The following is a 60,948-nucleotide window of genomic DNA, read 5'->3' as shown; positions in this document are numbered from 1 at the left end:
TGTGTCCTGCCCATAACAAAAAATTATTAGTGTATAATAATCATAAGAGCAATGTTATTTAAACAACCATTTATTGTGATAATTTGTTGGACAATCAAATTTTACAAAGAAATTTAGGTAGTGACACAAAAATCAAAGCAATAGAGAGAAAGTAAAATGATTACGTGAGTATGAAAGAGGAAGTTGTCACAGAAATTGTAAAAAATGGTTGTTCAAATATATTTCTCTAATCATAAGCCATGAAACTTTATATTATTATCATTTTAGATGGCGCCAACCTGACAAATACGGTTTATACTATGGTTACAGTTTACATACGTTGGATGTGGTCCTTTCTATTTTCACTTTTTGGAAGTTAAATCGTATTATAATATAGTTAAAGTGGTGGGCGAAAGTGAAATTAAAGCAAGATGGGATGGGAACAGATAATAAGTACTACTATAATGTAAAGATGATAGATCAAATAATATGATTAAAAACTCTAATGATTTAGTCTAGTCTTAAATAAAATAGACCATAAAGCAAGAAGTCTTGTATTTGAGTCCCGTTAAACCCTAAATAGAGGTTATCGTAGATATTTTTGTGTGTGTTTTATTCATTGAGTTTTGAAGTTTTTACTATTTTAGTATGGAACATCGTCACCTCAGCCAGGGACGGATCCAGACATTTATTATACATGGAGCTAAAATTTTGAAGAAACAATAATGCAAATTATATTAAAAATAAGAAGAGTTTTTTCTACCATATGCAAATTTGCACATGTTAAGAAATTTAAAATGGTAAGTTTGTCTTATAACTTGTGTATTTTATATTAAATATATAACAATATTGGTATTTTTCAATGAAAGTTACTTCCTTTGTGCATGCGGTGCATCAATATCATGCTTATTGCAAATTTTAATAATTTTAGATATAAATTCTTCTCATCCCTCATTCCTCATTTCTTATAATTATTTTTTGGTATCATTAACAAGTGACAAAGCATTCAAAAGATCTTATTTTTAACATGTATTTTATTTATTAAAAAAAAAAGGAAAATTTCATGTGGAGCTTTAGCTCCACATTGCTCTCAAATGGATCCGCCCCTGACCTCAGCATCAATTTTTATTAGAAAAGATGATTTAAAATAAAATTGAAATATTTTTAAAGAAACGATTGCAATTTTTTTGACGAAGTACCCTAGTTGTTAAACTCTCACATTATATGTGTGCAGAAATGAAAAATTCAAAGCTCAAACACATAATAATATTAACAGGGCTTATCAATCGAGCTGTACTCATAGGACACGGTCTTTATTTCTTTTTCTCATAGGCAAACAACCGCTTTTGAGAAGGAAATTCTAATGTAATTTTTTTTTTTGAGTTACATTCTAATGTCATATTCTCTTATATTGTAGTGTAAAAGACTTATAATATTTTAGTTATAAAAAAAAAAAAAACTTATATATGAAGAAGAAAAAAATGTAGATTATAAAAATATCTGCCACTTGAGTAGTGAAACGCGGCGTTTCAAAGATGGGTCCAAGTGGTATAAGTTAGATCCAGTAAGAGGAAGGCACACGTGACCAATTGATATGGAGTCTGTGCATTTGATATTTTCTTGAGAGCAATTTGACTTTAGTTGTCGTGTGGATTCGGTTGATTCATTGTCTTTGGATCATTGATTGATTAAGGAAGTGGTGAAATATTATGGAGGGAGATCTACGTAGATTTAGTTAGTTTATACTACGATAAAAACGATGACTGTGACGTTGGATATAGGATAGACCAAGAACAAACTATGTGGCAGTGACGTGGTGGCTAAGGTTGCAAATCACCACACCTCACATCCATTTGGCATTTGCTTGCTAAAGTCTCCTTGTTTTACAAAGACTATCGTCAATTTAGGAAATGGATTCCATATGTTTGGGGCCGTCCGATCAAGTTCAGATAACTTAGATAAAAACATATTTAATTTTTAATAAATTAATTTTAAAAGTATTGTGCCTAAATCAAGATCGTTTGATCTCGATCAGAAGATCACATATGCCTAATTACGTGACTATAAGGGTTAAACATGATCCTTCAATTGAATACCGAAAGTAAACTTTTTATTTTTTTATTAATTGTCCAACTTGACCATTCAAAACTTTCTCGGGGCTAAATTCAATCCTTGATAAAATAAACTATTCAACTTAGTCACTCATGTTTTTATACGGGGGATAAAATAATCTCTTTGTTATGAGTTAAAATTAATAGATATGATTAGTACTCAGTAATAAAATGTTAGGAATGAGTTTGTATATTTTTTTTTTTTTGTCGATTTTGTGATAAGAACATGGTTGCAAGTTCACTATGTCACCTTTTGATACCCCATTCAAGATATTGTTTATGTCCATAAGAAAGGTTAGTACTAATGTTGTTGCATGATTTGATGTATGAACCTCCAAAGAGTATCAATCCTTTGAGAATCACGATATCTAAGTTGAGAAACCCCCAAGGCCAAATGGTCCTAAGATATGCTACAACATACTGCATCATGCTACAACGTACATACAACTTTTATAAATAAGTCGCACCCTTATGTACGTTTTGTTAGTTGAAACGATTGATGAAGCCTAACATTCACTCAACTAAGGGGTCTCCTCGCCTAATTGCTTTGATTGCTTAGTTACCTATTTTTCGAGTTTCAATAACATGATATTTATTTTTTGGCGTAAACACAAGCATGATTAGTAAGATAGTGAAGTTTCATGGTGTAAATAGTGACCGGTAATGTAACAGACTTCATTAGGTCGGCTCATCCTGCTTAATTTAAGAGATTTCATTTTTAAGAAGCTATCCTTTTTGATACTTTGTCAATGATGTCATTGCATACATTTCGAGAAATTTGACCCTTAATAAGAGGAAAACCAATGTAATGTCCAGCCCCTTCGTAAATTTGATAGTTTAAAGAGGACTAATCACGTCATTAAGAAATAATCTCAAGCAACAAACCAAAACCTCTAGGATTACCTTGAAATGATATTGCAAGGACTAATGAGTCAAATTCGTTAACCTCTGAGCATTGCTCTCCTTGGGAATGAGGACAATTAATGCTTTTGCAATTGAAGCATTAATAGAACCCATAATGAAAGTCATGTCCACAAGATGCCGCCTATCATACCTCTTTCCCAAAAATATTTAAAAAATATGGGTTGGAAGCCATTTGGGCAAAGCACTTTATTGGACTTCATACTATAGATGGCCCTCCTCATGTCATCCTTAAGGATGAGTGTTGTATGAAAATCACTGCAATTTTCACTTAAACGAGGCACATGATTAATCAAACGATTATATGAAGTAGTGGAGTGATCGATTTATCTCAAACAACTGTTTAAAATAATTGATGACTTCTTCTTGGAGGTAACATCATTGGTAGTCTATTGACCATTCTCAACAAAGATACCCTGGATCTTATTTACCTTTCTCCTCATTGATATTTAAGTGTGGAAAAAACTTGTATTACGATCTCCAAACTCCCCCCCCCCCCCCCCACGACATTATCCCTAACTTTTACTTCCAAAAGATCTCTTCCTTTTTGAGAACATCATTATATTCTTTTAGAAGTGATTCCTCAGTCATGTTCAAGCGAGTTAAGTCAACCGTTTTCAACTTGTTTTGCACCTGCTTTAATTTCTTTGCAATACTATCTTTAATTTTATGAATGTCACCAAACACCTTTTTTGTTTAACGTAGTGGCATCTAACTGAACATCTTCAAGACTCACTTGTACAATATGCTCACCTTTATCCCAAGCTTTACTGATTATCTTTGGAAAATCTTTGTGTTAGGAAAGCAGCTTAAAATTAGAAGGGTAGCACACGCTTAACAAGCACAAAATCAGTATCCCTTAAGAGGATATGGCGGTGGTCAAAATAATGTCGCATCGTGTTCTCTAGCAACCTTTTGAATCCATTTTTCCTTATGAGTCTAAGTATTGCTACTACTTGAAAATTCAAGGTCAATAATATCACACAACTACGTCATATCATACGGTTTCTTAGCTGGTCTAGATGTAAATATATCTCCCTTTATCTTAGAGGGGAGAAAGACTTTGTTTAATTTTCATATCATAACCTAAGGACTCAAAATATATTGGCGAAGAGAAATAAAATAACTACATAACCTCTCATAGTTAACTAATTGCGGGCTAGGATGGATAGTCGAGAAAAACCAAATACAATCTGCCTTTTTAATGCAAATGGTTATTGCTTGAAAATAAACATCAATCACAATAATAAAGAGAGGGTGATGTTTTCTTATGAAAATCCCTAGCATGTCGACGACCTTCATGGTTGAGAACACAAAAATTGTACTCTCGCAATGAGGAGAGTAAAAACCAGCTCTTATAACGAGGAGCGGAAAACCATTTTAATCCTTCAACATAAGTATATAGCTAAACATAGGGAAGGAAATTGGAGATATGGGTAAATGGGCATTTAATCAAACATGTAGACGCCATTAGCAGTAATGGGTAAACAAGAGAGTGATACATAAAGGGAAATTGACTTGAGATGAGATACCATGCCACAATGGTCCACTAAATGGGGTGGGGGGGGTCCAAAACGAAAGTAAAAAGGAAACCACTTAGAGAAATTGGCAAGGAGTTTTCAATTTTGGTGGTTAAGCACATTGATTCCTTCTGAACTAGTCATGGATTCTGAACACTTGTTTACACTTGCTGCAAATTTCATCAATTCGTAGAAATTAAATATAAAAAAGGTTAATTTTTTAAATTGGCCTTGAAATATATGCAAGTTTGAAAATACAATAAAAAAAACATAGGTTCTACCTATTCATGTTGATCTCTTCTGAACTAGTCATGGATCGTGAACACTTTTGTTAACGTGCGTTACAAATTTCATCAATTCGTTGAAATTAAATATAAAAATGTTAATCATCAACTAACCAGTTTCTGGAAAAGGTTAAATTGTTTTCTTTTTGGTGGCTGAAGACAAATAATGCCCATTTGACACATGCTTTAACTATGTGTGACTGTGATGGTGTTCCCCTTTTGTTTGTTTGGGACCTAGATCCTCTGCTGCCACATTGGTTTGTTTGGGACCATTGGTTTCAGTCAACTATAGGCAGTCAACAACACAGATTAAATGATGAATGGTGTAGATTAAGAGCAGGACAAAAGGCAGGAGAGAGTAGCAGGAGAGGATCTGCGTCCGTTTGTTTGGCATTGGCTAATGTATAGTGTCCCGGGGGCACTAGTTAACATTTTCCTTTTTTATGTTAGCTTCTTTGCCGAATTGTTTTTTTTTCTCCCGACTTTTTCATTGTAATTAAAATGTGATTTTCTTCCCTGACATGTCTTGTACGAGGGGAAATGTTTTTTCGGTGTTAATATATGTTCCATTTTGACTTTTATTTATGAGGGGATGTTCCATCTTGCCTTGTTAAAAAAAAAGTTAATGGTTAAAATTGGCCGTGAAATATATGCAAGTTTGAAAATATAATAAAAAAACACAGGTACTACCTATTTTATTTGATATTTTTCTTATTTTTGACCTACAAATTTTGTTGTAGGCATAAAGTCTATAATAGATGTTGCATTTTTTTCATTGTTTTTTTTATGCATATTTAAAACGTTAAAATGCGACTTTTCAGATAAACTAAATTTTTTCGTAAATGATAAATTAATTATGATTTTTTAAACAAAAGCTAAAAAAACAACGGAAATTTGCTACATAAATTCTCAACACCCATTAATTTCTTTTTTTGAGGGAACTCCCATTAATTTCTATCATTCTTTGTTCAATGGAGTCTTTATATTGCCTTGCTGTCATTTTATTCAAGCATTTTTTTTTAAAACTCGGTATCCGATCCAAGGACCGACTAGTTGGAGGGGACCAATCTCACCGCCTACTTGTGGGGGGCCCGTTCTAAGCCAGAGCGAATTGCCCATCAAAATTGACACCAGGTGGAATTGAACCTGAGACATTGAGAGGAACACAATCCAAAATCTCAAGCCAACCACTAGGCCAACCCCAAATTGGCTTTGTTCAAGCATATTAAAGCCAATTATGTAGAAAATCCTCACATTAATTTGCATATTATTTTAATCCTTCCATTAAAAGCATTCCGTTAGTTTTTCTTTTTCTTTTCTTTTTTATTTTATTTTAATTACATTTAGTTTTTCTTTCTTTGAGATTAGGGGTGTTCAAAACCGAACATATCCAATAGAAAAACCGCAAACCGAACCAACCCAAACCAAAACCGCAAAAAATCGCATTTGGTTCGGATGTATTCGGATCATTTTTCTACTCAACCGCATGGTTTGGTTTGGTTTGCGGTTTTTATCTTACCAACCGAACCAATCCAAACCAAACCGCAACATATGAAAAACACTAATTAAATATATGTTACCAAGACCAATACTCAAATAAACTCAATCGATAATTTTATAAAATGACATATATTATCTCTTGTTAAGTTTATTCTTTGTTTTTTATTTCAAAAATGTATTTATGTGCTATTTGAACTTTTAAAAAACGATAAAATCTTAGTTTTTTTTTCATTTCTTACAAAATAAGATTACTTTTGTCCACATTTTTAATTTGATTTATGTAGTTGTGAACATTGTTGAATAAAATAAAATTGTAACGTTAGTGAAATTTAAAACATTGTTGGAAACATTAATGAAAATATGTTGAGTTTTAGCATTTTTACTTGATTTTAATATTGGAAACAAAAAATTGAATTGTCTCGGAAAAACCGCACCAACCGATCTAACCCAAACCGCATTGATTTGGTTTGGTTTGGTTCGGATTGTATTTTAAAAGTCAACCGAACCAAACCAAACCGCATGCATTTTTATCTTGCGGTTCGGATGACTTTTAGCCTCAAAATCGAACCAAACCGCACCGCGAACACCCCTATTTGAGATGTCATTCCTTTAGAATTTATTTTTATTTTTATTTTTTACGAAATTCCGTCAGTATCTTACTCCAAAATTGAAATATTATCTTTAAAACATTTTTTTAGAGGATGTTATATTTAAAATATTGTATAATGCTTTTTTTTTTCTTAATTTTATTAATTGTTTTAAAAAAATTATGTCAAAAAAATGTTTTTTCCAATTTTACTATAAGAAAAACTTTCCAATTTTATTTGGACCATTTATAAATTTAAATGATATTATTTTATAATTTTTTATATATTAATATCAACATTAAGATGTTGATATGAGCTAGAGGGACATTTTTCTTAATTAGGACCATTATAATTTTTCCTAATTTTGTGCTAGAGGGACATTGAATATATTACTAATGTTTAATATTAAGATGTGTTTATGTATGTTCAAAACCGAATCAATCTAATATAACATTACAAATCGAACCAACTCAAATTAAAAATCACATTTGAATCAGAGGTATTCAGGTCAATATTTTATTGAATCGTGTAAATTGGTTTGCAGTTCTTTGTTTTGCCGCCTGAAACAAACCAAACTCCGCGCACTTAAACACTAACTTAACTCAACCATGCCACTCATCACAAACTCACTAACTTAAGGTATTGGGCTAAGTCTATGACCAAACCAACATGTAATTGAGTTTTCTTTTTTACCATATTTTTTGAAAAAGAAGTTATATTTTTCTATTAGTTGGGTGTTTTCACATGTACCTCAATTTCGTTTAGTAACCAAAAAAAACATATAGCCCCAATTTTTGTCGAGCAAATCCTTTACCGCAACTTAAATTGAAATAGGTAAATAATTATTCCTCTATCTCAATTAAGCATTTCCGTTAATGTATAAATCTCTATTATATATATTTGCCTTATTTTTTTTGAAAAGTACACTTGGCACTCTTTCTTGCTTCATCTCATTAATTGCTTGATCAAAGATTCAAATCACCATATATTTACTCACATTCTATTTATGTCATTTGTATCATTCACACAAATTTAATTTATTTCAATTAATTTATTAAAAAGCAAAATGAAAATTATAAACATTTTAATAGCCTTATCATGAATATGTTTTGTATTATCAACCAATAAAAATTGACCATGATTCATGATTTAAATTATCAGCCAATCATGATTCATGATTAAAATTACCAACCAATCAAATTTAAGCATACATGTCATCCTTTTAACTTTTACTTAGGTTTTTTCCCCCTCTATATAGTCAATATGTCTGTCATCATTTTCATCTTCATCGTAGCACACATCCTTTCTCTCTATCTTCATTGTGACACACACCTTCTCTCTCTCTCTCTCTCTCTCTCTCTCTCTCTCTCTCTCTCTCTCTCATATGTTTATAATTTTATTTGTTTTCGTTTCCTTTATTTTTCGTTTTTTTTTATTACAACAATTCTTTTTAAATACGAAGAGACAACTCTCTAAATTTTTGTAACGCCTTCCATAGTTTATGCAGCATGAAAGGAATGATATGGTACATAATATGTTTATACACATTTTTAGTATTTTTTGTTACACATTAAAATTAAATAAAAATATATTTGGTCAAAAAATAGTGTGCGTACGTAGATGTCAAATATATGGTTACCAATAAAATAAAATTGTCAAAAAAAAAGTTATCAATAAAATAAAATCATTTGGTTTGAATTACTACGATTTTGTTTCTAAGATCAAATGCACCAATTGATGAATATTAATGTACAATTTTTTTTCCGTTACGGTATGCATGAATCAAGCACTTGATTATTTTGGTTACTTTATGTCTTTGGCTATAAATATCCGTTTTGACTCTCACATTTTTCACACCACTCTCTATTCACAATTCATATTATTGAAAGTCTTCTATGAACCTCTATTTTCTCTCTTTGTTACAATGTCAATTTTTTACATATTTCTCTTATTAATGTACATGACCCATGTATTGTAACAACTTATTTGATTTCTTTGATATATGTAAGAGAAACACGAGTTTCGGTAATTCATATTATTGAAAGTCTTTTCTGATTATGTTTTTCTTTTTTTAATAAATACAATGTAGTTTTTCTTCTTCGGTATAAAGTTGTGTTGTTGAATATTTTATAACTTTTTTGTTTGTTTTGACTTTTTAACTTGCAGAAATTATTCATGAATAGACAATATTCATGAAGATTGAATTATGGAAAGAAAAAAAAAAAGGTATAGTTGAGATCCAAGAGAACAAAAGACAAACGTGCTTCTTTATTCTTTTAATTGGAACTTTTTATTTGGCATTGAAAAAGATAATTATGATAGTAGCTATACTACCATTTCAGTTGTAAGATAGATGTCAATTATAATTATAATAGGTGATGACGTTATAAATTGAATCAATATTCTATATTTTTAGGAAATTGTCTTAAGGATGTATCTAGCAAGGGCAGGAACAAGACGATAGAAGACAATACTACTATTGTAATTGATCACACATTAATATGACAATTGATCCTTGCACTTAAATTCATGATCAGAATAAAACCTATTTACTACGTTGACTACACTGCCTTAACTATATTAGAGTAAATAATTGTAATTACGTTTATTAGGGTATTAAATTATTTTGATATTGATTGATTTACATTTATTAATGTATATCTTTTCATTATTGTGCACTATTTTTTTTAGAGAAGGAAATTTGTATTAATGATGTAATTGTATTATTATCTTTTTTTTAAGCAAAGAAAATATATTAAATAAAAGCAAGTATAAAAGCTGAGAGTATATAAACCTGACCCAGCAACCACGAAATCAACCTTAAAAGTATATTAAAACATATGATAAACAACAAATTGTATTGCTATCAATATTGATTAAACTCATAAAAATAAGTAATGTAGAATAAATTGATTTTGATATATCAGGAACTAAATTAAAAACTAATTATTAACATGATCGTAAAATAAATCAAAATTAATCAATTTAAGAGTAGTACTCATCACTTTAAAAAAATGTAGCACAATTGTCAAAAACAAATGTAACACTCATCTGACATTTTGGAGTATCCTCTTTGATGGATAATTTTCAAGTATTTGTATAAACGCTCTTTGAATCATGAGACATGTTATGATCCCGGTGAGCAATTGAGAATCAAACTCATCTACATTTTTTATCTTAAAAGAAAATGTATTAATGTTTAAATTTAAAAATTTAAATTTCAATATTGGTCATTGAAAAGCCTCAATTTTTTTTATCCAAAATGAAAGCCTTAATTTTGATATTCTAAAAGAAAAAAGATTACTCAAGAACATAGAAAAGTCATATGATTATAGAAATGTAATAACAACAAGAGTATAAGGAAGAGTTGAATGATACCCAAAATTAAATTTAAGCAATAAAACCATTAATTTTTCAAATTCCAATTTTAGTTTTTTTTTCCTAAAAAATTGTCTTAAAAAAAAAAAAATCAAAGTACATCATGTCTTTTAGTAGGATTTGAATTCTCTACATTGAAAATTCTCTCAAATTTTCTCCAGTGTAATCTCAACAATTAAACACGAGAGAGAAGTTGAGAATTAAATTATAAAAAAAAAATGGTTTTTGTATTTTAATCGTGTAGATTGGAAATGGATAAAAATTGAGAAAATTTTCAATGGAGATAATCCAATTCCCTTTTAGTAGCATAGTGCACATAAAAGTCTTTTATAATACAAAAAAATAATAATAAATTTATGGTTAATTTTATAAAAAAAATATAAATGGAAAAACACCTTAATGATCTTTGCGCCGTAATGATTTTTGAGCTTTAACATTTAATGTCGTTATTTAAATAAAATTAAAAACCACAATGAATTTATTTCTACCAAAACCATACAAGACATTAGTTATATTGGTCTCCTCACTTATATGTTGCTCAAAATATACTTTTGAATTTAATGTTGAACTTTAACTCATACTTGATGACACGTCAACATCTTTCCCTTCAGTGTGAGACTCTTTGTGTTTGTGCTATAAAGATATAAACAAATAAGATCAGACAGAGACACAACATGCTAAAAAAGATGGGTTAGTTGTGTTTTCATGCAAGAAGATTTTCGTTCCTTTCTTTCATGAGAAGAGGGAAATAAACTTAGAAAATATAACAAAATGACAAATGAATTTACACCTAAGAAAAATGATAAATGAAAAAAGAAGAAGTGTGTGATATGTTCTTAAGGGTATAGAAAATAGCGTGAGTTGCTGGTAATTTTATGAGTTTGTCAAATAAGCTGGAGATTTACGAGTAATTATTTTAACAAAAAAATTAGACTCATTTAGAAAATGCGACATCATTTTGAAATATCTAATGAGCATGTATTTCGTCAAATCAACATCATATATATGTCTCTTTCCATTTTCACATTCACCAAAGACAAAATGTGAAAGAATTTGAACTAATGGAGGTTAAATAGAAAAAATAGCATAAAAATGAATGACATTGAAAGACTTGATTTTTTTTTTGGTTGCATTGAAAGACTTGATTTTAAGATATATGAATTAAACAAATGATATACAATCTCACTAAGAAGTCATAATGTTGGGGCTTCATGGGGAGCCTCGATCATCATATTAGGCTAAAAGCAATCACAGAAGTGAGATTAATACCACATTTCACCTAAAATGTCTTATAAACATGTATTTGTGAATTTAGCACAACACAACTACATTTTGCCATTGTCAGATCCCACTACATATTAATAGTGAAGAAATTTGAAATAATATAGGTTGAATAAAAAATTAGCATCAAAATCAATGACATTCAAAAGCTAAAATTAAGGCGATCAAATGGAGCATGTTCAAAAAGGTGGTCTGGTGGTGGTTTGAAGGAGGGAGGTTTATGTTCATTCTTTTCAAATTAAATGAAAATAAACAGATATGAAAAAATAATTTAAACATGAGAGAAGATAAGGGAAATAAAATAAGTATTGTGTGTTTTGTTTGTAAGAGTATAGGGAATAATGTGAGTTGCCAATAATCTTATAGGTCCGTCGAAGGAGTACGAGATTTTTAGGTAATTATTTTACCAAAAAATTAGATCTAATTAAAAAAACCTCACATTATTTTTAATGTCTAATAAGCATATATTTTGTCAACTCAGCATAACACGTCTGCAATTTTCCACTCTCATTTGCCACCAAAGACAAAAATTGAATGAATTTGAAATAATAGAGGTTGAATAAAAAAAAATCACATGAAAGAGGAAGACATCAAAAAACTAAATTAAAAAATAAAATAAACAAATGACATCCAAAAATAAAAAATAAAATACAGTTCATCGTAATGCTGAGACTTTCAAGGGATGCTACATTGAATTTGATCATTACATTAGACTAAGAAAACCCACTTAAGTGAGTTTGACGCCATATCTTCATCCTAAACCTTAAGACATTAGGTATATAGATCACATCACTTATGTGTCGCTCAACATACACTCTTACCTCCAATATGAAACTTTAACTCAGACTTGACACATTAACTTCTATCCCTCAAGTATGAGACTATCCACTTCAGGGATCTACCACTAGGAACCTTATGGGGTAGTCAACAGTGGTGTGCATTTATCCATTGAACAAAGATCAACCACACAAATGAAAATGATACTAGACTATGTTTGGCGCAGGTGTTCATACTAAAGAATAAACATTTAACTTACCAAAAATTGAGGCTCGATTAAAAAAAAAAACACAACATTTAAAAGTGTCTAATAAACACGTATTTTGTTAACTCAACAAATCACATAAGAGTTTATCCATGATTAAATCCATCAAAAACCAAAAGTGAAGGGATTTAAATTACTAGAGATTAATTTAAAAATATTGCATGAAAGTGAACAACATCTTAAACCTTAAATTTAATATAAAACTTAAACATCTACTCTTATATTGGTCATCTTTCTTTTTTTAGCAGAAAGAGGTAGCAGGATGACTGCTAACCTCTAAACTTCATTAACAAAAGAGAAAAAATACAAAAAGAGACTTGATGCATCAATTATGAAACTTTATTGGTCATCTCACTTATATGTTTGTCAACATCTACTCTTGCATCAACTATGGAACTTTAAGTCAAAATTGACACATTAACATATTTCCCTTATGTGTGAGACTTGATGCATTTGTGATTTGGTGACATAGGCACAACATGATAAAAAAGGTGGATTGATGTTGCTTTATGTAGGTTTATGTTCCCATATTTAATGAAAAGAGAGAAAGGAAATTAGAAAAGGAAAGGATATGAAAAAGCAATTTGAACATGAGAGAAATGATAAGGAAAAAAAAGTTTGTATTTTGTCTGTGGAGGTATTAGGAATAGAGTGAGTTATTGGTAATTTTATGGGTTAGTTGAAGAAATTGGAGATTTATGAGTAGTTTTTACCAAAAAAATAGATTCAATTAAAAAAGTCCCACATCATTTTAAAATGTCTCTTTGTCAACTCAACATAAAACATTTGTATTTTTCATTGTTAGATTCCACGAAAGACTAAAAGTGAAGGTGCAATAACAACCAACAACAACCAAGTCTTATCCTCACTAAGTGGAGTTGTCTATAGAGATTCAATTTTTTAATTTTTTTTTATGTTTGTTGTAGATGCTGACACAACCTTCTTTTATTTTATTTGGGATTGGGACCAAGGCTACCATAAACAAGATTAAAGTTCAAAAGTGAATGTATTTGAAAGAACATAGGTTGAATAAAAGCAATTGCATGAAAGTGAGCGTCATCCAAAAACTTTTATTTAATATAAAAAATTAAGCAAAGAACATCCAAAAATTAAGATAACAATTTATCATAATGTATGGAGTTCCGAGGGAGCCTGTAATGACTTGGATCATCACATTTGACTAAGAGAAACCCCATAAGTGAGATTGACACCACATCTTCATCCAAAACCTTAAGACATTAGGTATATTTGTCATTTAACTTATTTGTTGCTCAATATATACTCTTGCATCCAATGTAGAAGTTTTACTTATTACAAATGACACATTACCATCCCTCCCTTAAGTGTGAGATTCTTTTTGTCTATGATATGGTGAGATAGCAAAATAAGATAAGAGGAACAACATGGTAAAAAAATGTGAGTTGGTGGCTATTTCATAGATGGGTGTCTTTGTTCCTTTCTTTAATGTGGAGATAGAAAGTAAATTAGAAAAAGAAAGAAGAAAAAGGAATTTGAACAAGAGAGGAATGATAAGAAGTAAAACTAAAGAGAGTGTGTTTTATCTATGACAATATAATTAAGAGATTCAATTGTTGGTAATTTTATGAATTTATTTAAGGAATTGGAAATTACTGGGTAATTATGCTACCAAAATAATAGATTCATTAAAAATGTCGCATCAATTTAAAATGTCTAATAAACATGTAATTTGTCAACATAGCAGAACACATCTACATTTTTCCATTGTCAAATCATACCAAAGACCAAAAGTGAAGGAATTTAAAATAATAGAGGTTGAATAAAAAATTGCTTGAAAGCGAATGACATCCTAAAACTAAAATTTAAGATAAAAATTAAACAAATGACACCCAAAAACTAACAAAACAAATCATTATAATGTTACGACTTCCATTGGAACCTACATTGAGTTGTATCATCATATTAGTCAAAGAGCAACAACACAAGTGAGATCGACATCACTTCTTCACCCAAAGTCCTAAAGCATTAGGTATATGGATAATCTCCCTCATATGTTTCTCAACGTCTACTCTTGCATCCAATGTCAAATTTTAACTCATAATTGACAGATTAACATATCTCCATTAAGAGACTCTCCGTGTCTGTGATAGACCACCAAGAAGCACTCCATCCGCCGTCCACAATGTTGAACCGGGATATGATACCACCTCTGGGCTTTACTCATGGACAGATGTATGTCGCTGTGTCAAGAGTCACTTCCAAAAAGGGATTGAAAATGCTTATACTGGATGAAGAAAATCGTGTGTGTACTGAGACCACTAATGTTGTGTACCGTGATGTTTTTCGGAATGTTTAACCTGTCGTTCTTGATGACGCAGGTGGGTATGAGTTTTTTTTTCTCTCTTTTAAACTTCGTTGTAATATATATTTTTTATTTGGATATGAATTGGTTGTTTCTACTTGCAACCATTCTAATAGTTGCGTAAAGAAAGAGTAATGGATTGGTCATGTAGATAAACTACAATTCTGGAACTAACAATTAAGATCACACTTCTTATTTTATTGTATAAAATCCAATGACATTTATTGTTGTGCAAAGAACAGACCGAGTGATCAATTTGTTATAGGGACTAATATGTTATATGGAGTAATATTTTTGATCCTTTTTGACAATATTTTGATCTCATGTACCTTCAGGTGCTGTCTGCTTTAGGTGAGGTGATATCATTCAGATGTACACAGGCTGACGTTAATGGAATTTCTATGGCATTGAAATATCATTGACCAATTGCAATAGGTGCAATGCCTTCTCTTCGACTCCAAAATTTGCCTGATACATTAAGGTGTTTATCTACTGAGATTTCGGTTTTTCTATTATCTGGTAGAGCAACTTCAATATTCTCATACTCAGTTTAATTTTATTTATAATGTCAGCATCCTTCTGATCATTCTCATTTTTTCTAATGTAAGCCGCACTCTTTCAGTGACCATATTATCAAGTATATACTCTGCTTCATTTTTTATACAATTTGCTATATATCCGTCTTTTTTTTTTCTTTGTTCTTTGGAGCGCCTATGTCTATGTGCATGCACATGACAATTTTGTAGTCCTTTTTCAAGCCATATCTGTTGTGTTTTTATAATATGCTTAGTTAAAAAATGTGATAGATAGTTGGTGTTTTTGTCGCTATTTGTTATACTTATTTGTTACACGATTGAATAATTACAAATTCGTGTTGGATATTAAGATGAATCAAGTGTATGCACGATGTTAACTTTGTATATATAAGGGTATCCGCTATAGAAATCATGGAATTTGAAAGAAACTAATCTGATAGAGACGATTCGTTGGGTAGGGACAATTAATTGTATATGCAGCAGTATGCCTCGAGACTCCAACACCCCCAGTTATATGCAGAACATAAAAAAAAAAAAGACTCATATCTCCGTAATAAATTTTAGCCATCCATGTAAAATATTCCTGCATTAAATACTAATATTTCGACGTTGCATCCGTTAAATCATTCCTGTTTAACGATACGAAAATCCAAATAACTATATACGCATTGATATTTGTATATATAAGCAATCGAAAATACGATAACAATGCGTTCTATTTATATATTGTGTATAAAATAATGAATTTGCTATTTAATTAGATTTTATATATAAAAAATAGTCGTAATTCTAGCCCGTGCTTGGCACGGGTTTCCAAGCTAGTTTTTCATCTACCCAAATTAATTTGAGTGTTATAATTAATAAATTAATTTAAGTAAATAATTACGAATTGATTTCAAATTTTTATAAAATTACAGTAAATAATTGTAATCCTTTTTTTTTTCAAGAAAATAATTGTCATCCTTGTAAACCAGTTAATTGTTACAACTAATATAATCAAAATCACTACAAAAAAAAAACAAATATAATGAAAATTGCTGGTAGATTTTTTTTAAATTATATGTTGTGTCGTAAAAATGGAACCAATTCAAAGTACATTGGTACACTAATTTTTAAGAAAATCACGCTTATCGCCTTTTTTTTTTTTGGTACAATTGTCTATTCTCTTTTTTTCTTCTTCTTTAGATTTATTACGGTGAATGTGTTGAGGATACAAAACGCAGAGTATTGAAAAGGGTCTACAAATTTTTTTTAGGGGTTAAATGGGTCTAGTAATTGTTTTGTGTTTATATCTTTTATAAATAAATAAATTCTAAATGGATTGAAATGGAAGCTAATAAATGGAGCAAACCGTACGCGGTTAAAACATTTAAGAATTGTTCCCAATCCGTGTTCCTGACTAATGGGAAAATTTCCTTTTTGTTCCAAAAATAGCATCATCAGCGTAAAATCAAATAAGAGCAAAGTCCTATATAATACTATCACAAGTATAAGCCTTTCATCATCACGTTGCAACCCTAGCAAACAAAAAAGAAAAACAGCTTGTTTTCAATTTTCAAAATGGATCGTACCATTGTGTTCTCTCTTGCATTCATCTGCATTGTTATCGCCGGTGTCGTAGGTCAGTCGCCTTCACCGGCACCAGCCCCCGCTGGTTCTTCTCCAGCTTCATCTCCCACATCACCAGCCCCATCTCCTAACCCTAATGCACCTTCACCGGCGCCATTTTCATCTCCAACACCAGCCCCATCTCCCGCATCACCGGCCCCATCTCCTTCCAACCCTCCCTCACATGCACCATCACCATCGCCACTTTCATCTCCGACACCAGCCCCTGCTCCATCTCCTTCCAACCATAATGCACCTGCTCCAGCGATCAATCCACCGGCACCATCTCCTCAAAGATCCCCACCCAGTCCAACTCAAGGGAACTCACCTCCAGCAATATCGGCTACTTCGGAAACTCTTGCCCCGCCACCTTCCAAGGGCAAGAAAATCTTTGGAAAGAAGGTTAGTTTATGTTCCTCTTTTTGTTGTCATTCCAACATTTAACACACGCCTGGTTTTGTGCTCTTGTTTTTACTTATGTTGAATATATGTTTTTATTCGTCGCAATTTTTTATAGCTCAATTTAGTTCTAACAAAAAATTAAATTAAATTAGTCATGTCAATTATATATATATATATATATATATATATAGAGAGAGAGAGAGAGAGAGAGAGAGAAGAGAGAGAGAGAGAGACAAATACAATTGTAATGATAGAATGACTGAATTTTATGTCATGGATCGATTGGAGTAATATTTTTGTTTAATTACAAAATTGTGATAGGCTAAATGTTGTGCCACGCGCCACCATTTACGATGGATTTGGTTTGTTTAACTCTCTTTTTAAAGAAAAAAAAGTAAAAAACCTATACCTTAGGTCTGAAATAGAAAATATTTGTTTTACCATCAAAGCAAGAGTTATTGGTAAAGATAATTAATTATGATATCATTTATTTATTGTTTTTTTAAGGAATCATTTATTTATTGTTGTTATTTCCTTTCTATATATACATATTTTTTCATCAAGATCCAAAGCTAAATTAAGTAAAGTCATAAAGATAAACTACGTATCATCTGGCTTTTATTTAGAAATATATTCAAGTTTTTTTTTATTACAATATAAATATATTGGAGGTTTTGTTCAATATAAAACAATTATGGTAAAAAATAACAATGATTTAGCATTTCAACTTTCTAAAGCCAATGATGGTTGAAATAATAATGATTATATTTAATTAATTATTTTGTTGTATGTTTACCACGAAAAAATGAGGGTTTTATGTTTTATTAGATCAAACTAATCTTGAAATTTTTGCATTCCAACTTTATTTTTCAGAATGGAGCAGACGCCACGAAGAGCTCCAAGTGGCTAGGAGGTTTAGCTTTAAGTGGGATTGTTGTTGTCTTGTTCTTCTAGATATGATATTGATAGATGTGTTGAATTAATGTAGAAGAAGATGAAATGTTCAAACTTAATGGTTGTTTTATAAACCGTTGCTTTTAATTATCATATTTCCGTATTATAATAACTTTCCATCCTTTTTTTTTTCTTCCTTTCTTTCTTCTTCTTATTTTGTACACCATGAATGTGCATTACACATTTACACAACATTTATTTTGTTACCTTTGAGCTCCTATCATTCAATAAATATTATCGTTTTTCTTTTCTAACAAGGTTGTCGTCATTATTCTAATGCCTAATTTTTTTATTTATTTGAAAAGACCATGAATATGATATTATTAGAATAATTATCATTAAAAAAAGTTGGACTTCGAGAATGTTGCACATCAAGAAACATATGTTTATAACTTTGGGCAATTTTCACCTCAAACCGATTTTGTGAAGTTGCGTTAGACCCAACCAGCCACGATTTTTAAGATGATATCAGAACCTATCCATGATCTTAAAGTCCAATTTTCTAATGATAATTATTCTAATAGATTTATTAAAACACCTTAATCAGAACATAAGGATTGCTTCCATAAAAAAAAAACCTAAATATTGCTATGGAAATGGATGTTGAATGGCAAATGAGGGTTTTTTTTTTCATTAGCTTTCATTCCCTCCACATAAATCACCAACCATATCAGTTTTTTTTTTTATCTCTTTATTCTTGAGTTTACTTTTGACATTGTCATTATTTGAAAATTGGGAGCAGTAAAAATTTAGATGTAATTAGCTACCAAATAATAAAAATTTGGTGTTGATCATTCAACCTCTAAGTGCATAAATTTGGTGTTGATCATTCAACCTCTAAGTGCATCCCATTTCAATTCCCGATTGGCATTAAGGTTTTCTTTCCCTCAATATACTCTCCAATACTAGTTTGAGACCCGTGCCCTGCACTAGAAATGTTTTTTCAAAAATTATTTTGTATATATTAAATAACATATATATTTTTAAAATATTTCCTGTGGTCTTTATTATAAGAAAATTTTCAAAAAAAACTGTGGTCCTATTTATAACAAAATGTCACATCTTTTAAGGTATAGTTATTGCTTAAAAAACATTTTTATCCTTCATTTAATGATTCTCTTTTTAATCTTAGTGGGTGTATTTTTTTTTTTTTGACAAAAAGTGGGTGTATTTTTTCATGAGGATATATTAGTAAAAATATTCAAAAAGTTACATTAATTAATGATTATATTGGTTTTGATGATTTTTGGTTTTGTTTTTTATATTAAGGACCGAAGGAGGTACATAAATAATACCTTAAAATTTTAGGGAAAAAAAGGGAACAGTACAATTAAAGAAGTCTTATTTTTATTTTGTAATTTTGTGTTCACCTAGAAGGTTTAGACTTTTTGACCCCTTCTTCTTTGTGTTACTACAAAAATAGATCAAACACTCTATTTATTTTTTGACCCAAAAACTCAATCCTCTGATATGTGCATATGAAAGGGAAAATTAAAGTTAACCGAAAATACAATTTTTTTAAAATAATTTGAAAATAAAATAAAATTTTAAATAATTGTAACAATAACTCATGTCAATTGATAAAAAGGAGGACTATGATTGTAGTCTAGCGAACCCACGTACATTAATCGCGGGCGCAAACCAGCGAACCCATGTATGAAAATGAAACCATGTAGCAAGAAAGGGTACGTGTGATTGATTAAAGTACCAACCCAGGTCTAAAAATGGAAAATGATAAACCATGAATTTTGTTAAAAAAAGAAATCAAACATGAATTATTTCAAATAGTAAGAAATTAACGTTAGTAGAAAAAATACAAACAATCAATTATCCCAATAATAAATTGGTTTGATGGTAAGTTTGAATTATGTATTTTGTTGAAAATATTTTGTTTTGGAGAGGAGAATATGCACCATTAAATTCAAACAATGTAGATCAACGCTACATAATACATACATGCATAACATAACAATCTAGTTAATTGGAGCAATGCTATACATCAAGAAAGATTTTATCAAAAAATATTCAAGAATGACATGGCAGAATAATCACTCTTAGATTTTTATCAAGAAATTGTTCCGAAATTAATGTTAGCCAATAAAATCTCAGCCTGGCCGGAAATCATGGGATGATGGGTGTTATGTATTTTTTTTTCCTAAAATCTAAGGGTGATTATTTTACCATGTCATTCTTGAATCTTTCTTGATAAAATCATTCTTGATATCTAGCATTTTCCAGTTAATTGAACCCTAATAAGTCCTAACAAATAAATGAAAAATAATTAATCACGGGAAAAATCAAATGAACCCGTCTACGAATATTAAACTACATAGCAGAAAAGTTTATGTGTGACCCATTAAAGCACCAAACCGGGTCTAAAACTGAAAAATGAACCGATCATCAACATAAAAATGGTCCATACCATCAACTACTTGAAGCAGGTTGAAAATTAAATGTAGAATGAATTTGTTAAGTTAGACTTTTATTAAGCAATAAATAAGTAATAACTCTTTAACAAAAAAGTAATAAGATGCTCCATATAGTGCAATATTGAAGCAACACAATTACATAAGTGGCAAATGAATAGTTTTTACTCCAGTGATAAATAGTCTAACTTTTCAGCCTTGAGGAACTCGGTTCAAGACTTGGGCATAAAAAAAACGATGTTTCCTCCCTTTGCATAATAGATGTCCTGGTACAACAAAAAAATTAAGAAATCGTGAAAATAGGTTTTGACATGAAAAGTGAAAATTTGAGATTATGGAGATTGTTTTGAGAGTCTAAATATTTATCTCTTTTTTTTCTTTTCATTTTCAAACTTCAATTTTAAAGTAGAAAAGGTAAGTTTTCTCCTACCACAAACTTATCAGTTTTAGTTGATTATTTATATGGTTTATTTTAATAATGCAAGCATATCATGTCTTTTATTTTTAAAAACATGTATTATCATTTTTTTCCCTATCAAAATAGAAACTGTTATTGTTAGCGAATGCCTTGGGGATTTCACTCTAAAAAAAATCTTTGATCTTGGAGCCCTATTAATAGGTAAGAATTATCATTTCCATAAACAAAATACCAAATAAATAATTAAATGTACTTTTGACAATAAAGGAGCAGAAAAAAAACAGCAAAAAACACATCTTGATAGCAAACAAAGGATAAAAAATACGCAAAAGTGTGTGCTTTTTCACATTAGAGTTTTACATATTTATAGGAAAAATGGACCACTCTCATCAGTGCTCCCATTTGATTTTTCAAAATAGCATCAATTTCAGAAATAAAAAACATCTAATTTACCAATAAATGACGTATTAGAGATACATAGTTTAGTTACAAGGAGTACTAGTCCTATTAGTATATATAGGTGTAACCTCCCCATAAGTGGGATAACTTTCTCATTTGTAACATTTCATTTTCCATCAATAGAAAGAATTCGCAAGCTTTTCTCTCCTTCATCAATGGATGCCATGTTTCATAACATGGTATCAGAGCAAATTTGGTATCCTCCTTGAAGGATTTTTCCGCTGCATTTTCTCGAGAAAATTCAATTTTCTCCTTCTCTTTTCCTTTTCTTTCTCTTTCTAGAATTTTCTTTCTCTTCATTTTCTCGAGAAAACAATTCAATTTTCTCGCCTTTTCTTCTACATAATCCTGGTTCGTTTCTTTCTTTCTTTCTTTCGTTTTATCTCAATTTCATAGTTTTTCTTTGCTTCAATTCTGATTTTCGAGTCTTCTCACTATCGATTTTGCTCCTAATTCAGTTAGATCTCGTTCTGATCATTTTCCCAAATTACTAGGGTTCCGCAATTTTGCAATTCGGTTCCTTCATATGTTCTTGCTATCGCGATTCTGTTTTCGTCGCATTTCATTATTGTTCCTAATTTTGCTTCAGATTTCAATTCCGTTCATTTTTCGATTCGTTGTCCTTGCTTTGATTTCAATCTGTTTTTGTTTCCTTCTATATGTTGTTTGAACGATTTCTTCGTTTCGTTCCTCTACATCAATTCTTGTTACGGTTTGGTCTTGTTATTCCTTTTTATCGCAGTTTTCGATTTGGTTTTCCCCAATTTCTAGGGTTCAATTTCTGTGTTTATATCTTGTTCGAGTTGGTTCCAAGTTCTATTTTCCAATTCGAGGTTTTGAAGAATCGCCGATTTTGCTCGGAGTCTGGTGCTTTTCGCTTCGGTATCGTTTGTGGCGCAGTGCACGTTGAAGATTATAGTTGCGAGAGCACTCAGATTATGTTTGAGGTCGTGATCAGTTTCGATGATTGTGAAAGATTTGAGGTTGTGCTTTGTTGCAATTTGTATATCAATGTGTTGCCGCTACGGTTGCCTTGAACCTCGACACCATTGCTGCATTTTCTGGTACAGTTGGTACAATTGAAGGATTTTGCAGCTGTTGTGCAACTCTTCTGCTGCAATCTATCAGATTTGTATTTCTTTTTGGATGCATAATTGTGTTGGTTCTGGAAGCCTTCACTCTCATCGTTTAGTTGAGTATTGGTGATGATTCATTCTCTTGGGACTCTATGTTTGGACCTCATTGATATTGTTGCTGGCATTTCATATATTTTTTGATGTTTTGGGCTTATCATCAAAGCAATCTATTGGAGATATTGGTTCTGTTTGTGTTTCTCTTGGATAGGGCATTTCTTTGTTCCTAGATCGTTGAAGTTTTTTTTTTGGATTCGTTTTGAGCTGTTGTTATTGACTGCTGCATGATGTTGTTGGTCGCTACATGCATTTTCTTGTGAACCTCTTCATTACTACTGCATTTTCTGTCCATGTTGAGGTACTCTCATATGGTGATTGATGATTGGAAGTCCCAGGCTTATGTGTATGGCATACATTGGTTAGTGTTGCACAATTACCTATCTTTTATTTGTTCATTGAGGTATTGTTCATGCTTATTGGTACTGCTGAGTTTTTGGTATGTTATTACCAAACTTTGAGAAGGCTACACTTACTTTTGTCCACTTTGAGCATGTGGTTTGGTTGCACTATTATGTTGATCCTGTTTGTTCCTTGAGGTGAAGTTTGGACGATGGCATAGGACAGATCTATGTTAATATCTTTGAGGAACATTGATCTTCACCTTGGGTACATTAGTCAAGTAGGCATGGCTTAACATGTGCAGTATTTGAAGAATTCGTGTGCTATTACCATTGTCCTCATTTTCATCAGTTTGGGAGCTATTTGGGCAGACTATTTTCTTTGGATATTTTTTATGCTTCATTCTTGGAAGCATTGGTTTTTCTTGTCTCGGCTTGGCATAGGAGGGCATCACTTTTATCTTTGGAAGTTTGGTCTTGTTGCTTCATGATACTTTTGGTGTGAAGTTTGTTCAACATTTGACCTCCTTCCATTGTTGACTATGGCTCTTCCTTGCATTTGGTTTTTCTTGTCTCGGCTCGGCATTGGAGGGCATCACTTTTATCTTTGGAACCTTGGTCTTGTATATGACCTCCTTCCATTGTAGACTATGGCTCTCCCTTGCACTTCTTTTTGGATATCATCATTGTTTTTTGGATATCCTTGTATTTCTTGTCTTGTGCTTCTATCTTGAGTGATTGAACACTCTTGATGGTTAAGCGTTGTGCCTTAATTGGCTTTGTTGATATTGGCTTCTACCGGATGGTGGTTAAGCGTTGCTTTGATGCTCCTTCCTTCAATTGGTTCAACCTTGAGTTGTGGTTGCTTCTTGTTGGATGAGCACTTGTTTGATATTTTTTTTAGCCGATGTATTTCCGGCATCTTTCCTTGTATTTTCTCACTTCAAGTTGGAAGTGTTTTGAACACCTTCCAACTTGAGGGGGACTATTAGAGATACATAGTTTAGTTACAAGGAGTACTAGTCCTATTAGTATATATAGGTGTAACCTCCCCATAAGTGGGATAACTTTCTCATTTGTAACATTTCATTTTCCATCAATAGAAAGAATTCGCAAGCTTTTCTCTCCTTCATCAATGGATGCCATGTTTCATAACATGACGATCATCGGTCAATCCTTGCATTAATATATCTTTTAAATTGCATTAACATATGATTTTTTTAAGTAACATATGAAATTATGCATGTTGTATATTATTATGTCCATATACACCATATTTCAAAGTTTCTAAATTACTGATATTAGTTGGTGATATATGATCCTTTTTATTAGTGAATATCTCCATAATTTTTTTTTATAAAATATTAATATTGAAAAAACCACCGATGAATTGATCCGAGTGTTGAGAGATTTGTGTAAGAAAAAATATAGTCTCAAGGAGAACCTATCATGTGTAATTTATAGATTCTTCAACCAAAAAACCTATCCGGTGAATTTATTTATAGATTTGTGTAAGAAAAAATATTAGTCACTGTTAAATGACAATAGAAACTTCCAACCGATAACATGGAAACCAAAAGAAAAATGGTAATTCAGAACCATTAAAAACTTTTTTGTTGACTGCATGTGCTATTGATATATTTCAAGCTCAAATAACATTTTATTTGTTTGTTGGTTTGCACATTATATTTCAATGGATATCTCATACTTAAACTTATAATGAGGATAGTGTGATATGTAATGACATTTTTTAGTTTTTAATAGTATGTTTATATTATTTATTATTGATTATTTACATTTGTCAAAAAAGTTACTGTTTAATTACTAATTAACAACTGTAACTTTTAATTCAAACGCCTGCAACCAAAGTTCCTATTTGTAGGTAGAATATTGAAGAAAAAATACATGTGTCAATTAATTTAAACGACTGCAACCAAAGTTCCTATATATGCAACAATGCGAAATAGAATATGAAGGAAAAAAAAATCAATGCATGTGGCAAACTCTATGAAAACACACAAAATAGCTTTTAAGTGAATTGGTAAGTAATTCTTATATCAATTAACTTTTTCTTTGATTTTATACATTAAAGGATAATTCATACAAAATTAAGCTCTCGATACATAAATGAATAGTAACGTATCCACAAATATATAATGCTATACCCATGCACATGAGGTTAGGAAAAAATCAATACATCTAATATTTAGTTTCATAACACATCAAAAGATTATGACATATCAAAGTATAAGAATACGATACCTAGTTTCACCCCTATGCTTAGTAAAAGGAGAGAAACCCTTTGCTTCAAAATTCCAAAAACAAAATTAAAAAAACTTCTCCATACATTGCTGGGTATATTTTGATACTTTTAAAAGCTTGCATCATATCAAAGATATTAGTATTCTTCTGAAAAAGAGACGGAAGAAACGATGTGGTGGAAAGTGCCTGCAAAATTAGCCTATTTATAGGACGATCAGCGATGTAGTTTTGTTAGGTCAATTTTTTTTGTAGTAATTATATTTTAATGAAAATGAATATGCATTAAAATCACATCATGTGACAATTTCAAGTCAACACAATTCTCTCTCAATAATATTCTGCTACACAATTTTATAATAATTTTTACTAATATTTTGTTGCACTTTTTTTCCTTTAGAGTCATTTTCACCAATATTTTACTACGCGTTTTTCTAATAATTTTTACTAATAATTTTCTACATGTTTTTTGTTAGTCATTTTCACTAATAATTGAATTCATTCTAATTAATATTTCAATAATATTCTCTCGTTAATTTTTTGTTGTACACTATTCTTCTCCACGTTTATTTGTAGGGTAATTTTTTTTTTCCAAGTGACCCTCATGGAGCAGACGCCACGAAGAGCTCCAAGTGGCTAGGAGGTTTAGCTTTAAGTGGGATTGTTGTTGTCTTGTTCTTCTAGATATGATATTGATAGATGTGTTGAATTAATGTAGAAGAAGATGAAATGTTCAAACTTAATGGCTGTTTTATAAACCGTTGCTTTTAATTATCATATTTCCATCCTTTTTCTTTCTTTCTTTCTTTCTTCTTATTTTGTACACCATGAATGAAACACTCCTACTAGAAAATTTCCTAGGATATCTAGCATGAGTGTTAAACTCGGTATCGGGTACATTAAAATTACAATAAATAAAAACTCTCTGAACAAAACATAGAATTTCTCACCTGTTAACTCAGAAATAGTACCATTGACGTGTACTTTATATGGTCCAGCTACTTCTGCTTCTTTGTCAAGAACCATCCTGTCGTATAATAACTTGTATATCAATACATCTTTGGCCACTTCAATCAGCTCAAGCATCAACAAAGGTCATGCCATGCTCCATAAGCACTTTTTTTCAAAACATCTTATCCATAGCTTATTGTTCTGCTTTCGGCTTTTTAACTCAAACATCAACTTATCCATAATCTCATCACTTCTGCCATTGCTTCAATTTCACAGAATCACTTTCCTGACAGATTTCCCAAAACGGCTTATTTGCAGCTTATGACTTATGAACGTTCCAATTTCGACTCAAACTTCAATCCAAACTCTTACTAAGTCTATCAAGAAATAAATATTCAATTCTGGAGCGATTCCACCAACTTAACTTCGCAATTCAACTTATTCCGCAAAATTATGTCAAAACCCGTAAGTGACTTTCAGCAGGATTTTCCAAAGTTCAAACGTGTTTTCTGAGTTCATTTTTAATCCAAATCATGTGAAATTTATGTCTAAACTGAAGGGAATTGAAAGGAGAATCCAAAACTGCAATAATAATTCAATTCCAAACTACACAGCAAAAGATACGGATCAAAAACCAGAACATGTCCCAACAACTTAGCAATTCATACCTCAGTCTTTGATTCTTGGTTCTAACTTGGCTTTTGCTTCTTCAACATGCATAGCTACACTTCTATCACGCAGGAAGAAATCCCCATTTGAAGCTTCTAAGTACCAAATCAAAACACCAAAGATCAACAAGCTTACATGTACATGACTTAACACCATCATTTGTTCCTTGTGAACCCACAACAGCACCCTCAAGCTCAAAGCTCACAAGCAGCTCAAACAATCTGAATTGAAAAGGAAACATGGAATTTGGGGATAAAGGTATGATTCAGCTGATGGAGGGAGAAGAGGGAATCCATGGCTTGCTTGTGTCATGTACTTGTTCTAGTGATCAATTACATGTGTTTTCATGTGGATTTTAGTGAGGATTGAGTGGAAGAATCAATGGAGGGAGGGAAGGATGATTTGGCCGAGAGAGAGGGAGAAGAGGTGAAGGGAAAATGTTTTGGAATGTTTTAGAAGCTTGGAGAAAGTGGGAGAAAAATAACCCAATTTCTAAAAAAAATCTTATGTCCCAAATTACCAAATTGCCCTTCAAGGGAAAAGACACAATTATCCTCCGCTAATTCGTAACCACTTAATTTCTCATGTCCGTTGGAATAGTAATACGAGAAACTTACCAAATATCGTCGATTTTCTCAATAAATAATTAATCCTTTGAAAATTATTTTCGTTCTGACATGTACTGATACGACAATTTATTTAAAATTACGCGGGATATTACAATCTACCCCCCTTAAAGAAATTTCGTCCTCGAAATTTAAGAATTTACTTGTTAATAAGCACAAATAATTTCTCCAACTTTCAACTTTAGATTCCAACATACGTCTGATACAAACTGATTTTTTTTTTCTTTCTTACTGACTAATTTAAACTGTATAGGTACCAGCCACTACGCTTCCGCTGCGCCACTCTGATTTATTTCTTCACACCTTACATCATACTCCTTATACTGCGTCTTCTATTAAAGTTTCATTCATCTCTCAGACATTTGTTCTAACTGTCATATACTAGTCTGAGTTGATCAGGCTCAGCCAGACATGACATTTGGAATAAATATCTGGAACCCAATAGTCACACTACATATTATTGAATTCTAATGACCCAAGGCACGATCTGAATCGACCTGCTCTGATACCAAATTGAAACACTCCTACTAGAAAATTTCCTAGGATATCTAGCATGAGTGTTAAACTCGGTATCGGGTACATTAAAATTACAATAAATAAAAACTCTCTGAACAAAACATAGAATTTCTCACCTGTTAACTCAGAAATAGTACCATTGACGTGTACTTTATATGGTCCAGCTACTTCTGCTTCTTTGTCAAGAACCATCATGTCGTATAATAACTTGTATATCAATACATCTTTGGCCACTTCAATCAGCTCAAGCATCAACAAAGGTCATGCCATGCTCCATAAGCACTTTTTTTCAAAACATCTTATCCATAGCTTATTGTTCTGCTTTCGGCTTTTTAACTCAAACATCAACTTATCCATAATCTCATCACTTCTGCCATTGCTTCAATTTCACAGAATCACTTTCCTGACAGATTTCCCAAAACGGCTTATTTGCAGCTTATGACTTATGAACGTTCCAATTTCGACTCAAACTTCAATCCAAACTCTTACTAAGTCTATCAAGAAATAAATATTCAATTCTGGAGCGATTCCACCAACTTAACTTCGCAATTCAACTTATTCCGCAAAATTATGTCAAAACCCGTAAGTGACTTTCAGCAGGATTTTCCAAAGTTCAAACGTGTTTTCTGAGTTCATTTTTAATCCAAATCATGTGAAATTTATGTCTAAACTGAAGGGAATTGAAAGGAGAATCCAAAACTGCAATAATAATTCAATTCCAAACTACACAGCAAAAGATACGGATCAAAAACCAGAACATGTCCCAACAATTTAGCAATTCATACCTCAGTCTTTGATTCTTGGTTCTAACTTGGCTTTTGCTTCTTCAACATGCATAGCTACACTTCTATCACGCAGGAAGAAATCCCCATTTGAAGCTTCTAAGTACCAAATCAAAACACCAAAGATCAACAAGCTTACATGTACATGACTTAACACCATCATTTGTTCCTTGTGAACCCACAACAGCACCCTCAAGCTCAAAGCTCACAAGCAGCTCAAACAATCTGAATTGAATAGGAAACATGGAATTTGGGGATAAAGGTATGATTCAGCTGATGGAGGGAGAAGAGGGAATCCATGGCTTGCTTGTGTCATGTACTTGTTCTAGTGATCAATTACATGTGTTTTCATGTGGATTTTAGTGAGGATTGAGTGGAAGAAGCAATGGAGGGAGGGAAGGATGATTTGGCCGAGAGAGAGGGAGAAGAGGTGAAGGGAAAATGTTTTGGAATGTTTTAGAAGCTTGGAGAAAGTGGGAGAAAAATAACCCAATTTCTAAAAAAAATCTTATGTCCCAAATTACCAAATTGCCCTTCAAGGGAAAAGACACAATTATCCTCCGCTAATTCGTAACCACTTAATTTCTCATGTCCGTTGGAATAGTAATACGAGAAACTTACCAAATATCGTCGATTTTCTCAATAAATAATTAATCCTTTGAAAATTATTTTCGTTCTGACATGTACTGATACGACAATTTATTTAAAATTACGCGGGATATTACAATGAATGTGCATTACACATTTACACAACATTTATTTTGTTACCTTTGAGCTCCTATTATTCAATAAATATTATCGTTTTTCTTTTCTAACAAGGTTGTCGTCATTATTCTAATGCCTAATTTTATATATTTATTTGAAAAGACCATGAATATGATATTATTAGAATAATTATCATTAAAAAAGTTGGACCTCGAGAATCTTGCACATCAAGAAACATATGTTTATAACTTTGGGCAATTTTCACCTCAAACTGATTTTGTGAAGTTGCGTTAGACCCAACCAGCCACGATTTTTAAGATGATATCAGAACCTATCAATGATCTTAAAGTCCAATTTTCTAATGATAATTATTCTAATAGATTTATTAAAACAACTTAATCAGAACATAAGGATTGCTTCCATACAAAAAACCTAAATATTGCTATGGAAATGGATGTTGAATGGCAAATGAGGGTTTTTTTTTTTTTTTTCATTAGCTTTCATTCCCTCCACATAAATCACCAACCATATCAGTTTTTTTTTTTTTTTTTTATCTCTTTATTCATGAGTTTACTTTTGACATTGTCATTATTTGAAAATTGGGAGCAGTAAAAATTTAGATGTAATTAGCTACCAAATAATAAAAATTTGGTGTTGATCATTCAACCTCTAAGTGCATCCCATTTTAATTCCCGATTGGCATTAAGGTTTTCTTTCCCTCAATATACTCTCCAATATAATACCTCACCTCATTATTTACAATGTGAATTAAAATATTTAAACTAATCACCACAATGAACGCCATTGCTTTCAAAAATTCATTCATGTCGTGGCATTGTATATGTATGTGGTGGTGGAGTTTGAGAAAAAAGCTCGTGAGCCGCTAAGTATTGTTTTTATTGTTGTAGTTGTGTTCCAATTTAAAGTGTGTGAATAACGGAAAGAAGGTGAAGAATTTGCATAAGAATAATGAGCATAGAGGTCTTTAGTGGCTGATGCATGTCAGCTATGTCGTAGATTACCACTGTTTGATGTCAACATTTGCTAAGAGGTAGCATAAGGAGAGGTCGAGCTTCCATATTTTGATTGGAGAGATGACACTAACATTTAACGATGTGTCATTTTCCCATCAAAAACCAATGAACCATTTCTTGGATGATGATGGTCCTCTGTCCAAAAATGAGGTGGTAGACCTAGGTGTGTTTAAATTCGAATAAGTCCGATAAGAAACTGCAAATCAAACAAACCCAAACAATAGACCACAAAAAATAGCATTTTGTTTAGATATATTTGGCCTAATTTTTTTATTCAACTGTGATAGATGAGTGATTAAAACAAGTTATTGTGACGAGAGATAATTATTGGTTAGGAGAGATAGAGACAAAGTCACCAAAGTCATTGAACTCAAAGTCACTGAAGTGTTACCCCGACCAAAAGTTATTGAATGCTACTTTAGAACTATTCCCTCCGTTCCTTTTTATGTGTCTTTTTAAGATGAATTTTTCGTTCTTATTTAACTGTCGTTTTGGTATTTTTAAGAGTATGGTTTGTCAATTATACCCTTTGTCAATTATTCTTATATTTTTCAATAAAACTAATTAATGCTATATATTTGGAAAACTATTTTTTTTTAACAAAGTTAGTTTGTTTTGTTTTAAAACAAAATTTGTTTCTTTCTTATCTTCAAACTAAAATAAAATTTTGTTACATATGATAATAGTTCCATGAAGAGTTAAAATTCTATAAATAACACGAGTAGTACTTGTTAAAAATTTCAAGAGATATGCACAATATTTAGAAAATTGAAAATTGTTTGTTTTGAGAGAAAGATAAAGCGCGCAAAAAAATTGGAATTTATTGGAGAAAGAGAGTAGTAACTAACAATTGTTTGTTACATGTTAAATTTATTGGAAAGATAAAGTGTGTGAGAAAAATAGGTAATTATTAGTGGATTAAAATGAGGGTATAATAGGAAAAAAGTGTGCAAAAATACACTTCGCTATTTTTGTGTTAAAATTCTAAAACGACACTTAAAAAGGAACGGACGGAGTACTTATTAGTAACAAACTATACATATTAGATTCAAAGCTTTGTACAATATTTTGCCAAACAACTTTTAACTTAAAAATAGTTGTAAAACTAAAAATAATAAATGGTAACCAAACAATTTTAACTTCTTTCTTAAAGCCCTTAATTTTAACTTAGTTTTAAAGTAGCTTTTAGAGTGTAAAAAAGCCACACCAAACGATGCATAAATTTCCTCAAAGAAAATAAAATGAAAGTTGTTATTATTTTCCTTTGATCGAAACCGAATACATATTTAAAAGTATTTACTAATTTTATAATAATATACTAGCGAAAAGACAGGCACTTACGTGTCTGTCTTCAAGCTTTTTTATTGAGCTAACGCGTGTAGAATATCAACGATATTTTACAGAAATTTTGCCTGTAATTTCTAACGATATTTTTTATAAATTTTTTCATATAGATATTTGTGACTTTTAAATGTAACAAACTCAATATATCATATTTATATTTTTCAATGACAAGAAATATAACAAAAATTCTTATCTTTTTTAATAACACCAACAATATAACATTATTATAGAAAATTTTGTTTAAGGGTATAATTAAAATAACAAAATAAAACAATCCAAAAGAGTTATTTTGGCATTGAATCAAGCGATATTATGTTTCAAATCTTTCAAATAAATTTTGTTACGTGAATCAAGGTTGTTACAGCAAAAACTAAACACCATAAGGTTTTCGGTTTTTCACACGTACCCTATATATATATATATATATATATATATATATATATATATATATATATATATATATATATATATATATATATATATATATATACACCTCCTCAATCACAATAATCATTACAGCAAAAACTAAACACCATAAGGTTTTCGGTTTTTCACACGTACCCTTATATATATATACCTCCTCAATCACAATAATCATATAAGTTTAACAGAAAATTTGAGTAAGCTGAATTGCGGTATGTTTTACTCTCCATTCAAAGTGGAATCCGTGGGTTACGTCGCTCAATGGAGACTCAGCTTTAAGAGCATGAATATGATTCCCCACAGTTTTATCCACACATCCGAAGCTTTCAAGATATCTAAATGGAATTGGTAACTTTTTTCTTTTTCTCTTCTATAGTTCGACAATACATTATTTTATTTTAATTTTGACAATAATTCATATATGACTCTAATCATAAAAATCATATGGTCTGGTATCCGATTATTCATCATAACGTTGGTAATAGTTAAAGTTTATATTTTATTTACGTGTAAATTTGTGAAAATATAAATTGCTAAGTTTTTCATTTTTTTTTTTTACTTCCCAACACAAAGGCACATATCATTCTCGAGGGATTCCCTTTCCAGTCCGGTTACTATCAAATTATATGCAGAAGAGTCCACAAATAATCCACCAATTGCATCTTTCAAATTCCGTATTCTTGACTCTATCGGAAAAAATGGAATAACCTTCGCAGAGACGGGTAAAAAAATCGACTCTCTCTTTTTAGCATGCTTTACTTATAGAATTATGAGTTGGATTCTTTTATTATTTCAATTATATCATTAAGGTTTAAACAAATTTACTTATAAAATGCTATATATTTTGTGTTATTGAAAAGATGATAATTTATATTTGATTTGTTATATCGTTATTAAAAGATTAACCTAATTTGTTACATTCTGAAAGCCACAAACATATATACCTATAATTTTAATCAAAATAAATATTTTTTAAATTTTTTTTAAAAAAATGCTTATATCTATATGAATAGGGACTATGAGTTGGACTTGTCATTATTTCAATTATATACCTAAAAATCTTTGTCTATGAAAATGTTGTTTTTGGTGTTATTGAATAAAACAAGACATATGGTTAAATAGGTATATATAAGTTTATAATTTGTCTTCCTCTTTTCCACAATGATGCAGAAGAAAAAGACAAGCTTTTCACCAGTGAAACTGATGCATTTAACTGGGAGTTTGATGTTCGACTACCTGATGTTACAACATCCTGTGTTGAAGTTGAATTCCTAGATCTCAAGACTGCAAACCCAAATGTACGTGCATTCAATCAATTTATTTGTTCAAGTATCTTACTAATATTGATATAATCATGAAGTATGTATGTTGCACTTTTATAATTTTAGTATTGATATTAGGTTACTATTAATTTACTTCATGTTATTCACTATTTGTTTAAATTTTTTGAATGAAGGATGGAGAAACTAACTCAACTAGGAAAAGATCAACAACCCTTGTTCGAATGTTAAGAGAAAGTATCCACACAGACGCTACAATCAAGCTCGTATCATCGGATAAAATCATAAGAGTTCATCTAGCTGTTCTTGCTGCCCGGTCACCTATGTTTGAATATATGTTTGCACAAGATTCTAAGGAGAATAACATGTCTGTTATTAACATCTCAGATATGTCACCTGAAGTTTGTCAAGCATTCATAGATTATCTATATGACAACATCGACGATGAAGAACTTGTGAATCATAGTTTCGAGCTATTGGTTGCTGCTGAGAAATACGGCGTTAGTGACTTGAGAGAGGAGTGTGAAAAGAATCTTCAAGAAGATATCAACAGAAAAAATATACTTGAGAGGCTCCATGCTGCATATTTCTATCAATTGCCCTACTTGAAGATTAGTTGCGCTCAATATCTAGTGGAATTTGGTAAAATACATGAAATCTGGGATGATTTTCTTGCCTTCCTAAAATTGGCAGATGATGATGTAATTTGCGAAATTTTCCGTGAATTTCTTCCTTAGTTAAACTAGGTTTGAGTACCTTTCAGTTTTGAAAACTTTTGTTAAGAGATTTCTTCTTGATTTCAATGTAGACAACTAAAATAGTTAATTTTCTTGTTTTCTAAATATTGGTTTTTGAGTTTAACATTTATCCCTATGTGTACATATTATTCTTTTTACAATTCAATATGTTGCATTTTGCTTTATTAGAAAATACAAAATTTATTTGTGTGCGTTGTAGCATAAGGGGATTATAATTTTAGAAACCTAAATTTTTGGAAAAGTTAATCATGATTGATAGTAAAGACTCCTCCAATCTATTCCATAGGATAATCGACCTAAATTATATCTTAATTAAACACTTATCCCATTGAATCAACTATGTTTTGATACTTACCTATTTTATCCATTGGATAGTATTAGCTCTAATTTAATATATGTTTAAACCACTAATACTTTTAATTACTCTTAAGAATGCTTCGTTCCTCAAAAAAAATTACTCTTAAGAATGCTTCCGTTTATGCACTAATTTTAAGTTTAAAAAATTTGTGATGTTACAATATCCTACACAATTGCTTGAATAAAGATACATTAAATATTGCTTCTCCCAACTTTTCTCTCCTTTCATTCTTCCATCGTTTAAGGTGGTTTTTGGCCATTTTTTGCATGAAATCACCCTCAGCTGTTTTTTTCTCTTTTTATTTAAATAAGTGGTTATCCGCATATATATTTGCTTCTTCTTTTTTGTGTTTATTTTAAGTTTTAGTAAGTGTTGTGTTTTTTCGTTGTCTTGTGCGACTTTGTATTTGGTCATCGTCATGAGCAATTTTTGTTGATGTTTCCATCTTTGAACAGTGTTTGTTGGCTCAGATTGACATATTCACTTCAACTCATTACATATCTGATGTTGTTTTTGGATTTCCAAACTGTTGTATTTGGATTTCCAAATTCTATTATCTACCGAAGTTGTTACTAGGTTGAGTCACGACCAGGTCGCTCTCTTTAAGACGTTTCGTGGCACTACCCAAAATTGTGCAAGGTAGACTATCAACCACGCCGCCTCCGGGATAAAACAAGCTCAGCTACAACTGTGCGGTTAACTACTGCACTGTAGAAAACCGTTCGAGATATACACCCTCAAATATGGTACTAAGACCACTCTTTAATACTGAAACCACTTTAATATGGTATTATTACCATTCTATATGGTGCTAAGACCACTCAAATATGGTGTTTCCACCATTCTAACCTTTAAGTTCTCCAAACTTTCAATATGGTACTACGACCACTCAAATATGGTGATACCACCATTTCTCCTCAAATAGAAAAATATTTAAATAATTTATATACTGTTAAGATCATTCATAATTCCGACGGGACATTATTATTACGAAAGGGACTATGATCTTAATAGTACTCTATATTCCGAAGGGACTATGAACTTAAGACCACTCTTAATTCCGAAGGGACATTAAACCGAAGAAGGGATTATGGTCTTAAGAACACTCTTAAAATATGGTTCAATCGATTGATCGAAGCCACTCGATACGGTACGTAACCGCTCTATTTGAAACCGAAAGGGACAGAAAGGAGTAGAAGCAGAAGAAACTTGTTAACACAAGTCGGAGGGAGAAGAGAAGAAAAGAATTCCCGACAACTCAATGAAATTCTTTTCGGTGTGTGGAATGCACTATGTGAGTTCTCTATTTATAGGGAAAATTCACAACTAATAAGTGAGAAACTTTGGGAACAAGTAATATGAGAAACTTTGGGAACAAGTAACATATTTCTTTATTACTTTGCGATTAAGTAATTCACATATTAGATCTAGTACAAAAATATCTTAATTGTGTACTAAAATATATTAAATTTAGTACAAAAATATATTATATTATGTACCAAAATATTTTAGCAAAACTTGGGGACTAAGAAAGCACTTTCTAATAATGATTAAATTAATTATTTAATTTATCATTTCCAAATAATAAAATATATATCAATATATATTTTTTCTCTAGTGCTTATGTACCCCCATTAATTAGAGGTACACCCCCACTATATAAACACTACTAATGTGTGTGTTCCATCCGATGTGGGACTTCCACTTTTTTCAATTCACACAACACTAGTTCTACCCAACATGGGAATTTGTGTTTAGTCTTTTTACTCAATTTCCACACATGTTCCAACATCTGATGATGACTTGGACATCAATGTTACAAATCTGAAAACATGAATATTATAATTACTTTTATTTTATCATATTTGTAGGCACTATTATGTTGCTTAGCTGTTGCAAAATTGTTTGATGATTCATCTTTTTCAATTTTTAAAATCTTGAATTTTTAATGATATATATGCGTTTGTCTAATTTGAATGAATGACTATCATTTTTAGGAAGAAAAAAAAATATATTATTTTTTTGCTTTTTCATGATAACTATGCTCTCTCCAACTTTTTAAAATCTGAAGAGGGCGAGCAATAACGGGTAGAAGAGATGAATGCATGTATGTACCGTATCTTCATTTTTCATATATAATTGTTATTCTACAACTTTGCAGTTGAATTATCTTAATATAATGAGTTTCAAGAGAGGGATTGTGAGTTAAAAAAACAATCTAAGTCGATTCTCCATTTCTAGTATATATTCTGCGAGACACCCTCCAAAAACCAATTTGAGTTGGGCCTCAATATCTTCCCCACACCACATATATTTTGTGCTACCCCTCTCGACATCAACTATGTTGTTGCTTCTAGGTCTCGTCACGATGTTCCACGATTAACACTTCATGTCCCGGTGATTTTTCCCTAGAAAAAAAATTATGTATCCGTCTATCTTCGCAAATAAAATTATTCAATAATTTTGTTTGTCTAATTTGAATGAATGACTATCATTTTTGGGAAGAAAAAAAATATATTTTTGTTTTGCTTTTCCTTGATAACTATACTCTCTCCAACTTTTTAAAATCTGAAGAGGGCGAGCAATAGCGGGTAGAAGAGATGAATGCATGTATGTACCGTATCTTCATTTTTCACATATAATTGTTATTCTACAACTTTGCAGTTGAATTATCTTAATATAATGAGTTTCAAGAGAGGAATCTATATACTATTTATTAAAATTGATGCCATGTAAATTTCCATTTTTGCCCCTAGGAGGGGTAATTTGGTAATTTTATAATTCATGGCTTTGGTTGAGTGCCAACTCACCAATGGCCTATGAATTTCCATTTTTGCCCCTAACCAATTTTTTTAATTATTTTTTAATTTTTATATTTTTAATAACTTTTAACTATTTTTCAATTTTTATATTTTTAACTATTTTTCAATTTTTTCTCCTAAATTCAGTTGCTTCTACATTGCCGTTGTGAGAGATTAAGGTATCGTTTGACCCGGCTTTTTTCCAACTTCTCTACATTTTTAAGGAGAAGTTAGGCCAAACACAATATCAATTAAGTACTTACTAAAAAAAGTACTTTTTTTAAATGCATAAAATTGAATGGAATGAGCTTTGGCCAAAAGTTGTTGAATGTTACTTTAAAAAACTACTTCTCGACTATTTATTTCACAAGGACCTATTTTTAACTCACGCCGGGAACATTTTCTTTTATTTTTTAATATTATATTTCAATATGTTTTTTTTTTCCATTTAACTTTATTTTTTTTGAACCGTTCCATTTAATTTTTTAAGCAAGTTTCATTTAATTTTATTATCTTTTTTTCAAAGGAATTTTATTATCTTTTTATCACTTATATATTTAATTTCAATATCGTTTAACCATCACAATCTCACAAATATTTTTATTCACGCTGTCATTTAATGATACCAAATATTTTTATTTTCTTTCTTCAACCTCGCGAATATATACACACACACATTAACGTTTAGAGTAATATTTTATGTTCGTATGTTTGCTTTTTTGTTACGCTAATGCATATAATTTTTTTTAGTGTTGCTTGGTTGAGTGTTACCTCACCGATTTTTTTAACTATTTTCCAATTTTTTTTGTTAACTATTTTCCAATTTTTTCTCCTGAATTCAGTTGTTTCTACACTGCCGTTGTGGGAGATTAAGATACCGTTTGACCCGGTTTTTTTTTCCAACTTCTCTACATTTTTAAGGAGAAGTTAGGCCAAATACAATATATATTAAGTATTTACTAAAAAAGGTACTTTTTTTGAATGCATAAAATTGAATGGAATGAGCTCTGGCCAAAAGTTGTTGAATGTTACTTCAAAAAACAACTTCTCGACAATTTATTTCACAAGCATCTCTCTTTAATTCATGTTGGGAACCTTTTCTTTTATTTTTTAATATTATATTTCAATATGTTTTTTCTGCCATTTATTTTTTTTTTGGAACCGTTCCATTTAATTTTTTTAAGGAGGTTCCATTTAATTTTATTCCCTTTTTTTCAAAGGAATTTTATTATCTTTTTATCACTTATATATTTAATTTGGTCTCTTTAGTACACCTTGTGCTAAAGTGTATCACCGTTATTGTTAATATATCTCATTTTGATTTCTTCAAAAAAAAATAATAATTCAATATCGTTTGATCATCACAACCTCAAAAATATTTTTATTCACGCTGTCATTTAATGATACCAAATATTTTTATTTTCTTTCTTCAACCTCGCAAATATATACAAACACACACATTAGCGTTTAGAGTAATGCTTTATGTGTGTCTGTTTTTTTGTTATGCTAATGCGTATAATTTTTTTCGGCGTTGCATAATGCGTATGATTATTTTTATAAAATTTTGATTTTAATTAAAATTAAAATTGTAGATGTCTTTTCTTCAAAAACGGTATAGATGCCTAAAAAAATTATACTTATATATATATATATATATATATATATATATATATATATATATATTGCACCTTTATATTGTAACAAACTATGCATATCTTTTTCTTATTAAAAAAAACTAAACATATATGTTTCCGTCACACCAACAATGTAACAAATATAATATCATATAATATAAATTCTTATTTTTTTTTGAAAGACAACAAAAATATGGCATTCTTATAACGAAATTTGTTATAGAGTATAATTGAAATAGAAAAAACCAACTATTTTGATATTATTTATGTTATTATTTCAGGCTCCTTAAATTGTTTCTCCTATTCAAATTAATATTTAACAAGTCATGGTTTGCAAAATTTATTTGGCATATTCTCAAACGTTTGGTTCTTCTCACATTATGCAACGCACATAATTCTTTTTTGTGGAGTGATGTTTGTTAATGCACAAGATTTTTTTGTGGCCTTGGCGCAGATATAGCCATTTTTTTTTTCTAGATTTGGTTTATTTGACTGAGGACAGTAGAAACACAATGTATTGAGGACAATAAAAGTTGAGGTTCCTGTAAAGGGTTATACTTTGTTCAGTCACTTGGATTCACCTTTTTTTGAAAGAGTGTATCAGTAATTATGAGTATAGATACTAGAGATTGCAACTGATTTGTGTTGGTTTGTATTGACAGTTATATTCCTTAACAAGAAGAATCTAGAAGTAATTGGTGATTGATGCAAAAACAGTAGGGAATGAGTGCACCACTATTAGTCTTGCAAAAACACAACGAGCTAATTTTGTTCATCTATTTATTCTTACCTATCTCAGTCTCAATTGATTAGCAATTTACTCAATTTCTTGCAATCTCTAATTTGTATTGATGAAAATGTCATTTTCCTTGCAACAACATGTGATTAATCATATGTACTGAATTTGTTGCCTCTGATTGTGTCTCTGCATCCTTTCACAACAATAATCGACAAAAATTCTATTATTAGTGCTAACACAAGTTTGTGAGGTGTTGCAATATGGTCTGGTGATGAGTTGCTTTGTTTTTATGTAGGGTTTTCAATGTCAAGGGATTATAAATATATCAGGGATTTGAACAAGGACTCCGACATTTGGAAAATTGGTTTTAGGCTGCTTGAGTCGTGGACTGTCATTGGAAATAATGGAAATCAGCACGTGAAACTGATTATCGGCGATGCAAAGGTTAGAAGGATTTGGTCGCAGGTTTTACAAAATCTTTTATGGTTTATTTACGTTGTTTGATGTTGTGCATTTGGATTTACCTCCGCATCTTTGTTTTGTTCATGGGTTTAGGGTGATCGAATTCATATCATAACTCGGTTTAGAGACTTTGAGCTTTGGAAGTCGTTGATCGAGGAAAGAAAGACCCTCAATTGCTACAAGACAATTCTTCTTCCTTCTCAAAGTTGGTGTCGGAATTTTTGAGAAGATCATCCCAAAGTAATTGCAAAAAAAGATAAGAGCATGAGGAAAAACAGAAGGAATAACATAGCGGCAGCAGTAGCAGACAATCAGACAGTTATTGTACATAGCTAAAAAAGTTAGGCCTAATTCTCAGTTTAAGTAGTTTTGGCAATGGATTGCAGCTCAAGAAATCCTGATTCATTACATTAACAACTCAAAGTTGAAGGTCAAGTAGATTGAAGGCTCATGATCAGTATGTCTTAATTGATATTCTGATTTCACAAGTTTAATGAGTTTCTAATATAACTACGATTTTCCTTTTCAAATTATATTCATCACACAATTAGTGATTGTTTCCATTATTTCTATACTGGCTCCATTCAAAAAATTTAATGTTAGTGAAAACTCCTTTAAAGTTACATTAGTCATCATATAACTTGTGCACTGAATGTACATAGACTTGTGCATTATATTCAGTGAATGAAGTCTTATTGTATATATGCCACCAATAAAATACTCCGTAACTAAATATCAATCTCTGGAATACAATAGCAGGCAGCTTTTCTTCAAAAAAATAAAAAAATAGTAGGCAGCTTAGAATTTGTAAGTTAACATCTTAATCTTTTATTTTTACTATGAACTCTATGCTTGAGTTTTTTTCCCTACTTCTTTCTGGAGTTACTTAAAGTAAGTTTTTCTTTCCATTCATTACTTCATTAACATTATTTTATTTTAGAGTCACTTTGAATTTTTGTAATGTGTTGTGTACTTTCACTTTGTTTGCTTACGGTTTGAACATCAAAGTATAATTTTTTTAGTTTGACTCTTTACAAGGACTTGAATTTGAGGCATTTCTCTTAGCACTGAAATCATCACAATGGTGTCTACTTGTGTGAAGTTTAAAGCCAATATCAAATTTACGAAGAATAGCAATGCTCTGTAATTTGAACATCTCTCCTTTAGAGTAATTTTTTTTAAAAAAAATGTAATTCAACCCGTGCGAAGCACGGGTTTGTAACTAGTTGTGAGTTAAAAAAACAATCTAAGTCGATTCTCCATTTCTAGTATATATTTTGCGAGACACTCTCCCAAAACCAATTTGAGTTGGACCTCAATATCTTCCCCACACCACATATATTTTGTGCTACCCCTCTCGACATCGACTATGTTGTTGCTTCTAGTTCTCGTCACGATGTTCCACGATTAACACTTCATGTCCCGGTGATTTTTCCCTAGAAAAAATTATATATCCGTCTATCTTCGCAAATAAAATTATTCAATAATTTTGCTGGTAACTATTATTCACTAATTTTTTAGTTGGGACAACATTAAATTTAATTTTGTTTTTACCACAAAAATATGATGTTTTTACACGTTTTATTATTCTCAAAATTTACTAACCTTAACTCAATTTGCTTACTTGGTCAGTCCAGCCTTTGCCTTATTTTTCTCACCTGAAAAGGGTTTTGTTACGTATATGCCTATTTTTATGCAGTTAGTGGCATATTGTTCTCAATATATTTTGGATATATGTAACTTCTCACCATGGAAGAAGTCAATAGCACATTTGTAAACTGAAAAATAATCCCACGCAGAAAGCTATATCCACACAACAACAAAAATCCATCATCTCTTTCAATTCTCATTTCTAGGTTACATCTCCTACATAAATTCGAGTTGTTCTGTAACCTACTATATAAGACGGATAAATCGTTAAGTACAGTGACTTCGTCATATTCCGTTTATTATTTTGGAGGTTATCACTATTCATAATTTCATTTACTTCCCCGTTGCTGAAATCAAATCACCACAATTTTGAGCATCCATAAGTTTTCTTGATCTCTTTCTTGTTTATTCCCATTAAGATTTATTTGATGCTTATAACTTTATGTTGTTTCTGACCTAATTTTATACAACAATCTTAAGGATTTATCCTTTTCAATTGATGAGACCTGACCCTTGAAAGTTAGATAGCAAAAGAGGCAACCATATTCTAATGACAGTGGCTTCCGAATAGGTATTATTTGTCATGGTTTGTGATAATTAATTTTAGATGTTTCTAATTACATACCCCGATTGTATTTTGTTTTATTCGATGCCTAACTCAACGCTCTAAAGATTATCGATATCTAAATTTCGTGTCACACTACTTGGAAGTAGCTTATCTTAATTACATGTTTAGAGTAGCATTAGCATTGCTAACTTGGAAGTAGCTTATCTTAATTACATGTTTAAAGTAGTGTTAGCATTGATAACTTAAGTAACCCTTATTATTATAAATATGATCTCAATGTACGTCTGTATTTTTAGGAAAATGATTTGTGTCTTCCGATCATATTAATTTCTGCATGCATCCGTTAGTTATATAGCTTGTTTGATTACCGGTTAGTATTAATTTAAACTGGTAATTAGGTACACGTAAAAGAATCTTTCAACAAAAAAAAAAGTACATGTAAAAGAATTGGATATGTTTGAGTCATTTTTATTTGACATATAAATAGTTTTATGATTTGAGAATATGAAGCATATTTTGCAATGATCTTGGTGAATCAACTCTTAACCTCAGATCAAAATATAACAATTGCATGGGTGTCTTATAATACTAGCAATGGCATCATTGAAACCATCTGGTACGCGTACGATGCTTGTGTCGCCTTTAGTAACTCATTTTATTTCATAAAAAATATTGGCTATGACATCTCTTAAGTTAATTGATCTCGTATATATCAAGTATATGATAGTGAATTTGTTCTCCATAATAAATTTATATGGGTATGCTTGCAACGACATTTTCATTTATGATAGTATATAGTCAATTATAGATCTATCCTCGGTTGTCTTATTTTAATATGTTTGCTCTAAAAGACGGACCATTCCCTGCTGTAATAGTGAATCTCAACCATTGATTTATGATTCAATGGTTTAGATTATAAAATCAAACGCAGATTAGAAATCATACGGCCAAGATCTCTTACAGCGTCCTACTGTAACAGCGCTGAATCCAGATCCCTAATAGACACCCCAGATTAAAAGAACGAGTCAAAACAGTCCCACAAACAATAGAACAAAACCTGCATTCCATAGACAAAAACCATAGTAGTAGTTTCATAGCAGAGGAGTAGAACAAATCTTGCAATCCAAAGATGATAAACCACAACAGAAGTAGTTTTATAGCAAATGTCAAATCTCCACAGAACCTGTCACACAACAAACAAGCTATCCACTGTGAGCACGTAACGTAACTCATTAGCTTACTCTAGTACTAGCATACTATTGGGATCTGTTACTTAGCTTGCACAAATTAGGTGTTAGTTATTTAATTGTATAATTAGTTAGCTTATCTCTAGTTAGTTATGGAGACAGTTTGTATAGTTTTCCTCTCTCTTTATATACCCTTTGGGGTGGATGTGATCAGTAGCACAACAAAAACAAAATAAATCCCACACAAATTAACTCTGGGTTTTCATCTTCATGAAATTCTTCTTCTTTGTAAGTTATGTATCATCGGTTCTTACCGAAAAGGATCTGTTAAATCCTGGCCGATTAGCTTATGTTACGCGGAAAGTCCTTAAGGACATCACGGTCAGCACGTCTCAGACTATTCATCGTTTGTTAAATCCTTAAGGACAAACGATGAATAGTATGAGACGCGCCGATCGAGTTGTCGTTAAGGATTTTCCACGTAATATAAGTTAATCCTCCAGGATATAACAGGTTCTATCCGGTAAAAATCGAGAATACATAACTGGCAATGAAGAATAATTTCAGGAAGATTGAAAACCCATAACTCATTTGTGAGGGATTTTGTTTTTGTTGTGCCTGCTGATCACATCCACCCCAAAGAACCTTGGGTATGATATATACTCGGAAAGAATCTATTGAATCTTGAAAGATTTACGCTTATGAAGCGGATAAGACGGTGTATATGTCACGCCTCGGATATTATTTTGCAGGTTTTGCCTGAGTTGACTTTGGATGATATTGATAGCCAAATTCGATAAAATTTTTGTGCTCTATTTTTATTAAATTATGATCCATGTTTATATCTATATGTTATTTATTCATTTGAGATATTATATGTCAATATTATACAACAATCTTAAGGATTTACTCTCATCTATGTTTTATTGATTATACCCTATACCACAAATTAAAATGTCGGAGACCACTATATGTGACAAGCTAAAGCTGTGACCTTCGATAAGAGGATTATTTCCTACGAATGTGAAAAGAAAAAAGATATTAGAGGAGAAGAGATGCTTCTTATGAATCTTTATCACCATCATTTTCTTTTGAGCTGATTGCATGCTCTAGGGTGCAAGGAATTAATATATTAATTAAGGTACACATCTTTCTTTCATCAATTGATCAATGATGGATATATCTTGGATTATAATTTGGATGAAATTCCTTTGAGAAATAAATTGGTTTTCGTTAAATTTTGAGTTGTTGTATTGGGTATATAGTTATATCAATGGAGTGTTTCCTGATAATTAATTCCTATGAAGAAAACATTGTTATATTTTTTCCTTAAAAAAATAGTTATAATTTTTTTTTAAGGAAATTTACAAATATTTTTAGAGTCATTTTATTTCAAAAGTTAATAAAATTAAGGCTATCCAAAAATGAAGTTTTTACACGTTTTATTATTCTCCAAATTTACTAATTCCTTGTCTAAAAAAGGGTTTTACTCACGTGGCTATTTTGATGGGTTTCACTCACTTTCACTCATTTGCTTACTCGGTCAGTCAACCCTTTAGTTTACTCACGTTTATATTTTGGATATATAACTTCTCACCGTTACAGAAAAAGTCAGTAGCACATTTTGAAAACTGAAAAATAATCACACGCAGAAAAGGTATATTCACGGGACAACAAAAATCCATCATCTCTTTCGATTCTCATTTATGGGTTACATCTTCTGTGATCTCTGAGATAAATTTGAGTTGTTCTATAATCTCGTGTATGATTCATATTTAGGAAATGCATTTGTATCTTGGGTTTTTGAGGCGGAGAACTTCGATGTGCCGTAAGTTTATTTCACAGTTTATTATTTTGCAGATTATCACAAAATATAATTTCTTCGTTGTTTGCTTCGCCGTTGCCGACATCAAATCACCACAATTTTGAGCAACGATAAGTTCACTTGATCTCTCATGTTTATTCTCATTAAGATTCATTTGATGCCTTATAATTTTTTGTTGTTTCCTAGTTTCATGCAACAATCTTAAGGACTTAACCTTTTCAATTATTATTTTGCAGACTATCACAAATCATAATTTTTTTGTTGTTTGCTTCGCCAATGCCGACATCAAATCACCACAATTTTGAGCAGTGATAAGTTTACTTGATCTCTTGTTTATTCTTATTAAGATTTATTTGATGCTTATAATTTTTTGTTGTTTCTGAATATGAGATAACTCTATGCCTAGTTTCATGCAACAATCTTAAGACTTAACCTTTTCAAATGATAAAACCTAAACCTTGAAAGATAGATAGCAAACGAGGCAACCATATTCTAATGACAGTGGCTACCGAATTTGTATTATTTGTCACTAGCGTCCAGACGGGCACTCCCGTGCCCGTCTGTCCGCTTTTTCTACTGCGCTAATGTATTTTGTATAATTGACCATATTTTTGTGTATAATTTAATATATATCATGTCACACATAAATATAATTTATTTATCACCATGTAGAAGAGTAATATATAAAGCTTATGATATAAGAAATAAAAACTTGATGAATAGAGATTTATTGTTGCTCTTATATTTGATCTTTTTCATTTTGGTATTGTGCTAACATGTGTATACACTTGTATAATCTAATTTGAACTTAAACTGTGTATGGATTACACAAAATTTGAAGTTAAACTACATAACTATGTATATGGATTTCACAAAATTTGAAGTTAAACTGAAAAATGAAAATAGATGTTCAGTGTGTAAGGTTAGTGCAATTATAATTTTAACGCTGGAAAATTTGCAAAGCATTTCATAACAATATTTATCAGGTCAATTCACAATTTCACATGCTCTAACTGATGTTAAAACTTAACATGATAGCATGAGACCTTCAATGTTAGAGATATAATAATCGAACTTCATGTAGTAGTAGTAGATTCATAGTGCTTTGACCATGTCTAGATTAAAGCTAACTAATGAGGCATGCATCATTTATTTTGTCGAACTAAATTTGTGCTTTAATTTCACTATAGGGATATGTAGCACTTACGTCCCATTCAAAAAATTTGCATTTTCCCATAGACAGTCCCTGAAAAAACTCATATAGGCAGCAACTCGAGTTGTGTATGTTGAGATGAAAAAAAATGAGCAATCACCATGTGAATTGTTAGAACTTGGATCCTTCTCCGAGGATTCCGAAGATCTATTGACATTGTTGTGAAAGCTTTAGCTTGAAGATACCTTCTGTCATATTTTCACATTACAACATCTCTGAAACAAACATTAAGAAAGTTAAATCCTTGACTTGTAAACCAATACATAGAAATAAAAATCAATGTCTAATCCTTGAATTCTAAACCAATTCATAGAACCTGTAAACATTGAAGAAAAAACCAAATAAGAAAATTTCATAGAACCTGTTAAATCCTTCAGTTTGAAAATTAGACTGTGTCCAAAAAATTCATATCCTTGTTATTAACTTTCGATGTAATATTTATTGCCAAGACATGGATATTAAGATGGTGAGTATATTGTCATATCAAGAGACATTTGAAGAGTTAAATGGCCATGCAATGGAGATTTGTGTACCACATGTCTAACCCGTGCCACGTGCTAAATATCATATATATCTTTTAGCAAAGTCTAAACCGCAATTGAACTTCCATTATTCCATGTCAATGTAGAAAAAAGGGAGGGTTACATGTGGTGGGATTGAACAGTTTTGAGTGTGCTTGGCATTCTCATATGTGAAAATGTAAAGAAAGAAAAGCTAATCAGGGATTTGAAATGAGGGAAGTTAACGGAAGTGATTTACCACGTTAGAGACTAAGTGAAAACTTGGTGATTAATGTTCCAATGATCAGAGAGCCATTTTTTCTTCCTTCTTCACTTAGGCAAAAGATCAAATTTCATCCTCTTCTTGTGTTGTTACAATTTCTCTTTCGCTTCCAAGATCTATATATTAGTGCCTTCGTTTCTGCGTTTAAATTTCCAAATTACATCTTTTTAACTCCAATTGATACCAAACTCTCATAATCAAAATTATAAAACCGCCAATTTTTTTAAAAAACAAAATAAAAAAGAAAATGAAGGTAAAATAATGGTAAAAGAATAAAGTGTGTGACAATAGTAGAAGAAGACAATGGTTGAATATTCAAAATCGTAGAAGCATAACACAGAGAAAGACTGAACAGTAACCTACTAACATTAATGTACAACATAATGACTTGAAGAAAAGTAAAAACTGCCAGAAAAACATAAATCATTTTTTACATTTTAATACTTTCAATCACAGCTAATCATATTATAACTTGTTAATGAATCTAGTCTACCACCATAGGAATGTTACCATTATTAAAGTATAGAATAGGTGCAAAGAGTGAAATACATTTAGTCTTTAATTCCAATCTATATGTAAGATCTATAATTTTGAGCCATCTGATATAGATAAAAACACAAAGTCAGAGAAAAAAATATGATAAGCATTGGGAACCATGACATAGGAAATAAAAGTATAAAAATTGAAGAATATGTTGTTAAAATTACAAAAAAAAAAAAAAAAATGAACAACAGAATTGAAGAATATCAAACTCTGATTAGACTACTGCATTGAGTGGTGCTGAGCGGATACCACCTTAATAAAAGGGAGAAATGAGTAACAACATATAATAAAAGGGATAAATGAGCATATAAAAAAGGGAATGAGAAGAATAAAAGTGAGGAAAAAATATTGAATAAATAAATAAATGGTAGAAAACCCCTACCGTCGTAGAGGTTATATCGTTGATGTTACGATTAGCCGTTGTAATCACAATTAGTGATGCCTCCATGGTCGGTTAATCGACCACATTGCTACTTTTCACCGGTGGCCAAGGGTACCGCCACCCTTCCCCTTTTCTCATCTCTCAATCTTAATTTAGGATTAAAAAAAACGTTGTTGCCACTTGCCATGCTCAGTCCATATTTTATATTTCTTCCTATTTTTGTTATCTCACTGTGGCAATCCTCAAGAAACGATAATCCCTCTCGTATCTATATGTCACTTTTAATTACCGTTTTCGAAATATTATTTAGAACAAAATTAGAAGATGAAATAAAAAAACACAATGAAGAAAAAAAGAAATAAAAGAGAATGATATGCATAGTTTACCAGCCCTTCATATACACTATTAGGAAAATTTGTTAACTTCCTTGTTAAATTTTCACACAGAAATACAAAGAAACCGCTCAATTCAGTGAAGAAGGAGAAACTTGGCAGATTTTTTTTTTTCAAAAAGAAAGCCTGCAATTATGTTTTGATGTGTGATTAGTGGGTAATGCAGATTTTTTCTTTAATAACTGCCACCATGTGTGTGATTATTAGTGGGTAATGCAGTTTTTTTTTTTTTTTAATAACTCCCATCAACTAAGGGCATTTTGGGATTTACAAAAAAAGGCTACACCAAAAAATAGTATTGGCTTTATTAATAGGTATAGATGGTTTGTGATAATTAATTTAATATGTTTCAAATTAGATACCCATATTGTACACCAAAAAAAAAAATTGCATACCCCTATTTTATTTTGTTCTATTCGATGCCTAACTCAACGGTCTAAAGATTGTCAATATATTAATTTCGTGTTACACACTTACACTACTTGGAAGCAGCTAATATTAATTACATGTGTGAGTGATGCTACATTTCCCGAACCATTTTGCTCACGATTATCCCGAATAAACTTATTGTTACATTTCTTTCACATATATACTACTATTATATTAAAAAAAACAAGGTCATGTGTCTAAAAGGAAAAGGGAAACAACTCTATAACTCAATGCCTCATTCCAATCGAAAGCATATAAAGCTATATAAAATTAATAATTAGATGTGAACAGGGGCGGACCTGAACAGGTCCTGGTGTGGCAAGTGTCACACCAACCCAAGCTGATTTTTTTTATTTTTTTTCCTCCATATATGAAACATTGAATTGAGATAATAAACTTAATGTAAACCCATCAATCACAAGCGGAGTACCAGTAGAAAAGAAGAAGAAATCATATGTGGAAACCATGGTAAGAAAGGAAAAAGATGAAGAAACCATGGAACCATAAAAAGAAAGAAGCAGAAAAGAAAAGAAAAGTATTGCAGCGGCTGTGATAATGTGACTATGAGTATCAAATATTTAGGGTTATGTGTGTTTGTTGTTATGGGCTTGGGCCTTATATTTGCATATGTTATTTAAAATCACTCTTCTCATTTTTAAAATTGCTCATTTACACCCAAAATTCACTCGCTACAAACAACAATTAACTCATGTTCGCTACTTATGTGTACATTTTATTTAATTATTTAACTGCGAAAAAATTGTGCCTCGCCAATATTTTGAGTCCAGATCCGCCCCTGGATGTGAAGTGGTTGTGGTCTTATATATATTGCTCAATTAATAGTTAAATAATGCAAGTTTTCACCAATAAAATGAATGCAAGTGGATGTTTGCATGCTTATCGGGACAAATTCGTGATACAACTTGTCGTGAGATTCAGCATTTTTCTTTTAGAAATATTATTAGTGTCATCCGATCATATATATTAATGTCTGCATGCATCCATTTTAAAAGTAGTATTTTGTAAAAAATGGATAAATTTAGCTTAATTTTTTTTTGAAAGGTTTTAGCATAAAATTTTAAAGATTATAAATTGTAAATAAATTACTAGTTTAGAGACCCGGCGTTGCTCGGGTTAGATATTAAATAAGTTTGCATGAACGAATACACATGTAAGTATATTAATTGAATTCATTTATATAATATCCTAAAAATAAATATATATGGTGAGATGGATAACTGGGTAATATACAACGATTTAGTTTTTTTTTTTTTAGAGAAACATGGTTTAGAGTTTGCTATATATAGCCGAGTTTGCATGGAAATTAGGGTAGCCGAGTTTGCATGGAAATTAGGGTATTCTGTTTGTAAACGTATTAAATAAGTGTACAACAACTTGTCAAAAAAAAAGTCTAAAGAAACAATAGATATATACAAACGATGACTCAACAAGATAAGAATGAAACCGGAATCAATGGTATCTAATAAGTTCTATCTATACCAAGCTCATCAGTGGGGAGAAATATTAGGGATTACTACATTATAGAGGAAATTTGTTAGGTTAAATTGGTGCGCTGCATTTTAGATGGAATTTGTTAGGTTAAATTGCTACTAACCTAATGCAGCATTTGAGAAAGAAATTATTAGGTTAAGTTGCTGCAGACCTAATAAAATTAATAAATAAGGATTGGTGCGATGCATTTTTTTAGTATTAAATAAGTGTACAAAATATTTCCTTCAAAAAATAAGTGTACAAAATATTGTAAAAAAAAAGGCATGAAATTGGTGCGATGCATTTTTTTAGTATTAAATAAGTGTACAAAATATTTCCTTAAAAAAAAGTGTACCAAATATTGTCAAAAAAATAAAAGAAAAAAGGCATGAAATTGGTGCAATGCATTTTTTTTAGTATTAAATCAGTGTACAAAATATTGTAAAAAAAAAAAAAAAAAGGCTAGAGGATAGAAATGAAATTGGTGTGATGCAGGTTTTTAGATGGAATTTGTTAGGTTAAATTACTGCTAACCTAATACAGCAAATGAGCGGAAAAATATTAAGTTAAATTGCTGCAGACTTAACAAAATTAATAAATAAGGAAGGATTAATTTGATCCACTTGTATCTTCATTAGGTTTCACATTGTATCTTTAAATTAGGTTTTCACATTGTATCTTCAAATTTTCAAGCAATTTGTTTCATCTATAATAGTTCACAAATTCTCAGTGACAACTCTAAATTATGCTTAAGTGCTTGATTGAGAAACTACACTTTGCTTCTTACTCCTCCAAAAAACAAGGTTCCACCACAAAAAGTACAATAGCATGAAGTAGATCTTCTTTAACTCAATGACCCTACATAATCAGCATCAATGTAAACCTTCATATATAGTTAGACTTCAACCTCTTCTAAACAAGAGTGTCCTCTCCTTGGAGAGGTTTTCAAATATTGTAGAACATGATCTACAACTATATTACTTGTGTCGTATCTTGTCGGATCATGCATGACTTTGCTCATCGTACCCACCGCATATGGGAAATCTGGTCTAGTGTGCCAAGTAAATCAAATTTCCACTAATCTCTGATATTGACCCTTGCCAACGTTGGCAATTCCTTCTCGAAACTCATCTTATGATTTTTATCAGTGTGAACACTTGCAAGTTTGCATCCAAGTTTTCATGTTTCCAGCAAAAGATCAACCACATACTTCCTCCAGAAGATAAAAATGCCTTGCTTTGAGTAGTCTACCTAAGTTCCCAGAAAATCCTTGAGTTATCCATGGTCTTTCATCTCAAACTTTGTTGACAATTTCCTTTTGAGTAGTTGTCCATCAGTCAGTCAAATTATCTCATTTAATAATAATATCATCAACATAACAAGTAGTACAATTAGTACAATTGTAATGTCTTGGATTTTTATCCAAAACATTACTCCTACTTATTTCATATTAGAAAGAAAAAAAATGCACTACTATTTTTTTTTGTTCTTGTCATCAATAATAAACTCTTAACAAAAACCTAGACCAAAATTCTTAACATAATTTAATTAAAATTCTTAAAATAAATATCCTTCCAATCTTTTTAATATATTTACCATTCAATCAAAACCCAATTTTGACCCCGTAAGCACTTCAAACAAAAACATCAGAACATGCACCTCTTCTTTGATACCTAAAGCAAGGGGTCAACATAAATAAACCACAAACCATACAAATCAAAGCAAACATACACTACAATATTATAAAATAAATTGTACAAGTCATAGACATCCAAACAGAAAAGAAATAGTCACAAATCATTCTTCTTTTATTTTATGTTTAAGTTCTTATAAAATGTTATGCGTGCTCCTAAAACTAAATGATCAAAATATAATCAGTCCGCCACTAAGCACCACAAAGGAATTTTTGATTTAAATTAACCCACAACTCAGACACCACACAAAAATGCATATTACATGTCATGATAATAAAGACAGAATTACATTCCACCACATAGTCAAACACAGACAAATGAAATACCCGCTACTTAGGCAGCCACAACCAAAATTAAATCCCGTCACATAGGCAAACAAACAGTCAAATGAAATATCTTCCACTTAGGCAACCACAATCAAATATTAATACATCACACAAACATATAAGGGATAATAAAATCAAAACTTTCTACGATTATAACATTTCACATCACATCCTTGTACACAAATATATTATAGAACATAAATAAAAATTATCACTTCCATACAACTCTAAATTTTACCACACAAGTTTCTATCTTAATTTCATATATCTTCAACAACGATTACGAATCATACTTTTTAAATTATAATACCTAACCATTAGTTATCGTTATGGTTAGATATTATAATTTAAAAAGTATTATTTGTAATAGTTGTTGAAGATATATGATATTAAAATAAAAACATGTGTGGTAAAATTTATAGTTGTATGAAAGAGATGATTTTTAATTATGTTCTATAGAATATTTGTGTATGACGTTGTGATGTGAAATGTTATAAGTGTAGAAAGTTTTGATTTTATTATGCCTTATATGTTTGTGTGAAGTATTAATATTTGATTAATAGTTGCTTAAGTGACGGATATTTTATTTGACTGTGTGTTTGTCTATGTAGTGGGATTTAATTTTGGTTGTGGTGGCCTAAGAGCATCTCCAATGGGGGGTCCTTACTTAACAAGGACCACTCCCTGTTAAGGACCCTCCATTGGAGGAAGAAAAATTGAGTCCCCGTTAAGGAACGGACAACTATATAAGGACCCTCTCTCTCCTGGGTAACTAACGGGTCCCACGTTTAAAAAAGTAATAAAATGTGTACTACTTGGTCCCACTTGTAAAAATGAGTAATAGATAAATTATTTTTGTTTAATATATAAAGATAGTTGGACATATTCAAGTACTTTTCATTGGAGTCCTTATTAGTGTATTGCCATTGGAGTCATTGAGTCCTTAATAGGTACTTTTATTAAAAAATCATAAATAAGTGATGTGTCACGTGGGGTCCATTTAAGGAGTCCTTGTTAGGAAACTACCATTGTGGATGCTCTAAGTGGCAGGTATTTCATTTGACTGTGTGTTTGCTTATGTGGAAGTATTTAATTTTGTTTTCATTATCATGACATGTCATATGCATTTTTGTTTGGTGCCCAAGTGACAGGTTAATTTAAATCAGAATTTCTTTTGTGCTACCTTAATGGATGGCGGACTGGTTTAATTTTAGGAACATGCATATCATTACATAACATCTTAAACATAAAATAAAAGAAGGACCACTAATCTGTCTAACTAACCAAAGAGTATTAGATATTCTCTTCAAATATTTCTACCCAATCATGAAATAAGTAATGGGGATCACAAAATAACAAAATTTCATATAAACTATTTGTTCATGTCTAAACTAAGGGAATCTACTTCCTTCTGAGTAGGAGGTGTATTCTTCATGCGAGTAGTTGGATCCTCGAACAGCACAAACCAAGATAGAAACCCAATCACGATCACAATCACAACAAGAATCAAGCATGTGCATATAATGCACACTCTGCCCCCACAACCCATCTTTAACCAATGATCGTCAAAAACAGCAAAGTTTCAATCTTTTTCTTCTTGGTATTTTGGATCTGATGAAAAAAATGCTAAGATAATGGTGAATTTTAAAGACAATGTAACGTTGGTGTCTCTATTAAGGAGTGAAATATGGTTTTGTGAGCTTATAATAAGGACAGCTATTAAAATATTCACACACAATCAAAGGAAACCTAGTAAAAATAATACCTCAATTAATTGATTTTTGCATGATTTACGGCCACAATTGTGATTATTTAAAAACCACGTAGGAAAAAGGAGTAAAAAAAATTATGTGCATGGGTTACATGTTTTTAATACGAAATTTCTTCAGGTTTAACAATGATTAATTTTTGTCATAAAATCTTTAGAATACACAAAGTGAATTCTTTCCTTCGGACATAAACTTTTTCATACGCAAGAGTCTAAAATCACACTAATTTTTTAAGGCTGTTTAAAAAACATGTAATTCACTAAAGTCGATTCTTCATTAACCAACACTGTATTCCGTACAACATCGATGATGTTAGAGATATTCAATAAAATTATTCATTCAAGTACTATTGCTTCGCATAAAATACGTGAGATTTTCCTCCATTCAGATTAAATACAATGATATACCACTATTGCTGCGTCAAAATCAACTTCAACGTGCTTATATATCCTTTTTCCGTTGCAATTTGGAGGCATATTTTTTTGGTTACAATTTGGAGGCATATGAGAATGAGCAATGATATTTGAACAACCATTTGGTACAAGTTTTATGACAACCTTCTTTTTCTCTCTTCTTATTGGTCAAAAACAATGGAGAGGGAAAAAGGATGAGAGATAATAAGAATATAATGTGAGTATGAGAGAGAAAGTTGTCTAAAAGTTGTCACAAAATGATTGTACAAATATCATTTTTCTATGAGAATACTCTAAAGCCCCGCCATGAAAATATAGTGCCAGTCAAATTACTTTGGGAAAAATACACTTACCTCCCCTAAACTTTGTACATATGTCACTCACCTCCCCTCTATTTTTTTCACATGACAAATACCACCCTGCAGTTAGAGCCGTCTAGGTCTGTCAGAAAAAAAATTCCAAATCTCACAACTTTTCGGTTACCCATGGAAGCATCTGATCTTACAAGTTACAATACTCAAATCAAATGCATTGGATTTTTTCGTTCTCGTGTGTTATCGTTTCCTACAAGTGTGTTTTTTGTGATTCATTTTGTGTTTCTAATTTTTGTCCGTTCCTATCACAACTTATCATCTGCTCACACTTTTTTTAGCGATCACTGAATCACGTTTTTGGGATAAAAATGAGGAAACCAAATTAATATGATGTTGTGTATTTTGTTTTTTTTATGGGGCATGTGTATGATTCACATGGCAATAAGAGGTCTGCGCTGCAGCATTTGAAATAAAGGGGAAGAAAAAGCTTTGAACAGCTTACAAAAATGGCTGGAATGTTTCGTGGTTTAGTGGAGGAAGATGGTCCTCATAATGATTTTTATTGTTAACGGATTGTTAACGGTGTTAAATTAAAAAGGGAGGTGTTTGACTATTATAAGAGAATTTAAGGGAGGTTAATGTCCATTATAAAAATAGAGGGGGTCTTTGTGTCATTTACAGAAAACTCAAGGGAGGTCAATGTAATTATCTCAATTACTTTTTTATGTTAAATGACTTTTTAATATTAAATAGAGATATTTTTATTAACAAAGAAATAGAGGAAGTAAATAAATTTATTTATTTTGGATCCAAAAAGACGTAACATTTTTTGTTTGTAAAAACAAAAAGAGATGTTAAACTAGACCATTAAAATACTATTTTCGTTGTTACCCCACCACAATCATTGGTCAATTTTACTAGAGACCAATCACCAAATTTTTAGACTCCATGTCCATATACATCCCAAAACTAGTTGTTGTAACTGACTCAACTACTTCACCATCCACCTTAAACACATCGCCTTCAACATTCCCATTTAAGGTTGACAACAAAACGTACACGTTAATTTTACTATAAAATTCATCAATAAAAAGTAATGTTCTTTTCGCTATTATCTAACATTGCAAAATTTATGGATAAGTATTTTTTGGTCTGCTGTAGAATAATATTCTAAAAAATATATAAAAATAGGAGTTTATTTTTTGTTTTTTTTTCTTTATTTAATTCTAAAATTACGATTTTCTGATTTTGAACAAAAAATGTAAGTTGAGTCAAAAAGAAAATTAGCACATAGTTTAATTTACATTCTGTTTATATTCAAAAGTAACTTTTGAATATCAAAACTGAGTTTAAGAAAATGCATTTAATTTAATACATGTTTTATTTAATTTAATACATGTTTTAATTTTGAAGATAAATGGTTAATTATTTTAAGAAAAACACGCGAGTCCTCCAAGAGAAGTTTTAATGGTGTATGGTATTCAACATGTCATTGCAACTTTTGTTGGAGGACTCGTGTGCTTTTTTCTTAAAATAGTTACACATTTATCTTCAAATTTATAATTTTGTAAGATTTTATTTCTATATACAATTATTATAAAATAATTTTTTGATGTCAACCATTTCGTTTGTAGGTAACGAACCTAATAATCTAGAGTTGAAACTGAACGAAGTAAATAAAGTCGGGCAAAACATTAGTTCATGAATCGAATCAGATTTTGTCGAACCTTTCATGTTAAGGAAGTTTTTTTTTTTTTTTTTATGTTAAAATGTTAATGAAGTTCATTAACTATTCAATTCCAATCCATTTATAATTTGGCTAATGCTAACCGGTGCCTCCGGGGCACCAGTTAAGAAAGCCGAAAGAGAAAATTTTAAACCAAGAGAAAAAATATTTAATGCATTGATTACACAACTTTGAATGTAAATATTACCCTTTTGGGTCATTATTTAAGCATTTAATACAAATATTACTATATTGGACTTGTTAACCGGTACTCTGGGGCACCGGTTAGCATGACGCTTATGATTTTCATTTCCTTTTTCTAAGGGGTTTATAGTAAATCACGCTAATGAAATCAGTTTTATGATAAGGTTCATAACACGAAATCTTTATTTTTCCTTTTAAGAGGGAATATTGTTTTGTATTTTACGAAGAAAGGGAATGTTGTTTTCAAAAAAATGATGAAATAAATAGCTTTCCTTATAAGCTCACAAACGCGTACGCGTTTCAATCAAGCCGTAACAAAGACACCAACCTTACCTTCTTCATTCTCTTTTAAATTCACCACATTATCTTCGCAATTTTTTCATCAGATCAGAAATACCAAGAGTAAAAAAATATTGAAACTTCGTTGATTAAAGATGTGTTGTCCGGGAAAAGTGTGCATGCTATGCATATGCTTGATTGTGGTTGTGATCACGATCGGAATTCTGTTTGGATTTGGAGTATTCAAGAATGGATTCCACAAAGTCAAAGACACCGTTCATTACTCTGATTCTTACGGCGGAGGAAGGCCGTTCTTGGGTTATGCGCCACCACCATTGTTCTAGTTCAGTATTGTTCTCTTCTTATTTTCTGCGTTGTGTTTTGTTTTAGCTTGTTTCATGCATGGACGAGTTTGTTTTTTGTTTTAATAATAAATTATGACTTATTAGAATTGGTATTTGTAATTACTCGTTTATTGGGAATCATGTTGATATTTTTTTTAAATTAATTCTTTCTGTTCTAGTGATTACTGCTATTATACTATTATACTGTTTTTTGTCATTTAAAAACAAATTGAAATTCCCCATCCTCCTCTCGGTTTGTTTAATATTAATCCTTATCCTTGACAACCGTTCTAAACAAGAACAAACCAAATTCGCGCATTTACTGGTTTCATATCATAAATCAATTATCGAACTAAACTAGATTGGATTTGATCGGGTTAAGGGTTGGTCCAATAATCTTGAAAAGTTAGTGGAAAAAATGTATGCATATAAAGCATTTTTGTTTATAAAATTTAAAGGAATTTTTTTTTTTTGTTGATAGGCCTTAAACGAAAATTTTAATGACCTTATCCTTGGGTCGGCCCTGATCGGGCTGAATGCCTTAGTTGCAAGGTTGATTTATCGCCTTATTGATGAGTATTTGTTTTTGGATCAAAGTCTGATATGTATATGATTTCCTATAGTTTCTTACGTAGTAAGAAATTCGAGAATAGACATTTTATTGTTTCTGTGTATGGATTATTATTAGGTTTAATAATAAACATTTCAAGAAACAATTATAACTTCAATTCAACAAACACGCACTACTACAAAATACCCCCTTTAATAGCACTTATTTTGGCTCTTAATAGCGCTTCTCAAGTGCTAAGAAAGCCCCCGCTATAAAAGGTCAGGAGCCTATAATAGCGCTTTCCAAACGCTATTAAAAAACAATTTTTCAATAGCGCTTTCAAAAAAGTGCTAATATAGCCTTTATTTTGTGCTATTTTAAACAGATCTTTCTTAGCGTTTTCGAAAAAGCGCTATCTTATTTATCCCCATTTATTAGCACTTTCAGAAAAGCGCTAATAAAAGTCCCTATTTTTTTTTTTTAAAATTACATCCACAACTAAAAGCATCATAATAAGATTCTGACCGGACAAAAAATATATACTTATAAGAAACACTAGTCATCCATTAATAGAAATAAACAATAATGTATTGATAAGAAACTTGAATGATATCTAATATACCTTACATAAAAATGCAAAGTTCGTGCACAAAACGTATACAAGAACTATGACAAACCTAAAGTAACTAACAAAACCTTGACTTTTTACTCCAATTTTCCGTACAAATTGGAACCTCCCGACGACGAACGATGATTTCAATGCAACTGACAAAATCTTGGCTTTCTTCCCCAACTAGTTAACCTCGAGCATTCTAACGAACCTAAAGTAAGATTGCATGATATACAAAATGAACTCAACAATGCATCAACAAATACAAAAACTCTCCATAAATGACATGACATAGTAAATAAATTCCATAAAGAATACATATTCTTTATCAGCCCCCTCAATGTCAAATGTTTTATTTTTACAACTACTCACATTAAAGTCAACAAATTTACTTGACATAATACTCAATGTCAAATGTTTTATTCTTACAACTACTCACAGTAAAGTCAACAAATGTTTCACTAACAGTCTCACTAATAGATTGCATATTACCTATTAATACTCATCTTCATTCTAGATTTAGTGGGGGTCCCCAATATGTGTATCAATATTGGCCAGAATATATAAGTACTTATAACCACACAACAATTTAATTTTGTATTGTTCAATTTCCAGCACATAACCCACATCCCCAAATTTTATATCTCTACCATAATATACACGACGAAGTGAACTAACCTGATTCATGAGAGATGAGGATAGTCTATGCCAATGCTAAGTAAATAATCGGTAGAAAAAAATCAGAAGCTTGAGAAGAGTTCGAATCCAAAAGCTGGAAATCTTGTTCCTAAAATAAAAAATAAAAGTATAAATCAATTTCAAGTTTTGGTTATCGAATAGCAATTGGAAACGAAAAGGAAAAAAGAAATTAAGACAACCACAAATTATTACAAGTAACAAATATCACTAGTTCAAAAAATAAGCAATCAAATGGAGAATGCATTATCACTAGTTCACAAAATATCTAGATTTCCTACTCTCATAGAAGACATTGAAGCAAAAGGTTATACATTCTAAAAAGTGAAATAGCGCTACAACATTTTAAGCATGATTAACAAAAGTTATGCATACTAGTCTAAAGAATATAGAGGCTAGAACCTTTTTTTTCCCTTCTTCATTGAATTGTGTACAGTGACATTCTAAAGAATATAGAGCAGGATGGTTATTGGGGGATTGGGGTTATAGCGAGGGATGAAGAGGGTAACACGATTGCAGCAACTAACCATCGTATACTTGGAGGCCCTGAAGCGTTGGAAACTGAAGCTTACGGCCTCTGGTATGCAGTGAATAACCCTCCTGAAATCCAATCCCAATTGTATTTTGACATTCACCATTAATATAATTTCTTTTATTTTCAAAAAAAAAAAGGTAACAACTTCTGATATTTAACAAGTATACATGCAAACTCAATAGGCTAATAATACAAAAATAGTACATAAAAGCAATCACACAACTAAGAAGGATACACACAACTACAAGACACACATGACCCATAGCAGAAATCATGTTATCCTCACTATGCCTACCTTACATCTCATTTAAAAGGATCAAACTAACATAGTTTTTACCCCCATTTTTTCTAGTATTATTATTATTATTATTATTATTATTATTATTATTATTTTCCATAAACTAAA

General features: G+C 31.0%; 3 protein-coding genes and 2 long non-coding RNA genes across 8 annotated transcripts in view; 3 read left to right on the top strand and 2 right to left on the bottom strand.

The window, feature by feature from the left end:
- The first annotated feature begins 16,707 nt into the window (after positions 1 to 16,707).
- LOC146925302 (uncharacterized) lies at positions 16,708 to 18,537 on the top strand. The gene is made up of 2 exons (XM_085711003.1): positions 16,708 to 17,490; positions 18,364 to 18,537. Exons 1-2 carry the CDS (start codon positions 17,041 to 17,043, stop codon positions 18,442 to 18,444), a joined length of 531 nt encoding a protein of 176 aa, XP_085567129.1. The 5' UTR covers positions 16,708 to 17,040; the 3' UTR covers positions 18,445 to 18,537.
- A 2,372-nt stretch (positions 18,538 to 20,909) lies between these two features.
- Positions 20,910 to 29,076, bottom strand: LOC146925301 (uncharacterized). 3 transcript variants are annotated; one of them, XR_015010468.1, is made up of 2 exons: positions 26,488 to 29,076; positions 20,910 to 21,136 (listed from the first exon to the last, which is right to left on the bottom strand). It is a non-coding gene; the product is annotated as an uncharacterized LOC146925301 (long non-coding RNA). The 3 variants fall into 3 exon arrangements; XR_015010470.1 differs by lacking the exon at positions 20,910 to 21,136 and adding an exon at positions 21,611 to 25,739; XR_015010469.1 differs by lacking the exon at positions 20,910 to 21,136 and adding an exon at positions 26,370 to 26,403.
- Positions 29,077 to 32,700: 3,624 nt separating this feature from the next.
- LOC146925300 (BTB/POZ domain-containing protein At1g55760-like) lies at positions 32,701 to 34,662 on the top strand. Its single transcript, XM_085711002.1, has 4 exons — positions 32,701 to 32,935; positions 33,161 to 33,309; positions 33,758 to 33,885; positions 34,044 to 34,662. Exons 1-4 carry the CDS (start codon positions 32,802 to 32,804, stop codon positions 34,602 to 34,604), a joined length of 972 nt encoding a protein of 323 aa, XP_085567128.1. The 5' UTR covers positions 32,701 to 32,801; the 3' UTR covers positions 34,605 to 34,662.
- Positions 34,663 to 57,761: 23,099 nt separating this feature from the next.
- Positions 57,762 to 58,315, top strand: LOC146925299 (uncharacterized). The gene has a single exon (XM_085710257.1). It carries the CDS (start codon positions 57,963 to 57,965, stop codon positions 58,149 to 58,151), a length of 189 nt encoding a protein of 62 aa, XP_085566383.1. The 5' UTR covers positions 57,762 to 57,962; the 3' UTR covers positions 58,152 to 58,315.
- A 952-nt stretch (positions 58,316 to 59,267) lies between these two features.
- Positions 59,268 to 60,948, bottom strand: part of LOC146925298 (uncharacterized) — a 3,232-nt gene continuing 1,551 nt past the window's right edge. The window contains exons 4-6 of one of the 2 annotated variants that reach the window (XR_015010465.1): positions 60,410 to 60,607; positions 59,990 to 60,098; positions 59,268 to 59,522 (exon numbers count right to left, since the gene is read on the bottom strand). This is a non-coding gene — a long non-coding RNA (uncharacterized LOC146925298). The remainder of the gene's footprint in view (positions 59,523 to 59,989; positions 60,099 to 60,409; positions 60,608 to 60,948) is intronic. The other variant, XR_015010466.1, reaches the window with a different exon arrangement.

Source organism: Medicago sativa, chromosome 5, assembly GCF_051527215.1.
Source record: "Medicago sativa cultivar Bolivia chromosome 5, Bolivia_mono, whole genome shotgun sequence".
Taxonomy (NCBI): Eukaryota; Viridiplantae; Streptophyta; class Magnoliopsida; order Fabales; family Fabaceae; genus Medicago; species Medicago sativa.
Note: the sequence above shows the minus strand (reverse complement) of the source record. Positions and strands in the feature narration are given on the sequence as shown.

What these genes read in the sequence shown, in the direction of transcription:
- LOC146925302 (XM_085711003.1), top strand. Translation starts at nt 17,041, where the DNA reads ATGGATCGTACCATTGTGTTCTCTCTTGCATTCATCTGCATTGTTATC. An exon ending in AGAAAATCTTTGGAAAGAAG is followed by an intron (nt 17,491 to 18,363) that starts GTTAGTTTATGT and finishes TTTATTTTTCAG; the next exon opens with AATGGAGCAGACGCCACGAA.
- LOC146925300 (XM_085711002.1), top strand. Translation starts at nt 32,802, where the DNA reads ATGTTTTACTCTCCATTCAAAGTGGAATCCGTGGGTTACGTCGCTCAA. An exon ending in AAGATATCTAAATGGAATTG is followed by an intron (nt 32,936 to 33,160) that starts GTAACTTTTTTC and finishes CCCAACACAAAG; the next exon opens with GCACATATCATTCTCGAGGG. An exon ending in AATAACCTTCGCAGAGACGG is followed by an intron (nt 33,310 to 33,757) that starts GTAAAAAAATCG and finishes ACAATGATGCAG; the next exon opens with AAGAAAAAGACAAGCTTTTC.
- LOC146925299 (XM_085710257.1), top strand. Translation starts at nt 57,963, where the DNA reads ATGTGTTGTCCGGGAAAAGTGTGCATGCTATGCATATGCTTGATTGTG.